The following is a 72,089-nucleotide window of genomic DNA, read 5'->3' on the forward strand; positions in this document are numbered from 1 at the left end:
TAAAATATATATCCAGTGCGGGGGCCCTTGGATCCTCTAATAGTATTAATGTCGCTTAAAATACTTATTCAATTTGTAATTACGGAAAATCGATGACATATTCAATTATTGGATTCTTTCCTTAACAACTATGGATATAAAATTTGTCATTTAAAATCATTTATTTACTTTTGTTTGTTGTAACTTGTACATCTGCATTGAATACTCCTTTATGCTAATAATAAATAGTGATGTTTGAATTATATCTAAGTAGTATGTACTAAAATGGCTAGATTTGTACAAATATTTTTTTTGATCAATTAGGCACAAGAAAATTAGCATAATTAGAGATAAATATTTTATTATTTCCCTTGTTATTGTAAATTTTTATCTACTACAGGGAAATAAGATTGATGAAGGTTGTAATATGACCTATTTTGAATACATTTTAGTGTCAGATATATAATAAAACTTGGCAATAGAGGGATACAAATTTGAAAGACCGTAATATTTAAGCTTTTTTTGAATTGTTGGTGCCACTTTGACATCCAATAGTTCACTATTTCCCTTAATATTAATGAAAAGGGGGTTTCATCGTTATGAAACTTGGTTGCTTAGGCCACCAAAATAACCAACATGCTGACGTCACGTAAAAATGCCCTATAAAACATTACATATATTATTAATATATCTTTTTAAAGTGATACAACTCAAAAATCATGAACGACTATTGAGTGAACGCACTACACCAGCAGTACTACTCAGCCTGCAGAACGTCATTAGACCAAATAATATAATTAAAATCATAGTGACGCAAAGTAAGAACATTATGACGTCATAAGAGTGGCTTTCCTTTCATTTTTCACTGGAGCAGCCACCTCCTTTTTCCCCTTGAGTCACTCATTGAATCAAAACACAAGATTCAATAATATATAAATGGAGTTATTTTTAACGCATCCTTGATTTGCGGCTAATTCATTATTAGGTAGTATTAATTAAAGCATTACCTTAATATTTCTTATATATCAAACTTAGATCTTTTAGGTCCTTTGTATGGTGTGTGTATAAATATATTTCCCAGATCAACCGCTAAATATGGCATCGGTTACAGAAGGTAGAATAAATTCAAAATTGTCATAACTTTAGTAATATTAACTATTCACTTATTAATCATGTTTCAATTTATCATAATTCAAATGCTTAGAACGAATTGTGATGACTCCAAAGAAAAAGACAGCCAAGTCCACTACAATCCTCATGGAGCGGAAAAGTGTTTTGGCTAACAACAATGGAAAAGTTCACGTTGCTGGAGGAGAAAATGCCGGGATTATTGTGAACAAGCAAATTGATTCAGGTATTAATCATCCAATCAGCTCTCAATCACTTAATTAACCAATCTTATCTGTAAAAGCCTGCAATGAGACGTCCCGACATTTATTCTTAGAGTTTCGAGTCTTCCTTCGAAATGCAGCTACGAACAAATACACACAGGAAAAACGAGTACTAAGTTTTTGGTTCAATAATCAACTCCCTGAAAAGAAACGAACGGGGAATGCTCAAGAGTTTTTCAAACGTCTAGTCAGTCCAGTAGATTTTCCTAGAGGTACTTGATTTATTCACTATTTCACTTCAGTCCAATCATCGCTCTTTTCTTTTCCTTTATAGACTACGTTGGCTTTATTAAAAAGATTATGAAATTAATGCAGAATCATTTTAGTTCCATCCTACAAATTGAAGTTGAAATGACTCAAGAGAAGGAAATGGATCAATTACCCAATCAACCTAGTAAGATTCTTATTCATTCTCATATTTTCGTTTCATTTATATTATTACATTATTTAGCAGTATTTTAGACTGTGGTCTGGTACCCATATTATTATACTGTTATTTAAGACGTAGAACACGAAAATGACCATTAAAATCTTTTACAAACATTTTTTTAAACCTTTAGAGCCTTTAAAAAATAAATTTTTGAGGGGGGATTATCACGATTCAGAGCCATATTTTGACGTGAAAGAGACACACAGTTAAAAATCAAAGTGAACAACTATTCATAAGAAAAATAACTTCATTTGCAAGATTTAATTTTGATATAATACTTAACTACTTAAAATAGGTCAAGTATTATTTCATTTTATCTCGATTAAAATTCCTAAAAATATGTCTAATCAATAAAAAATGTAGTAAAATGATGGATCTTATTTGGAAGCTATTATTTTTTTCAAATGCTTTATATCAAAGCTGAATTTAAAGAATATACCTTATATTACATGATTAAAAAATTTCCCTTATAGAATTTCGTTTTAAATTTTTTTTTTTTCAATTAAGTTATTAATTTTCTTTTTGAATATTAAGTCAATAAGCAATAAAAGGTTGCGTTAAATTAAGTTCCGAAATGAAATACAACTTTGTTGAATGTTTAAGTGTTCATTTTAGTATTCTACGCATTTCGGGAGGCCTGGGGGTGATTTTTTTATAATAACATATATATTATATATTCTAAGGATAAATACAACCCCCGAAACAAATCTTGGCCCCCCCTTTTCCTAGTATATAGTTCAAACTCTTCCTATGGTTCTATGGCTTAAATTAGAGTAATCAATGTGAGTTTCAGGCCATAGGCAAAAATGCTGTTACATAGTGATCGTTATCAAACATATTGTTATTGACTTTAATCCAAATTTCACATTGCTATTTAGCTAAAAGAGGCAAAATTCTAGTGGATCTCAATACTCTTTTTGTTTCTAATTCCTTGAAGTTTACTGAGAGAAAAGGTTTATATTTTGCGGATGAAATGTATTTTTTTAATGTGTGTCACTTAGAATATTCTTCATAATGCGTTTGATTTGATATTTTGTCTCCATTAATGATTTAATATGTCATTATCTACATACTATTAATCAAGGGTTGTTTTTGGATTAAATAATGTAAGCTCACCTTACTTGAAAGATCGGCGTTGACTAATGTTGTTTGCAGATACTTAATAACTAACACATAAGAGTCTATGACTTTATGCTACATAATTCGTTTCGATCATTTTAGCTCCGGAAGAGAAGTTGAAAGAAAAGGAATTGAAAAAAGAAAATGTTTTAAAGGTCATTGAAGAGTCCTATCCCAATTCTTTGACAATAAATGATATTACCAGGTAAACATTAAGCGCTACAGAGATCGCCATATGTTGTAGTGTAATTTCAATCACGAATGACTCATCTAGAGATTTGTACAATTTTTTTAAATCGATAAGGGACGGGAAAAGCAGGATAACTAGATAAACATATATTATTTTTTCCATTGTAATAGTTAATTTCTATCTACAATGTGTAAATAAGATTTTATAACAATGTAATAACATTTTTAGTATATATTAGGGCCAGATATAAAATAAAACTAGACAATAGAGGGTTAAAATTTTGGATAGATAGTAAGGTTTAAGTCCCTTTATTCGTTGGCCCCCATTTTAATATCCAATAGTTCACTATTTTACTTAATCCACGTTTTAAGCTTTTTTGGATAGATAAAATGGGAAAATGAGGAAAAGACTTTCATCGTTATAAATCTTGGTTGTTTAGGCCTCCGAAATGGCCGACGTCAACATTGTTGACGTTGTGTGAAAACGCTCTATAAAGTCGTACTAAAATAAACATACCTATCATAAAACATGTGGCGAAACCTGTATAATATATGTCAAGGTTAATAGAAATACAAGATTATATCATCACGCTTTTCCCACTGATGTTTGACTTTCACCACCATTTTTAATAGTGACGTCACAGAGTATTACTGGTTAAAGAGTGTTACTTCCTTGAGGCTACTTTTAGAGTACCGCTGTTATACTTTATGACGTCATATCTGTCTGTCTTACCCAGCAGTCGATACGGTACATCAAATTGAAAATGATAGTAAGCCCGATTACATGAAGGCATAACTTTGTATTTCTATTAACCTTGAATGTATATGAGATTCATGTATCTAAAAATACATTTTGTCCTATTAGACGCTTTAAAACGGAAACCACTACTATTCGCTATTTGATTTCTGAACTGGTTTCTGCACAATTAATTAAGTCAGTTGGTACATTTGTCACAGGAGAAGAAGGTAATAATCTCGATTTCAATGTAATTATATTGGTGTGAGTACATTTTTTCTCTTCGATAACCCTAGCTGATTCTGGTGCTTCTGCATATCGCCGAGTACATCAAAATGAAGATCAAGTCACTGTAGTCAAACAAATGCCTCGAGGTCAAGAGCGATCCGTTAATCCGTCTATAGCTATTATAACTTCTCAATACCATGAAAAAATGGCAGTGGATGCAGTTATGACCAATAAGCAAACATTTATGCGATATGCTACCGTAGGTATGACATCGTACCGCGGAGTTTTTTTTTTCTTAACAAAATTTACACTACTGTCATTTTTTATTTTATTTTAATAATTTTTTTGTTTTTATTTTTTGTTTTTTTGTTAGGTTTTATTCCTTTGAGTTTTTTTCTTTACCTCTGTCCTATGATGTTTTGCGTGCAAAAAATGTGTAGTAGCTATCATTCCTGTAACATTTTACTCTCTTCATGAAGTTTCGTCATTATAGTTTTAAAAAAAATATTAATCTAATATAAATCCCTTCAATTTCTTAAAATTTTATTTAATCTGAACCTAAATTAATAATGATACATTGACAAATTAGATTAATATTTTTTTAAAAATTCATCTTAGAATGGTAAGTCCCTTATAGAAAATGTTTCTTTTGTTAATCCTTTTTTTTCCATATTAATTTGTTATATTTTTCAAATTTATTCAAACATTCAATTAATTAAATAGGAGAAGCAAATGTCTACACTCTTGGTGATATTGGAGACCATCGTGTTGTTAGTACAAAATTACCAATTACGGGAAATTCCCGGGATGCTCTCATTGTAACGGGAAGTATTACTACTCGTCTTCTTGGCACGTTTCAAGGTGTGGAACACGTATTTATCGTTGGAGTTGGTGGAGCTGTTCCTCATTATACAGATTTCTCAAAGCATGTTCGATTGGGAGATGTGGTTGTGTCTTGTCCAAGTATTGGTTCAGATAAGAAGTATAGCTAAAAAAATATTCAAATTATAATTTTTTGATCGTTTGTTTATAATATTATTTAATTAGGTTCATTTATGAATACTGCCAAGACGTTCAATTAAGTAATGATGGCTCTGCCAAATTTGAGAGTCGCTCTTGGTGTCCTCTATCCTTAGGACTTCAATCCATTGCTCAGAAACTTCAGGATAAGGTATAATTAGTGTGATAATAATCTCTTAAAATCAATATATCTAACGTGTCCAATTTATATTAGTGGTCTAGCAATTATAACGAAGCTGATTGGAAATCAGCTTTTAAGTCTGCCATGTTGGAGCTTGGAGACAAGGAAAAAAGTGATGGTGGCTGGCAGCGTCCTGATCCAGAAACAGATAAGTTGTATATGTCTGTGGGAGAAGGGAATCTAATTGAAGTCGGACATCCAGTGCCTCTCAACAACGAAGAAGATCCACGGTATTATATTTTATTTCATTTGATATAATTACGTAACTAATTATTTATAGATCAAACGGGGAGCCTGTTGTTCATTTAGGCCCAATTGCAGCTGGTAGAAAAGTAGCACATAATGATCAGTTGAGGCAGTTGTTTGCCAATCAAAATGGAATTCTGGCATATGATTCCGAAGTGGATGCCGTCGTTGAATCCATTTTTGGGAATCGTAAAGACCAATATATGTTAATTCGTGGAATGTGTGATTATCAAGACGGATCTAGCAAATCCCATCAATGGAAGCAGTATGCTGCTCTAATGGCTGCTTCAGTTCTTAAGTGCATTATCAATGAGATGCCTTCATCTATATAAATATTAGCTTTAAACTATATTACTTTTTTGTTTATTTGACTTTTTCTACCACATTACTTTAATTAGTTAAATGATAAATCCTGCACAATATTGAACACTTGGAATTAGGGATGTATCGGTCCTTAGTATGGGACTTAAAATCGGTCCCGTTCAGTCCAGTACAGATCTTGTTATTGGTCAATGAAAAACGTCCCAAATTCTAACGCGTCCTCTACAAAGTATCATTTTCACGGATATTATTGCAAATTACTTCAGTTCAATAATTTAATTATTCAATTACATTTACTTATCGAAAACTATCATAATACCGTCTATTATAAATGAAATATTTCTATATTTGAGGCTCCGTCCACACGGAAACATTTTATGACGAAAATGCTAAAGATTGATCCCTTTTGGTCCTGCATCCACGGTAAGATGACGTTCTGCTTTACGGCAAGGATATTTTTTTGAAAACGGTATCTAAAATGGTTGAATTTGAAAACGCTGTTGTACAAGTTGTAACTTGTATAAGTAAATTATACAAATTAACAGGAGTTAATTATTACACGGCGAATGCGCTTATTCTACTTTTTCTAATAAATAATAACAAGATTTCCATTATCATTAGATACATCAGCATTCTTAGCGGACTTGAATCAAGTAGATTGATCCTTCGTGTGCATGCAATTTTTTTTTGAACCCGTTTAAAATATATTCAACATCGTTTTGGAAACGTTCATGAACATATCTTAAATTGTAATAAGAATCCCTGATGATTATTAAAGAATCGAGCGTATCACTTCGACATAAGTTTCTTTTATCCTTGAATATTATGTTTTTAGTTGACGGTTTATGATATTTTTTGATAGGTAACGGATATTGAGTATTTACTCTGGTTTAGTAAAACTTAAGCCATTTTTCATTAACAAGAATTGTTTGCCATTATTTTTAATTAGGCAAAATTGAAGTATTTATTAATCTGATAAATATTGGATCCTAGACGGTCCAGGATGAAATTGATTAATGATGAAGTCATTTAGCAAAAATTGTTCCATGGGTCGACTTTTACGTCCAATTTGGACGCGTACTTAAGGTGTAGGATTGAATGGGACGTCAAAATTTTGGGACTGTTACATCCTTACTTTGAATACTCTGTATTAAAGATAATTATTATTAATTTGATAGGGGTTAGGAAAGTACATATTTTGCATTTTCTCTTGTATATCCTGTATTTCTACAAAGAATGAATTGCATATCTTTTGCATAGCTGTATACTCAGTTATGTTTTTCCTGTTTTTTTTAACAATCAGTTGGACAATCATGTCTCGTCATATTTTTATAATTAATTAATTATTCACTTTTACACTTGTATTAATTAGGATTATTGTGTTTTTTTTTTAAATTCTGGTCAGCAACTTATTTCCTCTTTTCTTTTGTTTAAAAATGTAAATGTTAAAATATATTTATTTCATTTATAGTTTTTTTTTTTTAAACTTTTAAAGGAGTTTAATTTAGTTGATTTAATAGGTTTAATTGTACTCGTTTTTGACCTTTTCATCAAACTGTGTTCATCTTTTTTTATATTAGCTATACAATATACGTAAATAAATCACTAATTTAATTCCTGACATTTCACTTCAATAACCTTTATTGTATTACACAACCTTGCATTCTAAAAGAAATAGAAAGCAAGCCCAAAAACAGTTGACACTTTGTAGTTCTTTCAAAATATAGAATTATTATTCAATTACTATCGTAAACTGTCCACAGTTTATGAGAAGGTAATTATAATTCAACCAATCACTGTTCAGAAGTCTGATTAGGAGAAAATAGCCATAAATATCATCAATAGAAAAAAATATATACTGTATCACTGCGTTAACTACCTAACACAAAAATATACATGTTTTTGCTTCTATTCCCTGATCCCTGTTCCGAACGTTGGTCCAAGTATTTTATTGAGCTACATAAACGAGAGGTATAAAAGTTTTTGTAAATTCTATACAAATTGCGAGAATAGTAAAAGAGCTAAAATTGTGCATCATTTGGAAAGCTCTATCTCACTTCGAAGTTTTGTAAAAAATACGTTTTTTAAAGATTTAAAACGTACATGTCTAAAATAATAGAAAAAATATTTTTGAAAGGTATTTTATTATTAAAATGATTTTGGTGTACGAAGAAAAATATATTACTGTAAAAATAAATATCTTTTAAACAGCTAAGTATAAAGACTGAAGAAATAAAAAATGTCAATAATGACATTTATAGTATTTTGAAACCATTTGATACTTAGCAAGCTAATTATCAAACAAAATTTCTACTAAAGACTGATAGGACAAAGGAGTTCATGACTACAAATAAATTATATTTATCGGACAAGTTGGCACGCAATTAAGCTATTAAAGGATCTAACCTTACCACAATCCTTAAACTCAATGATCAAAATTGACATCATATCAGAAGCTGTCAAAAAATGAATAATAAAATAAAAATGTATGTGTTTTAATAAGATCATTATAATTTTCTTGCATTAATGCTATTTTAAATAAAGAAGGTTCTCCTCTTTATGGAAGTAATTTATTTTCTTCCCACAAAATCCTATAAAAAGCAGCTGATATTAATAACGGTATAACTTCAGGTCTACCACTTGTCTCGCCCTTGCCTTCTCCTCGCCCTCTTTTTTTCATTACAAACTCTTATAATATTGTTTTATTACGCTTTTTTTTTTAATACACACATCTAAGGTAAGCGGAAATTCTTCTCTCAGTGTGAGATGTTTACACTTCGACGACCTATTCAAAAAATAAACAAAAAGAATGAAAGAGCGCACGCACAAACCTTTTTTTCCTTTTAAAATCGTTAAACTGTCATTTCTCTACAAAAATACCATGCGTGTGTATAGTATATCTAAATGTTTGATAGATATTGTCACACTTCCAGATCTGGAGTACCTTTACGTGTCTAATATGAAAAAAAAAAAAAAAAAAAAAAAAAAAAAAATTGTGACAACTATTAATCCTAAATTCAATGGTAAATCTATTTCTGTATAAATTAATTCAAAATCTCTAGTTTTAAAGCTTGTTTTTGCCATTTTTTTACCCACAAATGCCATATAGGACGAGAACGGTATTTTCAACTCAGATGAGTTTTAAAAAAATATTTGAAAACTGGTTGATATATCAACAAATCCTTGAGTGAAAATCTGTATCAAATTATAAAGAATTCTTACACGGAAGGATGAGTGAATTCGATCAATTTTAGGTCTTTGACTTTTTTATTCTATTTCTAAAAAATTTCAAGATTTTCGTGAATTTCTTCAGATACTTACCGTGAAATTTACAAGTTTATATGCCATATTTATACTTTTCCGAATGAGGGTATAATAACTCTTGTCTCAATTTTTGTTGAATTAAACCTTTCTTCCTATCATTTATTCTTTAAGTTGAAAAAAAAAAGTGAAAATTCAATATAAATTCAACTTTACCGAATTTAAATATTCCAAGAATAGTGGAACTTTTGGAGTAATAGATTATAACTTATGGGGTCTATTGTAACTTAATACAATCAAAAGAACATATCCATTGTGTAAAAGTAGTTATAATCTCATTTAAGATGAGTAAAGTCCGGCTAAATCGGGTATTTAAAAAAATTGAGGCATAAAAATTTCCTTATTTTTGGTGTTAAGAGCCAAAATTTGCCGTTTATAATTGATTGAAACATTGTAATATCTATAACTTTTCAAAGATAATAGAATCATTCTATTACTGCTTAATAGTATATGGTCACCAGTTCTTGAATTGTGTCTTATCTCAAGGAAAATATTATGGACCTATTTGACATTTCAACAAACAGTTGTCAATCTTTTTAATTTCAAATATATATTCTTATGTCAGTATTTAAATGAGAGGTCAGTTAACTTATTTTAGCGTTACCCCAAAAGAAATTATAGTAAAATTAATTTACAACAAACTAGTGTAGGGGCGTCCCCAGTATTATATATATATATGTGATTATTTTTTAGGCTTGGTTTTTGGCTTAAAAAAAAAATCCATAAACTATCAATTCTAAATATTATTAAATTTATTGGAAATCTTTTTTCAAAAATCCATTGTTATTCACAGAAAATTATTTTTTCGGAATAAAATTTGAAAAATTAAATATTTTGGAAATAAAATTTGATAAATTAAGTTTTTAGAAAAAATTTTCTATTATTAAATTTTTTGGGAAAAAGCCATAGATATTGACAAATATTTAAATTTTTTGGAAATTAATTGCAAAAATCATATTTCAAATATTTTTCTTGGAGGTTTTACAGCCCTTGAGCCCACATCCTACATGCGCCCCTGCAGTGACATGTTATTTATTTATTTGTTTCATTTAACACTAGGAAGTATTACTCCATTACCCCCAAAAATTTATATGTATATTGTCTCATTTGGGATAATTTACCCCTTTTTCCTGACCACTGGTTTTAACCATAGAGAAATAAATGTATGGAAACAGATTTGGATTGACAGTTCGGCATAGAAAGGCAGTAGTAGATTTAAATATTAAGTATGCAACAATGAACATCCGCTATTGGAAAGGGAAGGATCAAAGATACAGTAATATCTCGAGAGGCAAGTGCCTCAATATAAGATCTTTTGTTAAGATACCAATTCGTCGATAATTGGCGACATAATGATAAGTATTAAGAACCAATTCAGGCTTAATTTTTGAAATTTATTTATTTTCGGGTAAAAGCTTGTGAACGTAGTGCAAACTTGAACGGCATTCAATCAACGGAATGGATTTTTTTTAAACCTAGAACGGTAACAATGAGATTTTAGCGTTCTGTTCCCATAGTACTTACAAAAAATTAAAGAAATCTAAGTAATATATATATTTTCAGTTTTTTGAATATAATTTCAAGGGCTGGTAAAGCAAAGAAGAACGTTTGGGAGACCTATTCTGTGGCAGTGGCTCATAGGCTGGGGGCTAAGGGAGCACTTTTTGAAGGCTCTTATCGAACAAGAAAGTTTCTAGTACGCTACTTTAACTCGAACATATGAACATGAACAGTACAATAATTCTGAATCATGACGCCGAGGCTCATTATTTTGGCCGTGAATGTAAGCAAATGAGCCACTAAAAATAATAAATTCTGCTCTTTTGTGCTTCAAGTGCCGCTATACAGTCCTGCTGGAATACATTATTTCCCTGTGGATAGTTTGACTTCACCCAGGGCATGACCATTATCTTGACAAAAACCTGGTACTCCTTCACTCCAATTTTCAGGCCTTTTAGTTACCAATACGTATCCTCTTCCTGTCTGATACAACGATTCCCAGCATAATTGCAGAGGCTGGGAACTTAGTCTGGTTGACCAACGGAACCTAATTGCCCACATAGGTGAGGTAGTAGTAGTTCCAGAAGCTTTTCAACTAGTCCACGATCCAGTTTTTCTTGTCTTGTGCTTTACTAGGTACCAATCCAATCGGCTATACTTTGCCTTTTGGGCTCCACTCGACCATGAATGAGCCGATTTTTTTTCAGTTCTAGCTCATTTGAACCCTAATATTCACTGAATTATTGTGTTAAAAAAGTCTTGAAACCTAGTTCTCAAATGCAGCTTCCCTGATACTATCAAAGGCGAATTCATTATTTGCTATCGTATAGTGTATGTATATGGTACTACCTTATTGTTGGAATGTTGAACAAAACGAGGAACGGAACGGAAATAATGGCCGAACACAGAACGGAGAAAAAAAAATGGACGGAACGACAAAATAGCGGAACGCTTACAAGCCTGAAAAATACAACAAATATCAAGAATTGACCAATTACTACTATCTAAATAAGCTAATAAATCTTGACAAAAAGCTATCTAAAAACATCATTTAGAATTTTTTTTGATAAGCATTAATTATTCCGGCCCAATATATAACGTGGAATATTAAAATATTAAAGGAAAAGCAAAAAACAAAATATGAGGAGTGGCAATTCATATCCGCATGACTATGTTTTTTATTTATAAAAACTGATATAAAATAATCTCATAACAGTAAAAAGTGCTGAAACAGTGTCTAAATACCGATAACAATTTTTTTTTTTACAAAAATCCCTTCGAAAATATTAGTCAAATTTATTTGTTCCAATTATGTATTCAATACGTATTACATTCTATAAATTGTTTCAAAAATGTAAACAATTCCCAATCCCTATCAAAAACTGAAGTTTCTAAATTTCTGGAATGAATTAAAGCCATTATTTATACTTTTTATACACTCAGTTGTCTTTTGTTTGTTTTTTGATTGATAGGAAACTATGAAAAATTAACAAAATATACAAATATCTCCTAGGCTATCAAAACATTCTTTTTTGAAATAAAGCCTCAATGCAAAATTGTTTATTCACAATCAAACTGTTTCATGAAATACATTGTACTAACAGAATGTTTATGAATAACATGTCTAGATATTTAGTCTTTTCTATTATATCAGTCATTTTCTTTTTCGTTGAATGCGGCAAGTCCTTCTTAAATTTTCTATAAAATTTTTGATTGTACTAATTCTACAATTGTTTTTTAAATTTTTTTCTAGAGAGTGAGTTTTGTCCGGGGCAAAAAGTTCAAAACTTTATTAATTCTAATATTGTGGATGGAATCTCTCCAATACGTAAGTAATTAAATAGAGTCTAAAACTATTCCATGCAGGCCCATGTCTATGAGGGGCGGGATACATAAAATGTCAGTTTTAGGAGAGGTATAAGGGTTTCCTCTTGATATTCGGTCCAGCCCAGTCTATTAGATCGGTCCTGAAATATAACTGAATAATATTGATTCATTAGTGGCTATATTCAAAGTACGTATCCCAGTGGGGTGTCAGAAGTTTTCATCAATTGGGAGCACTAGTCATAGTAGGGGCTATTTGATGTACAAAAATCGCCACTATGACGCCTCCTATCCAATCAAAACCTGGCATGATCTCAAATTTCAAACACTAAGAGGAAGTAAAATTTCTGTCCAAAAATTCCAATTATTTGGTGGCATCATTTTTTAAAAATATACACTTTGTTTTCAGCTTGCATTTTTTACATTCCATAGTGTTTTCGGTCATAATTATCGTTTCAAATCCTATGGAGTGTTACCGGAATACTTGCGCCGTGCTTTCTGCAAATAAGTACTGCTGGGCATTACATCGCATGTACACTATGTGTATCACTACGCAGTAATTTAGTTGGATCTAAAGCTTTTCCATATAATTTTTTTCAGTTGACCTTAAACCAAAAATATCATTTATTTTTTATATTTATAGCCTTTTTAATAAGTTTTCTGTATATTTAATTGAAGGAAGTTTTTTTACTACTTTAAAATGATATTTCTTTTTATAAAAGTTAAAATAGCCTTTTATAAAAAAATTATTTTTTGTTTATATATTTAAAATGATAAAATCTACTAAATCAACGGACCCAATCCGGAGTGCAGCCAGATTACTTTCGCCCAAGCCCCCCTCTCAAACCAGTTCTGGGGATATGAGGTATTTGCTACAGATTTCCTCTTGATTGGGTCCCTGGGTTGAATATATTTAAAAAAAGAAGTCAATTATATACATTTTAAGGACGTAAAGGAAAGCGTGGACAAGAATATCATAGGAGGGGTCATCAGTTTTCTCCTCTCTGATTGGCTTATAATTGTTGGCTGTAGATTGTTCCCAGTTTTTTTCATTGACCTGTGTTTTTGGTATGTTCTATGTATGAAGAGGGGGGTAAAAATGGCAAAAATTTTATTTATGTACTTTGTGTAGGGCCCGAGGAAGAAACATCTCAATGACGTGTCGAAGTATCAAGTTATTCTTTTTTTAAGGACTAAAAAGTGGAACTGCAGTTCTCGGTTCTAAATAAGGACTAACACAACACTAAGTACATCCATGGCTGGTTTTAGGGGTGTATTTGCTTATGCCTCTACAACTAACTGGAAGCCCGTGCTGGATAGATTAAAAAATTTAATACTGTCATTATCTTAATAAATGGGCATAAAAATATTAATATAGATTTTCTTTTTTTAAAGAAAGGTTGTTTAAAAAACAAAAACTGTACCGAGTTTTATTTTCTGCAAAACAAAAAAAAAACCACTCACACTAAAACCGGCCGTGAACAGTGGTCTAACTAAAATTTGTTCTCAAATTCTTAATATTTTGTGTAAAAAGACACCAATTGCTGTCTAAAAACGAAATTAATTTGTGAAATTTGATTTTTTTGTCCTTATTAGTAGAAATAACATTATGTTGTCCTAGAAAAAGGTAATCCAAGACATATATTTTTTTTACAAAATAGATCATTCCAAAAATCTATCTTTTATATAAAAATAAAGTCATTTCATAAATATGGTTTCTTTTACACAAAAAAGGTCATTGATTTATTTTAAAATTCTACTAAAAATTGTCAAAATATTATTATTTTTTTTTTTCAAGAAGTAACCCCTCCCTCAAAGAAAAATCTATTAGTCACAGCCTTGATTCAATAAAATAGGAAATTGAAATTTATTTTACCTTAAATTAAATTGCTAAAAGTATAGACACTTCTTTTTACTTCTAATAGGTAATAAAAAATGGATTAAAGTCTTTCGAATGAATATTTGGGAAAATATAAGTAAGTAAATGTTATATCAATCGTCATAAATGAAAGTTTTATCAAAGGTTATCAATAAGTACGATCGATTCAAACTTTAAATATATATTATGCATACACATTGGGTTCATTTTTACTTGTGAATCCCTTTTGTACATGACTTTTTTTTAATACCATTTTTAGATTGAAGAACTAATATATTCATCTTATATCTACATCCATAATAATAGAGCAAAGTTTGTCTTTTTGCCTGTTTGAATGTATGAAACTATGTAAAAAAGTCAACAGGTGATTCATGATGTTTATAATAAGCATATTTTAATTTAAGCAATAACAATGTATGTAGTTGTATACCTCCTGTACATCCAAAAAACCGGATTAAAAAAAAAAGAGAGTCTTTTAAAGCACATCTGATGTTTGTTGAAGGTTGTAGTGGTCATTTTTCTACGCTACGTCTTAAATATTAATGATAAATGTGGGTTTCAGACCACGTTATGTTCTTGCATTTTGTAATTGATGATTAAAGATCATTCAAAACATACGTAACATAAAAATTTAAAGTGGTAATCCTTCTACTAAACCAATCTCTTTAGCGTGACGTACTTATGCACTGCATACCCACTTTTTCACTACTCCTACCAAATATTGGGTACTTTTTGAACGACCCTTTATAACTAAATTCACTTAATGTTGAATTAAATGCTCATTTCAATACATAATATATAATTAATTGACATAGATCCTCCATTCAAAAACTACTGGGACACGCTACGAAAGAATGAAGAATTCCCTGATGCATCTTTATATTCTCAAATCTACAAAATCGAAAAATATCGATATAATGGATATTTTGAATTGAAGCTTGAGTATTCTGTAGGAGGGCCACGAAGCATTCCATACAACCCAAAAAGGATTGTTTGGCGTCAAACTTCAAATCCCTTTGTTCCGCAAGGAGGCTTGAATGAAGTCAGAGATTTTGAAATTATGGAAAACACATTTGGTAAGGATTTTCTGGGTTTAGTGCCGGATAACAGGAATGAGAATGGATTTACTTTGGCTCATGGGTTTAATGATTCGAGTATGTATAAATTCGTTTTATTTGCAAAATCTGATGGCTTGCTTTGGTTGCTATTCTAGGATCTTTTCATATTGGACTCTGGAAAAATACTTTAGGTATAAATATAGGAGCTCTTGTAACGGAACTTTTTGTACATCATCCCGAGAGTAAGAAAGTTATTTAACATATTGATATTTGAATATTTCTTTCTTTGTTTAATCCGTAAATACTCTATACAATTACAATAGCCAAAAGATAGCAAATAATCAAGGATAACCCACTTGAATACAAATATCTAGGCATTTAATCGATACCCTAGAATGTTCCATTTTTTTAGTATTATAAAGGAAAACAATTCCTTAAAGAACATCCAAATGATAAGAATAATCTCCATCCTAAAACAATATATAACTATATTTTATTTATGCAAAACAAATAGAACTAGACTATTTTCGTATAAAAATATCTAATTTAAGTTCATTAGAGTAGAGTGGACTCCGTCTTTGGAAAGGAAGTACCAGGATCAAAGCAATAAAAACATCCATTTACGATAATTTGATAACTTTAATATTTGAACAGAGTGTTGAAATGCACCTCTTGGCATTCTGAGATTCATTATATTTTTTCCAATGCAAGATGTCCCTTTTTATGATACGTCAATGTATAATATGTAATTTCCCCTCATGACGTATGATCTAATTTATGGAGGCTGCGTAACAAATTAGAAAGTAATATTCAATGCTCCTAGGAGACAAAAAAATGCCCCTTAGAATACTACTTTGTACAAATAATTATCACGTGATCAAATAGTGCCACCATATTTTTTAGCTTTACTCTATCCTTGGAGTTCAAATTATTTCCCCTCTTCTTTTTAGCGCAATTTATTATGAATTAATTATAAGGAATTCAATATAATTATAGCAAACTAAAGAATATATATTATCTGCTAGATGGTGTGATAGTCTGTTGTTTAAAAAAAATGGTGCATGCTGAGAAACATTTTCAATTAACATGTTAAAGAAGTTACTTTTTTGGGTTAATCTATTTATTAAATGAATTAAGACTTATTAGTCAATTGTTTTTATTCAATTCTATATTTTATTTCATAAATATTATATAAGTTAATAGAAAAATATCCTTATGCCTTGGTTGACTGTTGATTCTCTATTGAACATATTTTACATTTATCCATAGGAGTGGTAGACCAATGCCTTGGATATAACTTTGGAGAGCCATGTATGTTCCCATTTTTCGAAGGAAATAAAAAGTATGCCTCTTGCTCCAATAATGGTACAAGTGGTCCGTATTGCCAGATAAATATAAATGAGGTTGACTTTTGTCGTCCAGAATGTTCCTCTGGTTCTGGTAGGCTTAAAACTTACAACTTTAGGGTGACTAAACTTTCTCTTTTTCATGGACATGTCCTATTTTTACATCCTGTACAGAGTGTTTTCTCTTATAAATTCATTAAATATCCAACTAATATTTCTAATAGGTCCAACCTTTTTCTAGCATTCCCCAGTCCTACGATCAATTCCTTGGTACTTGCTCGGACTGAAAAAAAGAGGGATAGATAGACGAAAAATTTATTCAAGACCTTACTATGAATCAATGCCCTTGTTATGAATCACTATTCAGCATTGCAGCTATTGATGAAACTTCAACATCTGAAATGGCGTTGTACAAAGACTTTGTCCGTACAGAAACGTTTTCTGAAGAAATATATGAGTAGTAGAATTTTACAATGCCTTTCATGCGTAATTAAATCGTATAATCTGATTGTACATGTTGTAACTTGTATATGCAAATTGTTCAAATTAAGAGGATGAATTAATTTTACCACGCCCAATGCGCTTATAACTTCATCTTTAATGATATGATTACTATTCCCATCATGATTCTTAACTAGCTAGAATGACGAAGATTTCTTCCTCGTTTGGAGTTTTTGAATCTGAATAAAATAAATAAAAGCCCAATAAAGATTAGTCCTGTTACTGAAAAAAATAAATAATCAGGACTGTTGTCTTTATAATTAGGTTTTAGAAATATCCAATACTTATGATGAGCTGGAGATACTCCATACGATCTTTGGCTAGCGTTTAAATCCTGAGACTTGTACGTGGATGTACAAATATGCATTTGTGTTATCTTTTCGGGAGGTTTCTCTTTCACTTTTTTTTTCTATTTTTCCTTTCGGAAATGAAAAAAGGAACACACAAATGATAAACAAGAATGAAAGCTAATCAGTAATTTATTTGTAAATTTTACAAATGTCAAAAAGTTTGAACCTCCTTCCCGCAAAATGAAACGCCACTTAACAGACCATGTCTCTTCTTGATGGGAAATTCAAGTATGGTCTCCCTAATTTATAAGTTTTTTCATGGTTTCTATTCACTTAAGGCTGATATATGTTGTTTATTTGTAGGTAAAAACTTCGACAAAATCGGTAAGTAAAACTCTATTAGTTCGATCCAAGCTTTGATTAATTCAATCCATTTAATAATTCAATGTTGGGATTAGCAAATTTTCATTTTTCTCACTCGGATAAATGCTTCTATCATGTCACTACGCTCCCTCAAATTTCACCTGACCAAACTTGCAAATCCATGGATGCCCATTTACCCCGAATGAAAACAAAGTCTCAAATGGATGTCATCGTTTCAAGTAAGGCAATCAAATAGGGATGTATCGGTTCCAAAATGTTGACCAATCTTAAGGACGTATCCGAATAGGATACAAAAGCTGTCATTTAGAAATTGACTTAACTAAATGATGTCATCATAAAATACCATTTTTGCCACAAAGTTTATTAGCATAATGAATTCTTTTGATAATGCCTATATTAAAAATAACTGCAAACTATTATCTGATATGAAAGATACTTGCATTTGTCTTAAAGAATTCAACCGTTAAACTAAGGTACTTAACTATAATATTTGTGAAAATCATGTCTTTCAGAGGACACTTTAACATTTAAGATTTTATCATGAAACGATTTGCGCGTCGAGCTTTTTTATACGCTTACAACCTTGATTGTTAAAAGAGAAATATATAAATTTGAAAACAAAACAAAAAAAAAACATATACTAGCTTGTCTTCTGTATTTTTCTTGTAGCAAACAGTTAAGTATCATATACATTGAATCAATGAATTTAACAATATAAGAATCAGTGACAAGATATGAAATAACAAGAATTCTAAACAAAGGTCCTTGATTTATTTACATCAATATGGTATTACTCTTTTTAGTTCATAAACGTAGATTCAGGGGGGGGGGCAATTATATAATAGTGACGTCATTGTCACCCAATTTAAAATTTTTATTATATAAAAATTACACTTAGTCAAAAAAAGTGAAAGTGTGTCGCCTTGGGCTCTAAGATTCCTGTCCAATGTAGATGAGTCAACTCATGAAAACACTGAAAGTATTAAAGGCTCCTCTGTCCAAAATGCAACACTTTTTGAAAATTACAAAAATTGTTATATTTAAAAAAAAATCATCATCAAATTTGGAAAGTTTAATGATTTACATTTTCAATTAATATAGCCGTCTTTTGCCTTAATGACCAGTTCCAGCCTAATGTGGAACTAACTTTGCACATAATTTCTTTACAAAGCTTTGGTCTAGGGTGGCTCAAGTAGGGCTGATAGCGGCCTTCATGTCTCTGATAAAAAGGACCGATACAATCTCACAGAATAACATGTATTAGGGTGTCAAACTCTTAAATTTTTATGTGTATTGCAGATTCCCTTCTGCAACAAATTACATTAGATTTAATAAAGGATCCACGTTCTTGTAGCAATGCGTCAAATTGTATACTTCGTTGGAGAGATAATGACACATTTATAAATTTTGGGAATATTCCGATGGAGATTGACTTTTCCGTGAAGGAGAAAAACTGCTTTTTCTATGATGTAGCCGGACATCAAATATTGAACGAAGTCTGTGAGAACCATTTTCGAATAATTATGTGCCAAAAGGATTGTTCTGTGGGTAAATTTACTCGAAATGATTTATTATAATAATAGGTCAATAAATACTCAATACAAAACATGGAACACCTAATCTTTGTTTCTTGCTTTTTGGACAAAATAAGGGCTATTTTTTTTTTTGAGTAGAAGAGTTATAGAGTGAGGAAGGAATTGAATTAAAACAATCCTGTAATGTGGGGGTACCCAACGTTTTCTGTGCCATGGCCGGGCTTCAGTATTCATTTATCTATCTTACCTATTCTTCACAGAATGGTATTATTTAATAACGTGAGTACTTCTGACATTTAAACAAAAGAGAAGGATAAATTCCCAGCTATTTTTTTACTTCATTCTGACAATACCCAATACTTCAGAGACATATTTATGTTAATTATTGGCTTTCTATTCAAATTTGTAGGATGAATTGAGATACTCAACATTTATAACTATAGATTAAAATTTTTATTTCTATTTTGCTTTTGCCTTGACAAGACACATATTATACAAATAACTTTTTTCTTGTAGACTCTAAATTATTCATTAATTGATAATAATAATATACAAAACATGTAGATAATTTAAAATGCTTCCCTTTTTCATCGTTAATCCTTGGAATAAATAATCAAATAAGAACAGACAAAAATATTATTTGAAACCTTGACAATAAATTTCTGAATTTATGTAGAAGTTGAAGCAAGGAAGGATAGACACAAGATATTATAACTGGATGAAAGTCTTGGTATTGGAGATTACAAATATGAAGAAATAAAAAAATAAAGAGTAATTAATGTCTTAAGGAATTAAAATACTTTTTTCGGTTGATCTATTTAGCTTATGTCATCAGAACAATATTTGAAAAATAAATTTATTTTGACTCCTTTGGACATTCTTCAAACAATTGTTTTAATTCAATTCTATTATACACGAATAGAAAAAAAGTAGCCTTAAGTTGGTTAAAAAAAAAAGAAAAAAGAATACCCGTTCCCTAAATAAAGTATTCCAAAATGAGTAAGTCAACTTAATCATTTTTGCAGAGTCAGAATCCGATGAAGAAGCTAACTCAACTCATTGGCACTTAATTTTTTCACAAAATGTTGTTTCAAAGAAAAAATTTAAAAACGAGGATGACATATTAAAGATCAATGAGGGCATAGACCTCTTTTCTATTTTACATCAATTCGAGTCTTTCAGGTATTATTATGGGTTTAGACTCAAAATACTTTATCCAGAGAGCTTCAAATACATTGAATGGTATCAAGAGTCAACAATATTATCATCAATGCCAACAGTTGATGGATTTGGATTAATACGAACAAATATACCCGGTAAGTAAGGAGGAGACACATATTAATTATCAGTGATTAAAAAAATATGATAATGGCTCCAACCCCAAAAGGTTTTTTTTTTATATTTCCCAAAGTTGTTATCATTATTCTTTTATTCTTGAAGAGTAAAAAGTAATCATTAGAGTAACTTTGAGGATTTGATCTGAAGTTTTAGTGTAAGTCCTGGTTGAACTCGGAATAGAATTGATGAGCCACATTCGAGTAATTCCAGCATATATCATTGCTAGATACGAAGTGAAGTTTGTGTTTCTTTCCTTCATCTTGTAGCTTCTTGCAGCTGATTTAATGAAATGTCATGACAGCTTAGCTACTCTTCTCCCAAACATTCTTCAAATTGTCAGTTTTTTTTTAGCATACTGGCAGATTATATATCTTTATTTCTAAAGGTGGGGTAAAGTAAATATACTCTAAGAAAGAGGCGAGATTCTAAAATATGTTCCCTTATTCATATGACTTTGAGCAAAAAAATGACTAGATTTGGAACATACTGGGTGTACCTATTTATTTTGTAAAAAAAATAATTAAATTGTGCATCATTTGGAGGGCTCTAACGCTCTTATAAGTTTTGTAAAAATATGAGTCTTCACGGATTTAAACCATATGTTTCAAATTATAAAAATAAATGAATTTTAAGAGTTATTTTATAATTAAAACAAGAATGGGCACTCGGTAGAGTGCAAAATCTCCACCTATATTTATTTATCGGGTTGACCTTGACCTCTCAAAATGTAATGGCCTCTTACTGTGACCTTATGAAAGCATATGCAAATAATGCCTAGATTAGAATTAATACGCAAGACTTGCATTGTTTTCTGAAAGAGGATTACTGCCATTCTCACGGATGATGGTATCAGAGTTGAATAAATATATACCAGACATCCTTTGAAATAATTTGTTATTGTCATTTTTTTAATATGAATATTGTTAGAAAAATAAAAAAATAGTTTAAAAATTGTTACCTGTGTAAATTTCAAGTTTCTTCCTGGTATTTGGAGAATTAGAGAATAATAAAACTGTAATATTTATCTACAAAGATCCCATCCCTAACAATAACGCGAGTAAAAAAAAATGCTCATACTCAATTGGACAATTTTATACTTATCAATGTGATATTTTTATCTCTCCATTAATATGTCTACTGCCTCTTTCCTTAGAGTCTCTCAGTGTAAGGAACAGTGGCTAGGGTGACGGATAAATGTGAAGGGTTTTTTCCCTTTTTAAATTTGAATTCAATATCGAGTTTTGTTTTTACATAAAATAATTTCGAACCCCTGTTTTTTCTTTGTCAAAGTGACATCACGGCGTTACCTCGATACTACAAAAATACCCTATGGGTGTATTTTTTTGCCCCCTTTCAATTCCCTCATCTCACTTGATCCTTCATGGCTATTTCATAATTGATTATTTATGATAAATAAACGAATTGATAAGTTATACTTAATATATTTATGCTCAGTTTCCAAACAGGCAAGAATAAAATTTCTTGTTGATCTCTTCTGTTATACTTGTGTGGGGTGTAGGAATTTCCAGTATATGTAAAACACCGGGATAAATCCGGAAAGAACGGGATTTCAGGAGGAGACAAAACCTAGTTTTTCCTATATATTAACTATAGCAATTCCTCTCATACCACAATTGAATGTGGTTTTTTGTTGAAAATTCACTCAAAATCCGGGATGGATTATAACTTGACTTGAATTTTCATTAAAACAAAATTCTTATGAGTGTAAAATTTTTATATCCATTGAAAAATTGAAGTGATCATAATATAATTTACTCAAAAAATCGATTTAGGTCGAGTAATTCTCTCAACTCTTTGCTTTTGAGACCAACTCTAGTCTCGAGTTTTTTTTTTTTTTAAGCTCAAGTTTCGAGTCCAACCCCCTGCTTATTTCTTTGAGAAATAACCTAATAATTTTATACTTTTCGTAGATAGTGCATTTTTTATGGGTATCCATAAACAGCCATCTCTAAATAGATGTCTCTTCTCTCAATATTCAAATGTTGATTCATCAAAATGGTTCGAATTTGGATGTACGGCCAATGTTTCGGAGTTGAATGGACCTCATAAGAAAGCCAAACATATAGAATTGTTTGCATATCTTCCAGGTAATTTTAGTTTAATCTCTTGACTTCAACAATTAATTGTGCATGAATTACTTTTTAGATAACTATTTTCAATTAAAACCATACTCATTGTCAGTATCAACTTTAGTTCCCGGAAATACCAAGTAGATTAAAAAAATAATGACATATGCAAATTATACAAACTGACCCTAAATACTGTAAAATTAAAACTAATAGATTTAATAGCTATAGGGATAAAAAAATATTGAAAAGGATCTCCTCTTACAGAAATTACAAGCTTGATTCTGTTAGACTATCTAGCATGGATCACCTCTGTGATTGCGTGAGGCGTTCAGTGCATCCAAATTTGAATGGTCTTCTTAGAATCTCTGTCCTCTAAAATAGACCAGATTTCAAGATCAATCAAATTAAAATCTGGACTGAATGGAGATCAAATTTATCGACTCCATAAGCCATAGAGATAAGTCAAGCACCATCTCAGTGTCGCGTTATATTGAACGTGTGAGTGGAAGCACCATCTTGTTGAATTGTCTAAGCCTCTTTTCTGAAGAGTCGAAATGGGCCCATGGTAGGATACCTTTCTCTAAGATGATGCTCATTTACTCAATGCTGTACAAATTGACCCCGAAATGCAAATAGGTAGGAGCCGTCTTACCAGAACTGCTGATGGCATCCAATACCACCATTTACCCTATTTTTTTTTAATTTTTTTTTGCTTTTGGTAGATCCATTTTTGACAAAAGCTGATCATTTTGTCTTTTAAATTTAATATTAACGGGAAAAACTTTATCATTGCTAAAAGCAATACTGGGAGACGTGCCAGACTTTAAAAAAACTGAGGAGTTTCTTATTTTGGTTCTTTTCTCTCTCTCGTAAATGAAGGATCACCAAAAAAAATATTTTAAGCAAACTTTGTTGACAATTGATCAATTCTAATTTATCATGCAATATTTCTTATAATGATATCTCTAAACTTCTTCATTTTTTTTAACAGTATTCAGGGTCCACTTTGTATATGTTGCTTTTATTATTATGAACATAAATGTTTATATATAATTATAGGGCTCTGGTGGACCTAGATCCTACATCGTCATACCTTTGGAACTTTACTGCACCTCTTTCTTTTATTTGTAGTAAGGTCTCAAACATTATAGGAGTAATGATTCAACATGATTTACTTTCAAGGTATATTGCAATTAGCAGAGTGGGATGACTTTTCACATTTTAGATTTCACCCCTAGACTGCATATTTATAAATCTTGGTGGATCTTTTTAAAAAAAAATAGATTTAAAAAAAATGTCTCATCTGCTTTCGATTAGACACCCCTTCTAAAGATATTTTACCGTTCTTGATTGATTGATTTAAAAAATAGAAAATACCATTATGATTGCCTGTTGTTATGAACCCATATTTAATACTCTTATTTAAGCCGTTTAACATGAAAATTACAGTTAAAATCTTCAAATTACATCGGTTTGGCCTTAGAGCCTTTTTTAAAAATCCAAGTTTAATTATAATTACAAACTAGAGCCATATTTCGAGATGAATGAACCATACATATAAAAATCAAAGTTAGTTACAACTTATGGAGTTGACACTTTTGCAAGGAAAAAAATAGGGAGGAGAAGGCGGTAAAGAAACAAATGGTACTACTGAATTAAGCTTTTAGTTTATATCAGCTGCGTGTTATATGATTAAGGGGGGGGGAATTAATTAATGCTATGAAGAGAAGAACCTTCTACATAAAAAAAGCTAAGCGTAGCAAAATTATCATTATTTAATTTAAACTCATATATTTATTTATACCTGAGATAGGCAAGAATGCTTATTTCAGAGGGGGAAGTAAACACCACGACGACTTATTAGAATAATGAAAAAAAGAAGAAGAAAGAACAAACGAAACAACCGTTTTTTTCTTTTTTAAACTTAATTTTTCCATCAGAAAATGTCAACTTTAACGCTAGGTACGAACACTAGAGTATTTGTAAAATAAACTATTAATTTAATGAAATAGGCTCTAAAGTCCAAACTGATATTTGTTGAAGGATTTAAAGATCATTTTCGTGTTTATGCCCTAGATAAAAATAATATAGATATGTGCGCTTAGAATCAGGGTATTCCAATATCTGAATTTTGTTACATACTGGACGGAATATTCTGTACAGTAAAGATCATTCTAATCTTTTTTCACTGTATTCCAACAGTTTAAAAAATTGATTTCATATTGGAATATGTAATATAATTTGGAATTTCAAAACATGTCTATCAATTTATTATTCTTTTATGGTGACGATCAAGTTTGGCTCATTTAAGTACAATTGGCCACACGCCCAAAGGGTTAATAAGAATAGTACTTCATCTTAGAAATTGAGGATAATTCTTCGAAGAATAACATGCTAGCTTGCTTTTGTGTTGACAGTCCACATTGTGCTCCCCTATTATTTTTGCAGCCCCCTAAAATGGGGCAGATATTCTTCCCGCCAACCGGTCATTCTATACTGCTTTTGATATTTCTATATAAGTTCATAATAATCAATTAGATCCCTTAGAAAAGTGATGAAATTTGGGTTCCTCATTCGAATAGGCCATGATCCAAATCCCTTCTCCGGCTGGAATTCTCTTTGTGCAGCATTCTTTAATGCTATAGTAGATGATATTATTTGGATCAATTGCAAGTTGCCCATTGAGGGAAAATACATACACTTATTCAAACATGGTGAAAAAGTATCTGTACAGGAAGTCTTCCCTTATGACTATAACAGTAATATATTCAATAAATAATTAGTGTTGGATTCGAGTATTACTCGAACTTAACCAAAACTCGACAATTTCTGAAAATTACTCAAACTACTTCGAAAAATTAGTTGAACATGGAAAGATGAAGGGGTAGTAATGTAAATTCCGGGTATTTTTTGGCTGCCTCGTTCCTTTTAGAATTCTTAATCAAATTTTTATATCCTCAGCTGCTGTCATTATTATTCATCTCCCGAGGAGTGAACTTCCTTTCCTACTACATTCAATTATATTTCAAACTTGATTAAACCTTTGTTTGTGCTAATAAAAGAGGGAGAGAACCTTCAGAATTTGTAGGTGAATAATTATTGTAAGTCCTTGTTCGACTCAAAGTAGAATTGAGGAACCACATTGGTGTAATTCTTGTTTATTTCCTTCTTACATTTCAAAACATTTGTCTTGTCATGTTGATTTTTTTAATAAACGTGTCATTATAGACATGATTTTCATCACTATTAATAACTATACAATAAACATGGCAAGCTTAATTAGTTTAATTTATCCTTTGTTGTGATTATACCTAAAGATACAACTTCTTGAAATAATTTCCAATTATGTAAATAAATATTATTAATCTCCATTTTTGATGAGCATAGGCATTCTTTAATATAGGAGCGTCTGAAAGGGGTGGGCTGGAGGGGTTTGATCCCATCTCCAAAATCTAAGAATTTCTGTCGTTAACTTCCAAGAATTATCGCTTTGTTGGATAAATTTAAATGGCAAAACCATTAAAATAAATTTTGTTCACGTTTTCTTTTGTAAAAAAAAAAAGGTTTAAAATTTAAGCTTGACCTAAAAAAATTTACTACTCAAAAATAAAATTCTGTGAACGCCCCTGTGTTACTTTATACTTAAATCTTCCCTTCTCAAGAATAGGATAATAATGATAACAGCTTTAGAAAATAAAAAATATCATGTTATGGTTGTAACTATAAAAAATAACTCCTGCTTTCTAGGACATATTTTATACACCCCTTTATTTATATTTATGTATTAAGACGTTTTAAGCCTTTAGGAACCATTTGAATTGGACGCAGAAATCGTCTTTTATAACTTTCTCTTATCTAAATGACCTCATCATAGATGTCAGCTAGTTATGTCATCATACATCAATTATCAAAGATCCAATATTAATAGAAATAATTTATATTTTAGTTAAACCAATGCCATCAGTGATTAAAAACAGTACTAATTTTAAATCACCCTCTATAAGAAGGTAACATTTTCAAAAATATCATGGTAAAGTACCACTGTCTACCAGTTGAATTAGTTTAGTTAAGCTTTAATTATCTTTTAATAGATATACCTTCAATAGGGTATGAACAAACTAAAAAAAGAAATATCATCTGCAAGTTGGTATGACAGTCTATAGATTATTGTTTAAACTAGCTGATTAGAAATAATGCCGTATGCTGAAAAGAATTTTCACAGTGCCCTCTATGATAGTAACATACACTTAATTTTTTTATTAAATAACATTATTATTCAGGGAGTTGTATTATTTTACTACATGACGGCGCCACTTTCGATAACTTTATTTACAAAATATATAAATAAACTGTGCTCACACTTTATTGACTACCTCAATAAGGCAGTTGTCTTATTGAGATGGTCAAACACACTTCATTGCTGAATTTTAGCAATTAAATAATTTTTTTTCTTTACTTGAACTCGACTCGATATTCAATTTCTCGAACTCGATAGTTATAACTCGAATTCAACACTAACAATTATATATATCATTATTGAATTATTATTACCATTCAAACTTTTTTTCATGAATGCAGTTGATAAAATAGTTCACAAAGTTATTTTGAATCAAGCTTTATCAAAAAGGAATCTTGTGTCTAAAAACAATCCTCCCATTCAATTTAAGGATCCCTCCGTTATTAATGTGATTTTGGATGATACATATGAAGTTCTTGCATTGGAAGTGATTGGCAAATCGGGAATCAATGATATATCAGTCCATATAGACTCTTTTTTAAGTTATAAATTCAATAAGAAAAGTTATGATTTTATAACTTGTCTAGCAAGTACTGCTACAGCTGGGTCGGTTACATTCATTTGTCCTCCCCAATCTTACGGAAGGGTCATATCATTTCAGATCAAGACAAAATCTGTCAAAATATCAAGAATAGTTTTTTACTTAAGGACATTTATGGGTAAGAATATTAGTTTATGACGTTTTTCATGTTGGATGAAGCATGTAAATACACCGACAATTCCGCTCAAAACAATTCATTTATTACAACGTTTATGAATGGTCTATTCGCGGAATTGTTGGTGTACCATGTATGTTAAATCTCTAATTAACTCAAAAAATCTCATTAGAAAATCCTTTAAATCATTTGAAAAATGATAATGAGATCCTATTCAATGGAGTAACGAATGAGAGAGGAGTTAATATCAAGCAAGGATTTGAAATTGAAACAGATTCTTCTTGGGGGCCGATTAAGTACATCTACATTAGAACATCTGACACCACACAAAATATCCAAATTGGAATAAGTTCCCAAGTCTGGTGTGAAAAAACAGAGAGCAATTCAACTTTAGTCATACAAGTTATCTGTATCAACCCCAGTCCTGGGAACTCTGTGATGTTTGCGGATGAATTGAAGGATGTTAAAGAAGTCGAACTCATTTTTGGAGATGTCTCTGATATAACGCGTGGAAAATATTCATTTCATAACGTCTATTATACTCAAAATACAAGGAAGTCCTTTATAACTGGTTCTCAATCAATGAACATCGATCTTCATTCATATCATACTCAAATTAGAAAAATAGTTTTGCATAAGGCCTTAAAGGAATCTGTTTTTAATGTCAGTATCTCTCAAGCAAAGCTATTTTCAGACCAAAAGACAAAGAATTGTCTCGTTTCAAAGCCTAATTCCAATGTATTTTATTGTGATTCAAAAATGAAATCGCAAATGATTTATATAACTACTCAAAATCCACAAAGTTTAATGGGAGATATTTTTTTAACGGGTGTTGAGGTTCATGTTGAACAGCCAAGTTTAGTTACACCACTCGAAAGAGACTGTTGGTCCCTCTATAATATGAACTTTAGACAAGCTCATATATTTCCCATTGATCCTTCTGGACAGAGGAATTATCGTCAAATGATTGATGTGAAATGCAATGGAGCTGGTTGGACACTCATACTCCAAAGGATCTATGGATCAGGGCAGGTATATTTATCAATACACAATAAACAGAGAGAGGGACTTGGAATTGAGTCCATATTTCAAAGACTCAAATTGACCCCACAATCAAAAACTTGTGACTTGACTTGAAAGCTAAGACTTACGACTCAACTAGGACTCAAGAAATCTATTTTACATTAAAATACTATTGGCACTATATTACAACTTTAAATATTTGGCTTATGTTCTAACATTTCTTTTGAAATATTTCAAGACTTTTGAGAAAAGACTTTAGTCTTGACTTGGAGTTGCTGCATGGGGCTTTTTTCCTATCTGTTACCAAATTTAAATGTTTCGTTATCTTTAATATTATTTCAAAATTATTGAACAAAGGTATTTGAAACCAAGAATCGAGTTAATTACATAAATGGATTTGGATTGAGGACAGGGGAGCACTGGATTGGTTTAGCGAATGTTCATTTGCTCTCTGAGCACTATAATGGTTTAGAACTTCGAATAGAAATAATTGACATGGATGATAATTTGCATATTATTCAATATGACTCATTTTCTGTTGGGGTTTCCCCTGGATACAAATTAAATATCAATGGATTCTTTAGTAGAACAAACACACATGATTCTTTCTCAACTCAAAATGGAAATGATTTTTTTAATAACAACACCATTGGATGGTAAGTAAAAAAAAAAAAAAGATCAAACAACGTCTTGAGCTATCCTTCTTACTAGGACTGGAGACGAAAACAATGTCAACTTTTTTGGCGTACACAAGAGAGGGCCTATTTATGAAAATAACATTGATACACAACCCTTAATTTGGAAGACTATTCCAGCTCTTATTAAAAAAGCTCAACTATGGGTATTACCAAAAGGATCTATCCCCGATGAAGCTCCTTCCAAAGCAGTTCCTATACCTCTTCCTTTAATGGACTCTTATATGTAAGAATATAAGTGAAGAAGCAGATCAATTCAGATCCTATAACACGATTTGATCTTCATTAAACATCGAAATCTTTCCTCAAAAAAAAAACACCTGAAAAAAAAAAGGACCAAAATTAGTTGCCTGTTAGCTAATTCTTCCAAACTCGCGATTATTATTTACACATAGCTCATTCGAATTCAACCAATCAACGTACAGAACACTCATAATCGTTCAGAGTTGTAGAATAATTTACAGCTAACCAAAAATACAGTCTGAATATTCATATTAGTGGTATAACGCTGTGTACGGTTTTATTTCATTAAAAGAAAAAAAAACTATTTATTTTGTTCTCGGCCGTTGATTTTTCACCTTCTTTTCTCCTTATCAGTGCTCTGAAAAAAATTGATTTGTTGAATTCGAATGAGCTCCTGTTCTTATGTTTTATCACGATTTAAGGACAATAATTATAAAATAATACTTCCAAGGTTGATAAGACTTTGGCTAACTACGAACTAATTTTGGGCCTTCTTCTGTTTCCTTCTATTCTTCACTGAGATCATAGCAAAATAAAAATATAGAGGTGAGAAGGTATGCAAAAGACTGTTCCATTGCCTTCAGCTGTTAACTTTAGTATTCTGAATGGAAAACATTTAATCGAAATAGCTATAAATTTAATATGCTGATTTTGCTCATTCGGATTTTAGCATAATATTTGATAGTAGACCAAACACAGCAGCTGTATAAAACTTCTCAAGATCATAATATTTATTCTCTGTCTGGCTAACCAAACCAAGTAGCTAAGTAAAAGTCCTTGTTATCTCTATATTTTCCTTTCTCTGCAGTGGAGCCTTATTGAAAATGGCCGCTTACAGCGACTGCATAGGTTGCAGTGGGCAAAGGCCATGTACACTGCCTGATATACACATTTCGATGTCAAAAATTGATGTAATATATTTTCTTTTATTTCAGTGGAATGTGCAATGCAGACTCATTGTCTGACAACAGATCCACTTCCATTCATCCAAACGTTTGTGGAGATATGAATTGCTCAAGTAATGTAGACATTGACTATTAATTTTCAGAGCACTTATGAGTTTACAAAATTACAGTTGCATATTGTTTTGATCCTCCTTTGCCACCTGATGACACTCATTGGATTCCCCAAAGCAATGCACTCAGTACACGGATAAATGATGTATACAATTTGATATTTCAATTTTTTGTGCATTTGAAAACTTGACAGATAAACTTCTTTAACAGAGCTTTACTTATGTATGCCCCTATGAGGCAGTAAATGGGTCAATACAAAATCAAGTCAGTATTCCCTGTCTTCCTAATGGTAAATTTGATGAAAGCATGGTATTTCCTAATTGCAGCACTAGTAAGTAAATTGTAAAATATTGATGCTGTTAAAGCAAAGTATTTCTAGGAGAATGTCCACCATTGATACCGAATCCTTATGGATATCAAATTACTCTATATGAATTCAAACTCTCTTTCAAAGATAAGTGCATTGCTCTTCATGAATTCATAAAGTCTTATATATATCAAATAAAGTGGTTGGAATCAAACATCGATAAAGGAAGAAGTAATCTAGTAGTTTCTACATATCAACTCACAGCTGAGAAGAAAGTGAAGGATGGGTATTATCTTGCGCTTGGATTCAATTACCCAGTAAACTCAATTACATTTGAATCGGTAATTAATATTTGAGTATAGCTTTTTCTTTAAAAATAGGTTAGTAAACTCAGGGATGCTACAAGGAAATTTCTTTAGAAGAGAGTCTTAGGGGTTTTCATAAAACTTTGACTATTTTGAGATAATTTTTTTTAAATGACCTTTTTACAAATTTTAATTAATGATATAAGCTGTGATAAAACACGAGGGCTGTGGACTCGTTAAACTCTTAGGGTGAGTCCAAGTTGAACTTGAAGACCAAGTACCGAGTCTAACAGGAAGTTCAAGTATGGCTCCCGGATTTGGCAAGTTACACACTTTGATAGATATTTCAATCCGTCTATCAATCTTGATGAACACTGCGACAAAAATATCAAAAAACAATCTCATACTCTGCAAATTGGTTCCCAAACAAAAGTATTGGAGTAATAGAAACTTGAGTAAAATAGTTTTGTTTTTCATAAGAATGGAAGGTAACATTATCTTCAAAACTAAACATTTTCGTTTAGAGTATGTATATTTACAAGTACAATATAAGAAGTAACAACTAACAAGTATTTACATAACCCAGTTTGCTCTTAAGAAAAGAATTGTACTCAGAAGATCCTATTTCATTGATGCCCTCTGGTCACTTAAAATGAATTTTATAGGGCAGAACAATTCTTCGACACTGACTTGTGACGATGATATTGACACTAATGTGTACGCAAAGGCACAAATTTCCCGACGAATTTGTGGAAGGATCTTTGTGTATGGCGTCGAAGGCTGTTTTTCCTTAGAGTCGAGGTCCATTATCGTCATTGATAATGATTTATACACAGTACACTTTCCAAAAAATGTAGCTGCGTAAATAAAAATATACTTTTTAGTTTATAACTGACGCAGAGCTTAATAAATTCTTATACTTAATAATACAAAATAGACAAAAGGACTCCGTACTCGCACTAAAACCTAGACAAACCCGAGTTTACAGCCCTGCGAAACTCAATCATAATTTTGACTACATACTTTTATTTTTTGAGAAAAAATTATGTCTCAAAGAATTTAATTTTGTCTTGTTTCGTTACATTTCGAACCGTTTTAGTGACATTATAGATTAAAAAAACAAAGCTAAAATATTCCTAAGCGAATACACAGCGTCTATTCATAGCTGACAAAATTAACAGGGAGTATGTTTAACACACAATAATTTGTCAAATTTCAAAATATTTTGCCGAAAATAAATTTAAATTAATTTCTAAAAAAATAATATTACGTTTTTATTTCACAACATAACAAACGTCATCCAAAATATAATGTTTATATATATTTTGTCAAAAATGACATATTTTCTCCGTCAACACAAAAGCAAGCATGCATGATTTAAAAAAAAACTGAATTTGGATTAAATTTGTATTCTTTTAAGACTTATCGTCAATTTAGGTCAACAAATAATTTTTATTAACCTCTCAGAGGAGCTGCAAATTGTGCTTAAATTAGCCAAAATTGATCATTACGATAAATATAAATGAGAACTTGATAGATTTAAAAAAAAAGTAATATTTGGGTATCTCAAGTCTTACCACAAATTTATATAAGAACCCTATAATCGACTCCAATTTGTCTATAATATTTTGGGTTGTATGCATCCATTTTTCTTTATTTTTGTGCAATATTGTTCTTGAGTCAATGAGCCATATATGTTGTCAAATATTATTAAAGAAAGTTCATTCCAAAAATATTATTTCAAAAAATAAAGTCTTTTAAAATTTCTTCAGAAACAAAAAAAATAATATATCTGCTAATCATTCACTTCCCAATTACAATTTATATTGTTTAAAATAAAAACTCGAGATATTTTTCAAATTTTTGTATGAATTTTAGTTTGTCTCTTTTTTTAGTCTGAATTTCTGAAATTTGTACAGCGAGCGTACAGAAAAAATTCATTATGCATTAAAACTTAAATAAATTCCAAACAAATTAAAATTGGAAAATAAAACATACATCGTTTGAAAGAGCAGTCTTGAGACATTTCTTTTTACGTCATACATAATTTTTCTAAACAAAGTCAGTTTCGTGATGTCGTCTAAGAAACTTAGAGAACTTCATTTGCTCCACCCGGGAGTTCCAGTTTGTGAGGGGGTTAAAATTGTCAAAGTTAACAGGTACACTTAATGAGGATCAGAAAGTGTTTGAGGCTGTGTCAACAATAAACAGAAGCCTAGGAGTGGTGTCAACACAAAAACGATTGTAGGAGTACGTGTTTTCAGGGGAGACAGTGATGAGGAAAAAACTCAAACTTCCCCCAAGCTCATTAAAAAGTACAACGAGACATGGACCTCAAGAGCTAAGTCTGGTGAAAACACAAGCACTTACCCCCAATCTCATTAAAAAGCACAACGAGACATGGGCCTCAAGGCCTAAGTCTGGTAAAAATACCAGCACTTAACAGCAATAGTAAATTCCACCAGATTAACCATGGCCAAAAAACTGGTGCTGGCATAATTAAGCCAATTTCTGGCCAAAGACATGGAGTCCTCCTTACTCACCAGAGCTGAATTCCCTTAACTTTGAGATTTGGGACGCCATTGAGGCCGATGCCTATGATGCTATCCCTCATATAAATACTATTGAGCTGAAAGACTCTATTAAGGGTGGATATTTTAAATTTTTAGAAACAAAGATGCTAATCTTAATCACGTTTGAGCTCATGAATTTTCGCTTACACAAACTGTATATAGCAATGTTCAATATATATTACCAATATTTTAATGAATTCCTTTTCTATCTTTGTTCCATATTGTATTTTTAGAGCCCAGAATCAGCCTTTATTATTTCCATCGAAAGGACCTATTCGGATAACCAATTGTACATTCTAAAAGTCGGAGTGAATAATCCTAATGGGTCAGCCATTCTAACCGTCAAACAAAAGGCAGTAAGCCATATATATATTTAAGAGGAATTCCATAATAACTTTTCACGTGGAAAGGAATTTGACAACAATTTGGTATGTAGTATTGTTCACAGTAGACTAAATTATAAATGAAATTGATGATCTACAACTCAATCCAACTCTGAATTCTGGTGCCTTAAAGATGAAAAAATTAGCATTTTGTGGAATATTTGACTTGTTTGATACTGTTAACTAAAGTAATGATTTACAAGTATAATACATAATTGAAAAACTATGAGTTAGCTTAACAAAATTTAAGGAAAAAAAAGGGTCAACTACGACCTTAGTTTAATAAGCCAGAGAGTGGAAAGCTTCCAAAATTAGGAGTAATAGTGTTATTGATAAAAATTTTTGCCTCATTTATCCTCGTACATAATTATAGTTTTTTTTTTTTGTATATTTATTATTTTTTCATATAAAAGGGTATGTTCGATATTACTTTTTTTAAGCTACATATATGAATAAAGCTTTGATTTTTATAAGTCATAGCTTTATTTCTACTTTAATTCATGCTCCAATCTACAATTAATAAATGAATTATAAGGTTTATAAAAAATCTAACACCATATACTGAATGACAAAAACATGGTGTACTTTTTTTTCATAATACAAATTATTTTAACCATAACTTTGTTAAGCTAACTGATAGCTTTTAAATGATGTACATATTACTTGCCTATCATTGCTTTTATTAACGATAGATTGCAATCCAATACTAATTTTTTAATCTTTTAGGCCTCAAAACTCAAAGTTGGGTTGATTTACAGATCCATCATTTCCTTTATATCTTGGTCAATAATACTACATACTAAATTTGAGTCAAGTCCGTTACTTTCGGAATATTTCTTATGGAACGGATAATACATAAATAAAAACTTTTATTTACAAATAGGCTAAGAGGGCCCTATTTTGCTTAGTTATATTCAGCATCACAAGTAGACCTATATTTACAACTGAGATTTCTAATAAACTTGATAGGTAAATTCAGTTATTATGCTCCTCAATCATTTTATCATGATTTTTATAATTTATGATTGCAGAAGCAATGTTCCTGGAGACATTGTACGTTATTGGTGTCCTCAGACTCATGCACTGTTTATCAATGGGGAAAAGTCATCAAAGAGGTATCAAAACTTTAAGTGTGGAACAAATTACAGATGGAGTCCTTATCCATTGGAGAATTTTACTTGCGATTGTAATAACAGAATTTATTTATTTTTCATTGTTAATATGGGTTCTTGGTCATTTTTGCCGCTAATAATTTTGGAGTATACATTTTCGCCTCTTGAAGATTTTGCCGCACGACACATTTCCCGCTTTTTTATGTTTTTATATTAGTGGAAGAGATGTAATTTGTGTAAGAGGACGAGTAGAAGGTGGAAGGGAGACATCGGGTACTACGGAATTAAGATAATTGGTAATATCAGCTGCCTGTTATAGGATTTTAGGAGGAGAAGAATGAATAACTGCTACAAAGAAGAGAATCTTCTATATTTAAAATAGTATTACTGCAGGAAAAATGATTTAAATTTTGGTGTAAATTTACATTCACTTATTTTATTATGCTTTTTTAAATCAATTTACACAAAAGATAGGCGTTAATTATTCTTATAAGCCCCCCCACGACTTAATAAAATAATGAAAAGAACAAGAAGAAAGACCACATGCATCAACCGTTTTACCTTTTCTAATCCCTATAGACATTTTTCCTTTACATAGAACCCTTCTTTAATTATGGAAACGAACTTTAGATGTAGTCTTTGTTTTTGAAACTTTTCTTTCTTTTTATCAATGGAGTTTCTTACATTTATTCAAGCACTTCACCTAAGATCCTATCTCTCTATTAATTAAAGTGCAATATTTGGTTTAATTGAAAAAACTTTATAAGAAAAATAAAAAATCCTTAAGATGGTCTCTGAATACAAACCCCGTGTAGCCATTATGCTGTGCCTCTGTGTTTATTTAGTATACAAAGCTCCCCAAATCAACTGTTGATAATGTTACGAAGGCCTTCAAGAAGTCTGATGGGTCGAGAACACCTGGAAGGAAGACTCATGGTCGTTCTGAGAAAAAAACAAAAAAACAAACAAGACTTCCTGAGAGAAAGAAAAATGGAAGGGAAATGTGGCCTCTGAGCTCTAAAACCCTTGGACTACTATGTTTGTGTGTATTGGAGAGAGAGTCCAATAAACTTGTACACAACACTGTTGACTCTCTGCAGTGGCCAACATGGACAAACCGTTTCTCAGCAAGGTCTGTGCCAGCTTCAGGGTTAGGTTGGAGGCTATTATTGGAGATAGAGGGGGGTTGGTCTGATTGATTTCCTTCACTACAGGTTCGTTCAGGTAGATCCAGAACATCTTTAACTACATCCTGAACATTAAGTAAAGAATTTATCTCGGTTATTTATATTTGAAAGTGTGTGGTTAGGCCTTAGCTTTAAGTTAGTTGCCCAACTTTTAATTAAAATCAAGTAGTTACTATGTAGGAGACCCGAAGATACACCATCATCAAAATTGCTTCCACTGGACAAAGCCCAGCATACTTCAAGAAGACAATTATATATCTAAAGATCACAGTCTACGACGTCTTCAACCACTGGAAGTAGGAAAGGGCATATAAGAGAAAAGCAAATAAGTCCGAGAGTGATAAAAAACGAACTTGTACATTCTTTGTTCGGACTGAAACTTTCCTTGAAGTCATTTCCTGAGACTCCAATTAATGTTCTTGCCGAAAAGTGATAAGTAAGCTGCGCAAAGTCACCCAGGCTACCCACATGTGAAAATTGCTGAACAATTAGAAGTCCCATAGTAGCAAATCATTCTACAACGACAGGGAACCCAAAAAGAAAGGCTAATGCCCCTCAAATCTTTAAAATAAAGTTTTCGCCCAGCATCATGACTCTAGGGTTAATTAGGAGCAGCGGCAGTGTCTTGCCCCCTCCATCTTCTTCAAAGCCAAAGGAGAGGATGTAGCCCGACAAGTACTATCAACACCTTTCCGACCAAGGACATTAGATAATAGCTGAGGCTAATTGTGTCAAATTACTGTTTCATCAAGACTCAGGCACTCTTGTAAGGCCTACAAGACACAAAACTTGTTGAAAGAAGAGGAAGTGTCATTTTGACACCCCCATACCTGGCCATCTAACTCCACCTATATGAATCCCATAGATTACTTATTTTAGAGGGAGTTAAAGAGGAAGGGCCTGCCCATTTTAAACAACAGCATCGACTCCTTGAAGGCCTCCATCACCAAGTACTGGAACAAAATCTTCCACGTAGACGTGGGCAAGGCCTGCAAATCCTTTAGGCCTCGTATCGAACGAATGATTGGCGAAAATGGATACCATATTAAATAATTATTTTCTTTTAAATTATTAGAACTTTTAGATTAATTTTCAAACCTATACTTGCTTCCCTTATTGATCAGGATCCCGTTAAATGTAGTCTGGATGTATCTAAAGGATATTGTATGAACCCTACATGTATACACAATGAATTTGTGAATTGCTGAATTTATTTTGGGAAAGAAATGAATTATACATTATCCTTAAATTTTCTGGATTTAAAATGCCCACCCTGAATAGCTGAGATACAAAAGTATAGGTGAAGTTCGAGAACATATAATATAAAATGGCGGCAAATAAGTCATACGGAAAAATCTCCAAGAGGCGAAATTACCAGAAACTGCAATATTACCCACAAAATTATTGGTCAAGGTTAGTATAATTTAATCAATTCTATTAATAAGGGAAAGGATGCTGGATAAAGAACGTTCCGGAAGGAATCCAAAATTTTCGAAATGTTTCACGATTTGTTTTACCTATCAACAGTACATATTCATACATTTGTGATCGAAATTGGAAATTCAAGTCTGATTTGAATCGATCTAGTGCCAATGTTATTTGTAATACGGGTGATAACTTGACCTTCTTGGAGGACATTTCCAGTTGCAGAGACAGTTAAGTAGAGTTAAAATTACCCTTTTCATACATAGCGTAACCTATCATTCAAAAAGAAACAGGCCAAAAAGGCACAAAATCAATTGGCAGTTAGCCATTCCTTCTAATCTATGGAATTTTTATTTAATAATTATTCTCAAAAATTGTTCAAAGCTTAACAAGAGATAATTTGAATTAACAAAATTGACATTCAAAATACCGACAAGAAGAAAATATTGAAAATCGACAGCTGACAACAAAATACAGTGTATATTTTTATTTAATTGGAAAAAATTCAAAGATTATAATTTTTTTTTCCACCAAGGATTTGATAAAATGACTACTTATTTTTTCTTTAAAGAGTTAAAGAGATCTTTAACTTTTTTTTTTCCCAAATCAATAATTTCTTCCTGCTAAAGACAAAAACTCTTTCATTTCGTTCAAAAATGTTTAAAAATAATATATGATTTCATCATTTTTTACCATGCTTTAAGATGTGATAATTTTCTTTTATGGATCTAATATGTGTCCTATACACTATCTCATCGGCATTAAAGTTTTTCCACAATGGCTTTTTTTATAATGTTGCGTGGTTTTTGAACAAAAAGTATAGACCATTCAATGCCATAAAAGACATTAAACTAAAATATAACAATTTTTGAATAAAAAATTTTAAATCTTTTATTATCTAACTATTAAGATTATGCAGTGAAATTATGCTAAAGATAAAGAAACATCTAGGTGCACGGATTTTCAAATTGATATTAAAAAAAAAAACACTCTTGAATAAGAAATTAAGGTAAGCATTTCGAAATATTAATATTTTTCCACAAAAATTGCTAAATATAAGAAAAAATAAAATTGATAGATGAGAGTATACAATTTTAGTACTGCGGTCCGCGAACCTCGATGGTACTCTTTACCTTCATTGTACGGGGCAATTTTGATACTTAGATAATAAAATGTATAAAAAGTATTATTCAAAAGGGATTCTATTTTAGTTTAATGTCTTTTTTGGCATTCAATGGTGTGTTTTATATATACTTTTTGTCCAAAAACTAAGCTAAAACATCAAAAAAGGCATTTTAAAAAAAACTTTAAGGCCGATGAGGCAGGGTAATTAGATCCCTAAAAAATGATTGTCGTGCTTCTCACATCTTAAAGCTTGGGGAAAATGCGGAAAACATAGGTCTAATGTTACATATATTAAACATAAAATTAATGTTCAAAAACCTCTAATTAATGAGTAATTGCTTAAATCCTTTTATTGATCAACCTTGCACAGGTCAAGTGGTGGCACTTTAATTGACTTACTTAAAGCTACTATAATATAACATGTTTAAATACATTTAAATGCTTCTCCAAAATCACATTTCCTTCAAAAACGCAAAACTAACAAAATGCTACTTTGGTCCTTTATCGTGGTAGGGCAGTATAGCCCCCAATTGAGATCGGTGCCTTCATAAAATAATCTCTATTCGTCCTTAAAACTGACCATATAACCTATATACTTTTTCTTATATCTATGTAGCAATGACTTGCCAAATCGACTCTTCACCTCCACTCCCAAAGAATGTTGTGCATCAAATTGAGAGTCATGGTGTCATGTTTAGCTCAGCGACATGTTCTATACCTATGGAATATATAGTAAGTTCCTTTTGGAGTGCTTTAAGTATCAAAATTGAAATGAAGAAATCAGTCGAATCCCTGAGCTTACGTCTAAACGCTTCGGAATCAAATGAAAACATTTATCATGTATCTATGCTTATCAAAATGTCTGTACCAGTAGATGTTTTTAAGGTCAGTATGTTATGGTCATTATAAGCAAGGGTGTTAATTTCGTTAAACTGAACTATTTGAAAAGGATTTGTTAGATAACGGGTTTTTTTTCTCATGACGATGACAAGCAAAAATGAAACGAAACGAAATAAAATGTTGCGTCTACGTTTTATCTCGTATTCGTGTCGTCTTGCATGGGGATGAGGAGATTAATAAAATATAGGCACTTAAATTATTTTGTGGATCCAAAAGTAAGAATTATATGTCCTGATCAAGATAAGAAATAAAACAAAGTTATATTTGTGAACATTATGTATATTAATGAAGCAAAGTTTGTATGACTGACGAACTTATTTCTCTTGTTTAAATGTACGCTTGATATTTAAGTACTGCGTCACTTTGAACTAAGAAATAACAATGTAGCAACAATTTTGTTATAGCTAAAGGTCAGTGCGTCATACTAAAAAGAAAAGAGACTTTCATATCAATATTATTACAGTAAAAGTTTGTCTGTTTGTCGAAGCCAAAACAATACCGAGTAATCCCTAGGAAAATTTGGATAGTCTAAATTGTGTACTTATAAAAAATATTTTATCTTCCTCACGATATAATATATCGACAAGAAGAAATGTAAAGGCACGACTTTAAAATTTGTAAACGAAATTAACACTTCAAAACATATATTTATATTGAGTGTATCCCTTATAAATCTGTTTGAATGACTCAATATCTTTAGATAACTGGTTCAAGCATCAAAATAATTGATTTGGAGAGTAGTAACACGATTGGTATACAGTTTTCTCCAATGTTGGATGCAGGGTCAAAGAATGAAACCAACTTAGTTGAATTAAAATTTAAAATTGACTTGGAATATGGTCACGCATGCGTAGAGGACTTAAAATATGAAATATTTGAAGAGAAAAATGATTCCATGTTTTGGTTCAAGGAAGTGAAGACTGTAGGCTGTCCCTAGAATATTTATTTAGAACAAATCATAATTTATACTTTATTATTTGTAGTTGGGATTAACTAGTTTCGACATGGATTACAACTATCAATCCTCTCTGCGATACGTTTGTAAAAGAGGAATGAAGTACATAACTGAGCCCAAGGGAAACCTTTCCAGTATTTGTCAATGGAATCAGACATGGTCTGATCTTTTTTACTCCATACCAGGATGTGAATGTAAGAATTGATGTGAGAGTTTTCACATTCATCGGATGTGTAAATGATACGATGTGGACTAGGATGGGTTTGGGGTATTTTTTAAAAACAGAGTTCATTGTTTTTTTTTTTTTTTTTAAAAGCCCAATAGGCATACCTTTATCTACAATTCTGACAAAGAAACATTCTAACTGAATATAACCCACTCCTCACACAAAACTGATATGAGTGAATTAAAAAAACAATAATAAGAAAAACAACGATAAAAATCCCAGTTTTTTCTTGTTTTTTTTTCTTCTATACTAGTACCCAAAAGTCCGAATTAACGACCATTGTCGGAAAAATTACCTATAGAATCGAGTTCTTTCTCTATTAGACCTTCCAAATTTGTTGGTATGGGGTTCATATTACATCTGCAATTATAACTTGCACTTTACTGATGATGGCCTTCACCTTAAAAGCCCTGGGTTTATTCGAATCGGTGGCCACTACCCAATCAGTTTCTGACGGTGAGACTATTAGTTTTTCTTTTAATTTTACTTGATACATCCTTACCAAAGGATTCCCCCTATTCCACTCGTAGAAAATATGTGCTCACTTTTCTATTTTCTCGCTACAGAATTGGCAGTTCATATTCTCATCCTCGCTATTCAACTTATTCGTATAGTTTGATGATGAGGTAGCGATTCTGTAGTGGAACGATTTTTGCTTTGATGAAGTAAAAGGAATTTTTAAATGGTTCAGTTAATTGTAGTTTGACTTTGGGTAGAACCAGGTATTTCGCTGCTCATTTTTTTATGTGCGAGTAACTGGTATTATCTATCTTACCAAGATTCTTCAGAAGTACTTCAAAATATATTTATAAGTGGCAATTACAAGAGTTTTTTTTTTTTTTTTCAAAGCTCTTATTCATATTCCTTAATCTTTGAAGAGAGAGAGAGAGAGAGACTATCCTAATATAAAGTAATCATTAGTGTGTCACGTCAGGAAGTGATTAGTCTAAGTTCAGCTTTGGTCTCAAAGTATACACTCCCCCAACTTTCAAAATGGTTCCAACATCCCTGGTGATGAGTGAAAACTCAGGAAACAAACAATTTATAATCATGATCTCTTACTGAATTTTAAAGGCAATTGATGACGTCACAAAACTATGAAGTACATACCCTTTATACATAGTTACTATTTGGATAGAGTGGGTACCCAAACTTTCAGTAGCATGACTAAGTTTCAAAAAACGTGATTTCTATACAATAAAGAAAAAATAAGTCAAAACCCATTTGTGACATTTTAAATACTATATTAAGCTTTATTTTTATTCACTAAGCCCTCCTTCACAAGTAATAACAGTCTCGAAACGCCGTTGAACTGATTGGCAGCACTGGAAGAAGGAGATCGTGTCCATGGTATGCTGTCATGATGGTAGCTTGAAGCGAATTTAAAGTTGGATGAGAGGTGCAGAAGATATTCTTCTCAAAGGCACCAAAGGGCTAGATAAGGGCCACACGGAGACAGGCCAGAAGTCAGCCATTTTGTTGCTGTATAAGTTTTGGTTCTTTTTGGCTGTATGAGACTGTAATTGACTTCTAGATGTTGTAGGAAGACTACATGGAGATGCAAACGGTCTCTGGAGTCTTCTCGGGACTGACACTTGGGCTGAGAAGATTGCATACGCGTTGTCTTTTTAGCTGTTGCTCTGACGTTTTAAATACTTAGAGGCTTGTGACAAAAACAAAACTTGTTTAATTTATTTTAGCGTTCGTTTCGTTACATAATAAAACATCGTAATTATAAATAACAAGGGCAAAATTATCATTAGATGCTAATGCAAGTTTTAGGTCCCCACTCAACAAAAGTACCTATGCACGAAGGGAAAAATTTGAAGTTATTCGTCAATAGTGATAGATATATAATAAATATTGAGTAACATCGGGCACTCTCAAATTGATAGATATCCTGTTACTTTTTTACATTTTACCCGCAAATGATTTATTAGCAGCTTTTGTAGGTAATAAGTTGGTATTTTTACATTGATGTTTCGTATACGAGTCCACTGGTACGACTATTACCTATAACTTATGGAGAAGTGTTGAGATTTGAATATCAACTTCAAACCTTGGCAATTTTCCTTTTCCAAACAAGGAGGCTCTGTGATTTAAAATGTTTGTACAAGGGAAAATACGCAGTATTTTCCTTTGTGGCATTTTCCCTCCTATTAACAAAGAAATATTGGTTTAAATCACAAAACCTCTGTATTTTGAATAAGGAATAGGCGGTATTAAAATTGTATTGTTTGTGGGAGAGAAAATGCATCGAAAAGTTAAGTTTGTAAATACGTTAGCAACTTTTATCCTTTCAAAAATTTAAGTCGTCTTTACATTTTATTTCCAACAAGAAACATTTAAATCACAGAACTCCTTCCTCTTGCAAATAAATTTTCAAGATTTGAAGATTATAATATACAGAGTTCATGTAAATAAATTGTTGTGTACACGTCCGATAGATATGGAAACTCAACTATAAATATTCCCTGAAAGGAAATATTTAATGAATTAAATCTCATTCAAAGATTCTCACTGCCTCAGCCCACAAGTTCCTCCTGCTAAAACAAATTTGGAATTGCTTGATTGGGACAAATACGATATGATAGCTATAGGGGAAACAATTACGTATCGCTGTAAATATGGATGGAAATTTGAAGATGACATTTCCAAAGACACTCTGAATCTGACTTGTAAAGATGATGGAGAGTTCAAACTACCAGATGTTTGGCCTATTTGTGTCATAAGTATTTAATTCCATTGTTATTATTATGACATATAGTAATATTGGGGTTCCGTCACTCGATTAGTCCAAAAAAAAAAAAAAATATTGATTTTTAGAAAAATATTTTTTTTTTACATAAGAAATGGGCTGAAAAATCCTGGTTTCACACATACATCGCTCTTTTTGTTAAAAATTCACATCATTTTCAGTTAGTACCAAGATTCAAAAGACTGCTAACAAATTTCATGATAATAATTTCTTTAGTTTGTGAGTTAACTGTGAGATAGATTTTGTTTTTTCAAAAAAAAATGGATATAAAACAATTTCGGTCTTTAATTTTAAACTACTTCTTGATGTGAAAAAAAATACCGTTCAAGCTAATCAATTACTTGAAAAGTTGTTACGGAGACTCCACTCTATTAAGGGAATAAGAAATAAAAATAATAATTAAATAGAAAAAGCCAATTTTCAGCGAATTTTTTTTTCCTTATTGTGTTCATGACTTTTCATTCCATTTGTTATGTGGCCTGTCAACACAAAAGCAAGCTAGAATTAATTTTCTCAAAATTGAGTCTGGATTATATTTGTATTATTACACAAATATTCGTCAATTTCAATAAGCAAATTGTTTTATTAGCCCTTCAGAGGTGCTGCAAACTGCCCTTCAACTAGCCAATATATGTCTCTTTAATCAATAGAAGTTCTAAATTAAAGATGCAATTATTGGGTATCTTAAATAATCCGACATATTTGAATACAAAGCCTATAACTGACAAAAAAAGATGTCTATTAAATATTGACATAAGTGTATCTATATGAAATAATCAAATTAAATAGGATTTACTCTTTTTTTTTTTTTTGTACAAGATTGTTTTTATGTTAGGTTAGCAGATAAACCTTTTTTTTTATAAAAGAAAATTAGAAAATTTCCCTTCAAGATTTAAATTTTGATAAAAATACATGTTCAGACCGGTTTTGAAAAAATGATTTAAGAACAAACGTGGAAAAAATTCAGTCTTTGACCAAGTCTACAAACTACTATATTGTATATAGATGAAATTTTTTTAATCTTTTCTTTTTTTACTCAAAAAAAACAACAAAAAACAGCTCACTATTGCAAACCTCCACCAAAAAAATCAGATGAAAATGGCTTTGTTGTTATTGAGCACCCTGGTCAATATTTTTATGACGACTTATGTCCAATGATGAATTTTGTTGATATGTGTGGTAATGTAATTCTAGAGCAAGTCAATGAGTCCAAGATCAATTTGGTGGGGGATTTTAATCTACAAGAAAATACTGAGGAACATGGACTCTTTTTAACTTTTCAAAATAGAATAAAAAAGGATAGCATTAGTGTAATTACGGATGAGGTGAGGCATTATAATTAAGCACTCAGTGAGGCAATTGTTGTTTTTAAAAAAATCGGAATTATTTTCCTAAAAAAAAGATTTGAACAAAATTCGAAACTATATTTAAATTTAAACTAAAAAAAGAAAAAAGCCTCACACATTTATCTTAGCTATAGGCTCTGCTCACGATAAACCCAGTCACCTAGGTACTTATTAGTGGTGAATTTTGGTTTGAATTTACTAGATCAACTTGAGACCGTTTTAATTTTTATTTTACCCTCTGTTATTGATCATCCTTTTTATAACCCGGTTAGTGAACAGGTTAAAAAATGAACCACAAAAATAAAAGTTATTTAATTATATGATAAACAATTGAACCTTTACAATAATTACATCTTTTAAATTTTGTATTATTTTTTCAACCATTCTATTCATTCTGCACTCTTAAATATCAGTTAAAAAGCTAAAATACTTGTAATAATATAAAGCATCGAGAAAACATATTTAATTAAAAAAAAAATCTTAACAGCAAGAGTTTGTAGTTTTTAAATCCTTTAAGCAGTAGTACCTGTTAGTTTTTGAAGATGTTGCCTGTTTAATATAAAATAGTAGAAAAAATATAAATATTTTTTAGCTACTGTTGTACGTCTCAGTCTTCCGATTAAAAAAATAAATGAAAAATCCAAGAAATTAAAAGGAAAACAAAAGAATGACGCTCAAGCAAAAATAGTTTATTAAATTCACTAAACCTCAATTACAAATGCCTTAATATGCGAATAAATCATAAACAAGGCAGATAAATAGAGAGTCAAATATAATCATATTTAATGTTTGAGAAACATACTGCCATTTTTTTGGCGATATAACATAGATTCGCTATCTTAACTTCTACCTCATTTATGTCATACACATATTTTACAGAATAAAACATGGAGTGTTGAGACTACAAAAAGCCCCACAATACTTTTAATTCGACCTGATTTTACGTCTTCTGGGATTATTACTGTACAACTTGAGCTCTTAGACAAATACGAGCCTCTTTGTCTACTAGCTTTACAATGCTTTAAGGAATTAAAGAACAATTCCGAGGATGCTCTTCTGATTCCTGAGGTATGTATATCAGCCTAAACAGGTAATTACGGTCCTAGTAAATTCATTCCCATTTTAAAGCAGGGCAATTAAGTGACGTCATCAAGTTTATATTTCTGAACTAGTTGGTAGTTTACGTATAATGCTGCAGAGGGAGGGCTGAGTTAGCAGTTGGTACTGAGGATGACTAAGTGATAGATATGAGACGGATATGAGCTATAGGGCTTATAGATTAGAAATGCCATCACTGACATAGTGAGTATAAATGAAATCCGTGGATATTGTCTGTAACTTTGGGTATAGAAGTCAATGCCGACCACCATTGTTCATCCCCAGCTATTCCCTATAATCCATCCTGAATTCGACTCCAACTTGTCAATCATAGTTCATTTTTCTCGCCTTACAATTCAAATCTACGTTGGCAATAAGTACATTCCTCGAGCCCCTCCCTGCACAGCTCCACACAAAAACCACTAATTTGTTTCGAATCATTAATCATATGACGTCACGAAATATCCCTTGTCAAAATGGAAGTGAAATGTCCAGGGATGAATTTTGCTTGAAATAAATTTACAGGTAATCAAAGAGAGGGAATGCATTTACAAGGACTGTACTTACCTAGCACTCTATATCATGACATGTCCGTTCATTTGAGTGTTATTATTTTCATCGAGTGTTGTCTTAGCCAAATTTATTTAAGGGAGCTTCTTTTCTGCGAGATTGATTTAAGTGACATTATAATTTAATAAATATTAAAAGATGAATGATGTTATTATTAGACGTTATTACTACAAGAATGCGATTGATAATCAATAATAGCATTAGCTTAGCAGGAGAATCTGAAGCTCTTGTCTATTTTTTGTCTCAACTCTGTTAGCCTTTATGGAAGGAAAAACTTACAGAAACTCATTGATTGTGTTGGTGTTCTAACACTTCGATCCATTGGTCTTGGTTTTGTAAGATTTTGAAACAAGGACGTACATTCTCTGTTCATTCTTACTGTTAATGTTATGAAGGTACACCTTTGATTTATTAGCCATATTTGACTAAATGTATTTCTACGAGTTGGTTTTAAACACCCCCCTTTGTAGAAGTGACGTCTAATAATAATTTCATTCATCTTGTCATGTTTATTAAATGAAAATGTCGTTAAATGAACCTCTCTGAAAATAAGCTAGGCCAAATAAATTTGCATATGTATATGAAAAAATTTACAATAATTTATTATGAATTAGTTTCACAGGGCTATAGAAACAACTCTTCGGTATCATTGTTCAAGACTGAAACGATTCAATGAAGTGGAATACAACTACACAATAAATTGCGGAAGCGATAAAATATGGGAACCCTCAGATACAATCCCTTTCTGCAAATGTAAATATATCTTCTCGTGGCTTATTTTTACCAAAGCTATAAAACAAAGTGGCGAAGCGAGCATGCTTGCTTGAGAATATTCCCTTAGCCACGGGAAAACTCCCACGGCCCACGATTAGATATCACTTTTGAAATAAGACTGGTAACATTATTACTCTATAGTCTGTACAATTTGGTCATTCCTTTACGGAATTAACCTTATTAATTCAATTTATAAAAAAGTGAATTCTCAGTGGTTGCATATTTAGTTATAAAAATGAATAGTGATGAAAATCAGATGGATTTTTTTATATCCTCTGTTCTTTGGAGTTAGTAAGTTGAAGAATGTATTTTCTTTTCCTCAGCTGTTATCATTTATATTTAATTCCGAAGGAGTCAACTTTCTTTTCTGGTATTTACAATTACATACAAAAAAGGATTGAACATTTGCGTGCGCTCTTAAAAGACGGAATTTAACATTGAATATTTGTTGCAAGTTATAATGTCCTGGATGGACTCAGAGTAGAATTGAGGATCGACATTGGAGTAATTCTAACAAATGTACTTCTTTATTTCCTTTCATTGTCACAGCTACTTGTAGTTGATCTAATAATGAAATATAATGAGCTCCCAAAGATGCTCCGAGTGACATGGCTGTGTATAGGTCATATTTTAAATAAATAAAATGAACAACTTTCCGATATATATTGATGAAACTTAATCAAATGGCTTTCAAAATGTAAAAAAAAAAAATGACTAATCACCTGAACGCTATTCTAATTTGTGCTAAAGAAAACAATGGTATTTGAATTAGTTTCTAAAAGTTCTTATAAAATGGGTAGATTGTTGCAAGAAATTATGTTCTGGATGGATTAGGAATGATAAAAGTCGTTAAATTATTGGAGAAAATTATTTGATTACTACTAATTTAAATAAAATTATATAACGATGTATTAACAAATTTCTAATACATCTGATTTTTCTAAAGTTAGAGGGATATATCTTTGATAGACAGTCCAGATTAAAGTCTACGTAACTGTTGATTCCATTTGATATCCAAATACAGGCTGCAGCAACAAAAAAAACAATGGTACAAGTTTTATAAATTAGAATAGTTATATTCTTGTTCTATAATGATTCTTCATGAAATTAAAACTTTTGTTTCACACAGTTTTGAAAATCAAATCAGATAGTTGACGCCCCCATTGTCCATAAACTGAATAAGCCGAACTTCAAGAACTATGAATACTCGGTAAATTTTTTGTTTTTTTTGTTTCTCTTTAAATAACCGTTTATTGAGAGCTTTTAGAGTAATAATGATTTTATACAAAAATATGCAATACATATTATTCAACATATCTTTCTTATATGTATGATAATAAGTTGATTAGATAATTAGTTATTGGCAATTTTGCAAAAGTCTTTATAATAATGGGGTTTCATAAATAAATCCGGTTTCAATAACTCAATTTGGACAAAATGCCAGAATTTAAAATCTTTGCATCATATCAAAATTATGGCATTAATTTTGACTCTGTAGCCTATTATATGTGGAAATATTTGCCTTCAAAGAATTGTGCAAATTACACATTATCAAAATGAATTGAAGAAATCCTTTTTTTTTGTATATTAGAAATTCAAGCAATTAAATGATTTTTTTTAAATCGCACCAATAAAAACTCAGGAGCGAATTTTTTTAATTAGTTTATCTATATAAAAATTATGGAGAACCATTATAGAGTAATATTTATAAAACTCTCAGTAACCTAGCGGACAAAAAAGTAGGCAACTAAAATTATACAAAATTTGATCACGTGGTCATTGTTTCGCCATTTGGTTTATAGCTTTTATTCTAACTCGCTGGATATATTGAAATATTTGCAGGGTATTTATGTGAGCCTCCACCGATGCCTAAGAACGACTCTAATCTCACTCCGCATAATTTCACAGAAAAAGATGTTTTCCCTTTAGATTCTTTTTACAATTATTCATGCAAAGATGAACACATATTTATTGATAGCTCAGTGGATACAGTTCAAGCCATTTGTAGGGAAAACAATATATGGGAAATCATTGGTGGATGGAAATACTGTGTTCATCCTAACGGTACAAATAATTACTTACTTTAAATTCTACTTTACAGTATATTGCCCAAAGGACAATTGCTTGACATCAATTAATATTGAAAAAGTTTGCTCCCTTACGTGTTGAGGTCGGTATGAAAAGTTTTCCACCTCAACATAAAGATGACAGAACTTGTATATAAAACTAGTCAAATGTATCTAGTATCTGTTGATAGTTACTCATCAAAGCTTCGCCCATTTTGGAGGCGCAGTTGTTGTGTGACAGTCGATTGAGTGAGTTGATTTATGTGTTTTTGTTAGACAGAATCGAGTGCCCTCTGTTGGTGTTGTTTTGGCGCCAATTAATTACTGTAGATGAAATTTAGTTACACCATTATACGCCCGAAACAAAAATACAGTCCCAAGAGTGGACTGCAATAATTTTAGTCAAATGAAGAGGTAATCAACTTCTTGGACAATTATTTTGCAGAGAACAACGCCAGGAACTATTAGGACAGGTAAAAAAGATGATAGCATCGCTGGAAGAAGTGAGTAGAGTAACAAGGTACAATGTTCAAATATGAAAGAAAAATTCAGAACAAATGGCAAGTATCTTTGTTGAGTAGGAAACTTTTCAGAGTACCCTCGTATATTAATTAAAAACTACAGGATTGGAATCGCAGTGAGTAGCTAGAATGAACATGAAAATTACCAGTTTATTTTTTTGTCCGCTATAGACTTTTCCTCTTTTATCCCCTGATCAGTGTGCTGTTGATTAAATGTGATCTAGCTCTTGTTAAGCTGGTACAATCCCCAATAATTTACAGAATAATCATGTGATAGTTTGTCCGAATGGACAAACTATATATCCTTTTATCAATACAATGACATTTACATATTTATCGGTTGAAAAGATATACTAAGTCTCAATGAATTGATGAACATTATTGATATCCTTAGGTGAATTGACATATAATATTAAATATATTTCGTGATCTATTTATGGAACTTTTATCGATCCAACACATACTTATTATATTATTACGGAAGCAATTTCAATTGTTGTGTGAATAAATACTTAAGACGTATTTCAACTTTATTCTATGAGATCAATCTATTTTACAACATTGCTTTCGAATTATAAACCGTTAATGGAGATTATATTATGGATTCATAATTCGACTCATACACAGGAGTAAGAAAATATAATTGAGAAAAAAAAGAAAAATGACTTTACTTTGTACTATCTAGTGTTCCACGGCACATCGGTACTGGGAAACTGACGCATTCTAAATGGTTGAATATTAAACTGATATTTGAACCTGTTTTTTTTTTGCTCCAATAAGTCATAAAAAATGGTCACCCAATCACGTAATCCCTCAAATTTTGACGCCTCTTGCAGTTCCCACTCTAAACAAAATTGTCCTTTATAAAAAAGCAAAGATTAAGTGAACAACTCTGTAAGCAGGGTTTCTTGGGACCGATCTTTAAGTATTGGTCCTTGGAACTTTTTCCTTAAAACGTCTTTGATTTATTAATCTTAATAAGATATATGAGATATGTATTAAGATGATTGCACATATCTTGAAAAAATATTCATATTTTCATTTTAATACCATAAAATACGATCATATTATATTTTACATAGTTATGTAAAGGATTGTATGATATAAGATATTAGTTAAAAAAAGCAAAACTCTTCATTGACGTCCTGACGGATCGATTTTACCTTCTTCAAGGGAGAACTACCCAAAAAAATTTCTGACTTATAACCTCCAGTAAAGAAGATTTGTTGTTATTTTATTTTTGAGGAAAGAGCATTTAAATATTGAGTAACTGCGTGTGATTGGGCTCATGAAAAATGAAGAGTAAAATTAAAGATTTCTAGTTGAGTTATCGTCTATATTACTAAATCAAAGACTGTCTGTTTCGCCACGCCTTATAACGCTGGAAATGCCGGGTACTACCGATAGTAGGTTCGTAATAAGACAAATAAATGAAGAAAAAAAAGCGCTCTCCTGCTCACATATCAATTTCTGAGTGCATCTATTCAATCGAGTGCTCATTTGGTTCCCAATTTTCGATCTTTTTTTTTCTCAAACCGTGAGTGCTTTAATGTTTGTCTTTTCTTACCCATGGATTGAGATGTTAGAGTTGTATTTTTTTAATTGTTTTTTTTCCCCTACAGGAGTAAACTTGTTTCAATTATTAATTTTTAAATGTTGGACAATATTTTTAGTGAGACATTTTCCTTCGGGCAATATTCCTAGTATTTTATTTAACGCATAATTATTTAATAATACCTAGATATAAATTGTGGTGATGGGCCCAAGTATGAGGGTACTCGAGTATCGAATAATAATGAAATCACAGGTGTTAATGCATCGATAACGTAAGTACATATTCTAATATTAAGAAATTTTGTTTTTAAAAACTAATTGAACCTCTTTAAAATGAAGCTACGTGGGTCAGCCCTACCGAAGGTTGGTATCACCTTCCGGTGAAAATATAGATTCATGGAACATATCCTGTTCTCGGAATAAAACATGGAGTCCAAAGCCGGACTTTAAAGTACTATGGAGTGTATGTAATAATCTTCCTGAACCCTCATCGGAGAGCAATTTAATTTACAAACCTAGGCCAGAGGATCCCCTATATCCATATTTAAATGGCTATTCAAAATATAATATATCAAAATCAACCACTATCCAGGCACCTTCCGTTTTTGAATCAACTACAGCTCTTATAATCACGGGAATGTTCGAAAAAGAGTCTGAATATTCATATGAGCAAGCTTTTTTATTAATGGACGACGAAAAAAAAAAGTCATTTTAAGCATTTCCCTCAATGCAAAAGACAAGACAATACTAATCACTAGTGATATTGATGTAAGTGTGTAGAACAGGGTCTGATGTCAAAATTGGCGCGAAAAAATCATCCCCACCATGTCTTGGACTCCCTATTGATCACTTCTCTAATATATTTTGTGCCCTCAAAGCCCTTTATGCGCCTGTACAAGGTCCTAAAGAGTGCAAATATGAGCTCAGATAGTATCTCAGTAATGTATAATTTGCATTTCTTGTTTACCCAAAATCATGATGACGGCAAATCTTCATTTTTTTTCCATTAAACTCAATTTCTTGTAGCTGATATTTACATTAAACCTGTCTCATTATCACCAGCAACATATTTATATATATCATTAGTAATCATAATGATCCTACGCTTTTGAATAGTATTTTGACAAGATTTCTATTATTTCCTAAGTAAGACATTTATTTCATTATTATGAGTCAAAAGATATTTTTCTTTTAATCCTTAAATACAAAAAACGCATCTTGGGCTATTTCATAAAATGAGAGATGCATTTCAGGGCTGTCGACATGGTATTTAATATAGCCTTCTCGGTGTCGTCAGCTTCTACCTTCGAAATATGACCATTGCACTAATAATGATAAAGACAGATAAATTAAATGCCAGTCCACATTTTTTATGATGAAATCGCTCCTTGTTACAAAAAAGGTTGAGTACTCCTGTTCTACGAGACATATTGGCTTAAATTTCCAGCCAATTTCTTCGCCAGACCCACTAAACTATTCCAAAAAATCAAAATCTCTTTTTATAACTCAGATGCAAGAAATGGAATTTGATTTGGGCGAGTACTTTTTTTACCATGAAGACATATATCTGCAGATTCAATATTCGCCTTTTGAATTTTGTTTCAAAGTCAGCTTTAATAACCAATCATTCAACTATACCTTTCCGGATGACATACACGAGATAGTTATAGCTGAAGCTGAGGCTCCGAAAGGAGACATGACTATACATTTCTTTGGATTTGGACTCATGGGTAATATATTATATCGGTTATGCACAAAATCTTACATATATATAAATATTTTAGACATTCATCCATCAGTACCAGCTGGATCTTTTATATATTTGACGTGTCCTGAAGGTCACTATTTCAAAGATGACCCTTTCGCTACTCCGCAGATAAGAATGAAATGTATAGAAGAAACAGGGTTATTTAAACAGCCTGTATCGTGGCCGACATGTATAAAAGGTAAATAGTTCTATATACTTTGATTAAGGATATATCGGTTCCAAAATTTTGACGTCCCATCTTGAATCTTAAAGACGAATCTGTCTCATATAAAAATATTTACTAAAGGAACAATCTTCAGGGATGTAGAGGTTTCAAAATTTTGACCTTCAGATCGGTCCTGTACCGCCATCAGATATATTCGCCAGTTACGTCATTTTCAACCAAATTTGAAATAAATTAAGACTAGTGGTAAACTATTTTCGTACAAGAAAGAAACTTAAATTTTTATTACACTAATTTATTAGTAAATTATAGTACTTTTCTACTATTAGTAATTTTTTTTTCTTCAAATTACAGCGACATAAATCCAAAAAATTCTGAGAAATTAATAACATATCTCATTTTTAAACTAGAATATGTGCACAACTTGTTGAATTCCCTAGCTGATTTTGTACCTAAGTATATTTAGTTTACGAAAATGAAATCTTTACTTTCTACTACAAAGTCACATTTCTTGGATTGACCTAAAAATTGTTGTAGAAAATTACTACAAACTATACAGGGAGCGGGGATCAAATTGTCGCCAAAATATTTTTCTACAAAAACAACACAAAATATACATTTTTTAACTTTTTTATTGAAAATCAAAACTATGACGAGCATATAGGTATAGAGTAGCCATTCATTCGATATAATCATCGTTGGCATCAATAACGGCCTCAATACGGCCTCTGAACCGGCCGCAGGCTCTTCTGACCATCTCATTGTCCATGTTTCCGAATACCTCCTTGATGGAGTCCATCAGGCTGGCCTTGGTGCTATGGGGATGTCTGTTGGTATGTCTCTCGACATAGCCCCAGACAAAATAGTCCAAAGGATTAAGGTCGGGAGAGTTAGGAGGCCACAAATCCTTGGTTACGACGTCATAACAGTTCTCGGTTAACCACTGCATGGAGATTTTGGACACATGGCAGGGTGCTGAGTCCTGTTGCCACACCCTGGGCCTGTCTCCGGCCTTCATGGACCTGGTAGGGTCATCCTCAACCATCTTCTTCACCTTGTCGACAAAGTCGGTGTCCCTGACCTTCCTGTCGGCGCCTTCCTCCTTGGGTACCCTCTTTATGGTGGCATCAACATCCCAGGTGTCCTCTAGCTTCTTACGGATACGCTGAATAGTCCGTAAATTCACTCCTAAGGTTGAAGCAATCGTTGAATTGGAGATTTCACCTCCATTATTAACCAATGCCATGACTACGGCGGGCCTCGAAAGCTCCTCGTTCCACTTATAGCTCTTTATCTCCTCATATGATGACGGCATGATGCTAACTGAACTATTAATCGTCAGCTGACAAGACTAGCTTTCCTATTTGGTGACCGGTTTTTTATTTGATAATGTCGTCTTCAAGTTATCAAGGTTTAAAGTAGGCGACAATCTGATCCCCGCTCCCTGTATTTGGAACGCTGTGTATCTATCAATTCGACTTGTAGACAAAAGCTGCAAATTTTGAACACAATAAGATGAATATTGTACAAGTTATTTATGTTGAAGCGAGAATGAAATTTCGGCCTCCGGTTTTGAGGAAAAACGATGTGATTTTCCTAGCTTTAGATTCTCTTACCTCTTTACTTAATTAGGCAATTGATCAATTTTTTTTGTATTTTAATATCTACACCCAGTAAAAAAAATTAACTTAATATGGTTAACTCCCATGACATAGACAATATTTATTTATTCTCATACTTATTATATAAATTATACATTTTCATTGTTCACATAGTAAATCTTTAGAGTCAGGGGGGATCCAGGCCCTTCCACAAGCCTTTGTGGTCATTTGGAGACTTGAAAAATAATGTATTTTAGATAAGGTTACAAAATTTGTGACGTTTTGAAAGATTGAGAACGAAAACGTGGCTGGTTTTAAAACCCTTGGACTGATACAATCTTTCATTTATATAAAATAACCTAATTTTATTATATGATTTTTTTTTTTCAAATGTGACGTAGATAAGGAACAAAAGGGTAAGGATAAAGTTTTCAGCTGCTTATATCTACATTATTTAAAATATGATATTTTCCACGGTTTATTTTTTAAAGGTGACACAGATAAGGATAAAAAAACAGGCGTTACGGGTAAGAATAAAGTTTATCAGCTTCTTAAACTTAAATGACTTAGAGTATGATAGTTTCGAAATGATGTTATTCCTTAGAATCTAAATATGTAATCTAATCGTACCTTTACCCATTCTATGAAAAGATTTTCATAGCACTAAAAATAGGCAAGTTACCTCTTTTAAAATGTACAAATGCATGTGTAATCATGAATTTACCATTAACTAATCAGTTTATATAATTGTATTCGTTTTTATTAATAATATATAATGCCAGTAAATGGATACAAAAACAGGATCAAGTTACAATATAAACCAATTTATTGAGAAAAAACTACATCATGGTGCAATGATTAAAAATGAATACTACTAAAAAAATTTATTGTATTTATTTTCATAACTACTGAAAACCTACTGAATCGTTTTAAGGGTTCATTAATAAATCACGTTGTTCTTTTTTCAAATAGTTCTTAGTTACCTCTCCGTCACGTGGACTTAACAGGACAGAATAAAAGTTTGAAGGCTAACATACATTACATTGTTTTGCCAAAATTTGATTTATTTATTTTATACCTTTGAGGGCGAAACAAGGCTTAGTGTGGCGACAATAGAATCTTCCGGTTTCGTCGGTGCGGAGTCCGAATAGCCAAGTCTTTGTTTACAAAGTATTTTGAAGAGCCTCACTGTAAATTAGGCTTAAGATAAAATGTGATCTTTTAAACACATCTGCTTTGGTCTGAGGATTTGATCCGAAACACGCTTGATAATGTCCTGTACCGTCTCCCTCTCAGCCTCCTTAAATTTGTTCCTCCTTCATGATAATTAAGGGAGAAGCCACTGTGATCCTAAGTCAAGCATTCTTAAGCTTCCACGGATTTTGGAATCGAAGAAATGGTTCGTTTCAAAGGTTTTGGGAGTCAAAGGAAGTCAATTCTATTCTTCCTCCAAGAACAGTTCAGTGTCTATCTGAGGATGTGGTTTATTCTAGGAATTGCTACTTGATTCCAACATTTTATTTGGTCCACAAGGGTAAGTCTTTGTTGTGCAAATTTCATTGATTGTTTTGCTATTATATATATTTTCGCAGTTTTTACACTTTCGTTTTTGATTGAGAGGGTGTTTTCCCAGGATTGTTGCTTCCTCCACTAAGTTTAAGGAACATAGAATTTGAGAAATTGCTGTAATAATTTAATAATGTGTATTTTGTATTGTATAATTGTGATAGGTTTACGCTGGATGGTGTTGGATAAATAAGATTTCGTACCAAAAAAACTTTTATTACATTTTTTTTATTGTTTGATCAAGTATTGCTTGAACGTGCGTCAAAGATGAAGACAAGCAAACATAAAAAAAAACAACTTTATACAATGCGAAAACGCAAGCGAGGCAGCAAAAGCTCGATTTCAATGATGCACCAAGCTCTGAAAGGCCAATTGTCTCAAATGTGGATAAACTAATGGAAATTGAAAGTGCGAACGTCATGTAAGCACTTTTTTAATTGCTCAGGAGAATAACATCGATAGAAACAACATTTGGAAACAAAATTCTATCAAAAAGAATGGATTTCTTTTTACAACCCCTACTATTTCTGAAATGAATAAAAATAATCGCGTAATGAATGTCTTAAGCTTAAGGAACAAAATTAATATTATCTTTCCCTCAGTATTTTTTATATCCTCAGAATAATAAAAGTTTTTTTAATTCCTTAAGCCTGTAATTACTTCATGTTTTTAATTCATATATCTCGTTCATTTGATAACTATTGTACTAATAGTAAAATAAAATAAAAGTAACCCTTAATAGCTAAAAATTAAAAATAAGAGTGTTCATTCTTGGAACATTGTTCCAAGAATTACTTCTTCTATTAGACCAATAATTTCCAAGCTTTTCATCACTGAAAAGCCCCTAGGTTGGTGGTTTTTAATCGGGAGGAATTCTCACTAGCTTTAAAATTTGGTATAGGCAGAGTTTGTGGTATGGCCAACGCCTCCCCCATCCTCCCATGAGATCCTCAATATTTATTAGGAATATTAATATTTATATATTATATACTTACTATGTGAATAAATACAGTTTTCCCCCCAGAACAACTTTTAAACTCTTATCCTTCCCATAATATTTATTTATAAATTTCAAACTCCACTTATAGACTTCGGGGATGTCTTGGATGGGGGGAGGGTAATTAATTTTGGCCAAATTCTTGGTTAAAGCTTTTCTTTTATATACAATTCTTTATGACTTTTTTTTAGAAAATACATTTTCTGATGACCATTTATTAAAGAAAAGTTTGATCACCTTGATATCGTTGCAAGTAATAATTTCAAGTAGACAGAGTATTTCTTGCATTAGACTAGCGATTTTAAACCTTTAATCACCTCGACTGCATTGCCTCATATTAGTTTTGAAATGCTGTATATCCCTATGCGTATTATCTTTGATGAATGTTCCCAGATTTGTTTAGTTTAATATCATTTAATATGGACATTGGATCAAAGAGGTTCCAATTTGGGAGGCAGGGTTAATTAATTTTCCTTAAATATTTCTCTCTAGGATAATTCGTTATTTACGTCTTTAAAAAAACTTGATATACCCTTGGAGCATCGGTTAAGGCTCTGTCTTGACCACCATTTTTTAAAACAAAGCTATATTTCTTTTATTTGGATTCAAAAAGTGTTGTGTTCACACGAGGGAGAAATCTGCTTTATCTGAGCCGGGTTAAGAGTTTTGATATATTTAATGGGAATTTTATTAGTCAATATATATATATAAATACTTTTGTTTAAAACTATCCAAACAGCAACAATGTAAACATCAGCAGGGGCGTCGCTAAGATTTTTTTTGGGAAGGATGTTAAATTTTTTTTTTTGCAAATTTTTCTACTCACATCCCGTTTTTTCCGATTCATATACAGGGTAAGGAAGCAAAACGTGGTGGACTCGTGAAATGCATCAATAATTTTATGTTTTCCATAATCAGAAAGAAAATTAATGTTAGGAAAACATGTAGACAAAAACTTTTTTCACTCTATTTGGGCACCTTCATTATCAATCACAGCCTTTACACGTCAAATGAAGGCCATGCAGGAGTTGATGACAAACTCCATTGACAAGTTGTCCCATGCAGCCACTATGGAAGACTTCAGTGGGTCTACATTTGGGTGTGACTCCCTTTTGGGTTCCTTCTCCAATGTGGCCCATATAGAAAAGTCTAGTGGTTTCAAATCTGGTGAGGAAGGGGCCATATCTCTTTTGACCAGGAATCGACTCAGTTTATCTGCACAGAACTTTTTGTACTTGGCGTACGTGTGAGAGGGGGTACCGTCCTGAGTCCCCACGTTGTTACCCTCCATTTAGTTGGTCTTCAGCCATGGCACCTTATAGTAGGCTCCCAGGTCGATTTTCTGTCCGGTCTTGAAAGAGAACAGAGGCATATTTTTTCCATCAGAGGCCACAGCGCCGAGGGCAATTTTTGGGATGGACCTCTTCTTTTGTTTCTACAAGCCAGCGGTCGTTCTAGTAGTTGTGGAATGGATTAACTGTTGACTCATTTGTCTTGATGCATGCGAGGATTTTCTTGCACCTCACTAAGTGTGTTAAAAAAGGAGGTTCACAAACAGGGGTTAAATGAGCTATATAAATAATTTATAATATCAGAAATATTCTTTAGAATGCTTAAATATTTAAAAAATATTTTTAATAAAATAGATGAAAAGATTCTCTGGAAACATTGCCGATTGGATTTTTCAAAGCAGGGATCACATCCATTACTCGTACTGCTAATTTCCTACAACAAGGCCAACAATCCCCTTATTTATATAGGAATTGGTTCAGTGGAAAGGAAAAAACCAAAAAAAGCATTACCCAAAAACAAACAATATCAACAGGAAGTTTTTTTGGTGGCAAAGCCTTAATATGGAAGAAGAAAAAATCAATGCAAGAGTAATGCACTCAAAACCTTTTACTACATGGTCACAGAAGTGGTTTCAGTACAGACGACAACATCCTTGATATACACCAGTAAGTTGAATAAAACAGAGAGCCGATATTTTTTCTGTAAAAAAAGAAGTGGAATCTTCGTTCCATCTGTTTTTATTTCTGTGAACGAGTGAGACCTCAATTTTGGGGGTGAAGAGTATAATTACCAATAGGGTTGACATAAGTCTCTAGGTGTCAGACTGGCTCATTGCCCTTACAATGAAAATAGAAACAGACTTTAAAGTGGGAACTATAGTAGCAATGACTATCACGATTATTTACGCATGCAGATAAAAAATGACTCCTCTTGCAATAGGTCTAAACACAACAATCGCGAGATGTATTGAATCAATGGACTTTTAAACTGATACAATTTTTATATTTGTATTTTATCAAGGATACTTTTATCCTATCTTTAAATAGATTTTAAATCTTTAACGCTTTTTAACATAACCTGAGAAAACTGTTTCTTATTAATTTGCTTCTTTAAATTTAGAATATTTATCTTTAGTGGGAGATTTTGTATACGTGGAAAAATAAATAAATAAACGATTATTTAACTTTTAATCAAATCTAAATATATTTTGTTATATTGTTCAAATATGTGTCAAAGCCCCATTAAGCATTCACACTTTGACTACAATATGTTATCAATTCGTGTATTATACATTTTTCATGCTTTAATATTGATCTGTTACCAAAAATAAATTCCTAGGTATATCTATTTGAGCTTTTTTTTAAACTCTCTAAATTCTCTTGATATATTATTTTCAAAACTTAGTTCAAACCGTATACTAGACCAGTTGTTTTCAAACTTGAAGAACCGCTCCCTAGTGGGGGGTGGGGGGTATTGAGATATTTTCAAGAAGGGTGCTATACCTGAAAAATAAAAATAATTATAAAAGAAGAATTTTTTTGAAATGGGGGGTCAGGGGCACGAGAACAAATTCAAACAGGGGGGTGGGAGGGGTGTTTCATAATGACCACATGGATGAAAATATAATCTTTAATAACGTAGTCTTTCTTTCATATTTGTTGTCTAATTATAAGTGAAATGACAATGACGCCACCCTATCATCGAAATTCACACTTTGCAAATATCTGTATTAGACCAAAAATGATCGATAGTTTTGATTTTTCCTTCATACCTTTACAACAACTTGGTCTTTGTCTCTAGTAGTCTTTTACGTTTCTCTACGGACGGACAAAAGAAGAAGAGTTGCTCTGAATTTTCTGACATTTGAGCACAGAAACTGCAGTATTTTTTTCCCCACAGCTGTCCTGCTATTATAGAGGGAGGATATAGAGAAGAAATTGAAACCATCTTTTTTCATTTTAAAGTAAAAGTGTTTCTTACGATTTTTTTAGGACCCCCGTATTAGTCTAAGATTCCCAATCTACCTTTAATTAGGAAGTAATAATTACTAAAATTTATGATCTATGTCTCACCTAAAAAATATGCGGACGCACCTGTAAATGTGTGTCTACTGTTTTTAATTACATTCAGGACAGATATTTATATATTTTTCTAAAAAGTATCACCAAGCACCAAATTATAATACCTACATAAATTGAAAAATATTTATAGCGTAACAACATTAGTAGAAAATAATGCTCAAGTTCTTATTTTATTAAAAAGGTATAATTTTTTTGAATATATTATGAAACTAGGAATTACTGGGCGAACGCTGTAAACTGAACAATAGGTTTTTGGTAAATTGAAAGATTCTGCAGAGATTTTCAAGGAGGGGCTTTATAAGAAAAAAAAGAAGTACATTTCATAACACTGTATTAAAGTTCCATTTGTTTATCTTATTGTAAGCTATCAAGAAAATGGTGTCTGAACATAACACTCGTGTAGAGACCGCCGGCTTCTTGATGGAGGAAATAAAATCTGGAGGGTCACTTTCTACTGTTGATTCGGGATAACTTCCCAGATGATAATATATTCCTGTAACAACACACACTCTTGCCTTCCCTGCCAAAGCTGCTCAAAAATGGTTGAAATAACATAAACTTTTGGCCAAAAGAAATATGGCCCCGTAATCAACCGACGCCTACTTTTTTGACTACGCTTTCTGGTCGTGTTTAAAGTCCAGGGCCTGTATCCTAAGGCACGAAAACATCATGGACATGAATTCCACTGTAGCGTTCATGAGGTGTCTTGAGGCAATCCTGGACGCTAAATGAAGATTAAAAGACAGAACATAGCGTCACAGCTAGTCTCCAAATATTTTGTTCGATTCTAGAACAATATAAACCAGTAAATATGTATTTAAAAACAGTGGAGAAAAGAATTGTTTGATCCCTTGCCGATTTTGTAAGTGTCCCCATTGTCAAAGAAAAGAATGATGTATCATTTTGATGGTAGGTTTATTTGTACAGTAAGATACATTTTTTCCTACAAAAACACATTTAGGGAGGATGGACGGGGTTCATGTAGCGGGAAATATTGGGTGAAAACTCATTTCCTTAGGGCGGATAACTGAAAATTGGTCTTGGACGGGACTTCCAGCACGACAATCACCCAAAACATACGGCCAACACAACAAAAGAGTGGCTCAAGATAAAACACATTAAGGTCATGGAGTGACCTAGTCACTCTCCTCACCTCAATTCCATAGAAAATCTTTATCTGTTGGTAAACCTATTTGATTAGTCAAGGGATCAAATAATTATTTCCCCCATTGTATATTCCAATACAAATCATAATTTTTTCCAAGGAACTCTAATTCTGGAATTGATTTTATTTATTTATTTATATGTTTTATTTGATAACTCACATAATTATATTTTTATTTATTTTCGAACAAAATAAAAGAGGACGTGAGTTATGTAAGAAATGAATGCACAATACAGAGATATTTTTTTTATGTCTCATATACAAATGTTATTATATACAATATGCATGTTGTATCCAAATAAACAAGCAAGACGTTTTTTTAAATCATTTGTAAGAATGCAAAAATTATTTTAATCAAATATTTGACTGTATTTTTCTCCCACTTTAAAAATTTGTCTAATCATTAGATAAATGAATAATGAAATATCTTTATTTTTTTCGACATCACTTCATAAACAAATCTTCCTGGGCTTTTTAAAAGAAAGAATAAATGATTTTGTGTTGATCTAATCTAGGAAAAGTCTATAGATGAAACATTTACTCCTTATCTTCCTTCTTTTTTTGACCAAACAAGAACTATTCTTTCTATTTTAATATTAGTTGAATAGATATAAAATGAAAATGGGGACTTTTATTAAAATAGTTGTGTAATTAGAGTAAAGTATAATATGTGATTGATCTATTTATGTTATCATAGTAATAATTGATATAAAAAAAGTTTTTTTTATGCCATGAGATATTAATTAACCTATTGTTTTAATTTTATTCTATCTTTCATCTCAAAACTGTTTTACTAATAGAAAGAAGGAAAAAATAGGCTTTAGTTGGTCAAAAAAATGAAATAAGGTCGAAAAAATAGGGTATGTTCGATGTATACAGTATTTCTTTGTTTAACGTAGTAGTTTTAAGGCTGAAGCAAAAATGAGGAATCCTGATTCTTCCTTTCTTTTCTGTCATACAAGTTGAGGACTCAAATTTTTTTTTAATCCTTTATTTTTATTTAATGGCAAACTTTTGAATCAAAAATTGGTAATTCCACAACTTTTTAAACTTTTTATTCAATATGTCCCCCTCCATTCTGAATGATGGCTTTAATACGGGTATGAACTGAAGCACAGCAGTCCTAAATGAAGTTCGAGGGCAAGTTGTTCCACTCTTCCGTGATCCCAGCCTTTGGGGCATCGACATTCGGCTGAGAAGTCTTGTTTGTCTTGTTCTCCAAGATGCACGAAACAGCAAAGTCCAGGGGACTCACGTCCATTGAGGACAAAGTCCTGGAGTCTGCCTCCCAGAAGGCAGCCATTTTCTCCCAGCAGAAGTGATGCACCTTCTTGGACGTGTGTACCGAGGGGCCGTTTTGGGTAAATACATAGTTGTCCCTGGGGAATGTGTTCTTCAACCAGGGCAAAACATCGTACCTGAGAACCTTGTAGTAGACGTCCTTATTGACTTTCTCGTCGGCCTTGAAGAAGAAGGGAGGTACTCGACACTGAGGACCATAGCCTGAGCTGAATGTTTGGCCCTGAAAGTTCCTTCACCTAAGCTCTTGATTCAGCTAAGAAGCCATCAATTTTCTTGTTCCAAACAGCGTCTACTGTGAAGATCGTCTTGTCGGAGATCGACTTTTGCACGGAAGAGATTGCACGTTTCGCTTGTTGCTCAGACATTTTAGATCACACGAAAACAAAACAAACATCAAATTGTAGCTTTTTGTCAGATCTTTCGAATGGCGTCAAGTATAAAATTGTCAGAATTTTAGAACTGAGACTAATTTTTGAGTCCTTGCCCTGTAGTGGCTGGCATCAAATCCGATTCCTTATACAACACATGATTTTAGGCTAGTCTATAGTCCAATTTCCATAGACAAAAGCTATTACGGCGTAGATAATTAAGTTGATACAGTCATGTATTTTACGTAGCCCTTTACAGCCTTAATGTACTTCAAAGTCTCTTTTAAAATAAACACGTGTATCGCTTTAACTTCGAAATCTATATCTTTTTACGACCAAGTAATATTTAGAGTACCGTTCTAGGTACACTCCCGCTAAAAAAACAGTATGGTTTTTACACTAATTTGCTATTTATAAGCTAATTACTAATGCTAGTTGTTGTGTCATCACGGAGCTCCTACACTTTCATACTTATTCCATTATGGAGGATAACCTTATCAGATAATATTTTGAAATAAATCATGGTTGATTAGTCATTTATATAGAGTTTATACAATCAAAGAAATGTTCAAATATATGTGTACAAAAAAATGTCTATGTATTTTTTGAAAGTGGGTATCAAAATCCACTTTGGCTTCAGGTAACGAGATCAAACGTGCTAAACGTGTAACCACAATTACTATATATTAGCTATTTTTAGAGATATTAATTATTTACAACAGCAGTTAACATGCTAATACAGTAAGCATTATAATATTAACTATATTTCGTGAAATTTATTTAACTATAGTAGCGTACAGTTAGTCATTACTTAATTTTTTTTTATTGTCGCATATTAGGATTTTGTCACGTCACCAAAGTAATCTTATTTAGGTACTTCCAAATTGATTGCACCTCAGATATTTTATTCGAAGAGGCAACGACCAAGGAATTCTGAGAAAAATGTAACGGCAAACTTTTCAATCACGATTCTGAAGATATTCTTTATCTGAGGACAACAATAATAAAGATTTTGACTATCGTCCTGAAGAATGAAGAACCCTTTTTATATGTTTTTGAATGATAATATATACTTTTCTATGATTAGAATATTTTTATTATTATTTAGTATGAATTTCTACTGTTATTATTATTTCTAGTCATTCCCCCAAATGTACTTTCAAAGCCATGGTACATAAATATGCCATGTGACCAAGTGGAGTTCAAAGTATTGTTAATATATTTTTCTTATTAAAAAATATTCTTGATGTTTTTTAATCTATATTATATCCTGATGCCTATAAAAGTTTGAAGAAACGATAATTTTACTTTTTAATTTATTAAATAAAATTCAGGCAGTAAAGGGTTAATCAATTTAGGGAATATTTGGGACAGTCACAACAGGCCCACTTTCTAGAGCATCAAATAAGCTACATCTACAAAATTTGCATCCAAATTTTGAGTAATATTAGACATATAATAGTTCTTGTCAATTTTTCTTTAAGACATTAAATATAATCTGATTTTTGATTCGGTTCGAATAAGGTTAGCCAAGTTTGATCTTTTTGTAATAATGCAAATCTAATAATTATATTCTGTGTTTTTCAAATTTCAAGTTGTCTAAATATTTTAGTTAGTTACGTCTCAGATATGAACATTTTATGACCTTTATTAAGAAAAAGAATTAAATCAAAAATATACTTTGACAATTTTTGGATTAAATTCCTTAAAACCATTCTAATAAAAAAGTAATTAAACCATTAATAATGAATAACCTAAAACATGCCTTGTTTTAGCCTATTGTAAAATGGCACATTTAATACCTTTTTTCTTAGAATAAATATTTTTAAATTTGAAAAATGATTGTTCGATATGAAATATCATCAACTGGTGACAAATATAACTTAAAGAACTGTTTGAGACGGAGTTATTTAATAAACTAAATTCCGATTGGTTCATTCTCAAGAATGGAAAGACACAGTAGAAATAAGTTTTAAAAGGATTAAAACTGACGTCAAAAATAATAATCTTTACATAGGAATATTTAAAATTTATTTTTTGCCATGTTCAAAAATTATGCTGTTACTAAAAGAGTCTTAATATCGGTACGTTATAGACAATACTTTTGTAGGGCCTGCATATTTATTATCCTTTTTTAAAAATAAGGAGGAACCATTTTTGAAGGACATCTTTTATATAGTAATATTTCGGTTTTTCTTGTTATCACATATTGAATCCGAAAAGGTCTAACAGATCCTTCTGAAATTTAACAAGTAACTGATATAATAATCAATAATGTTCCTATGAATTTTTGTTAGCTTTTTGAGGTTATTAAGAAGCTTTTTTTGCATGTAATAAACCTTCTCTCTTTCTATATCTCTCTCCTTCTCTCTTTCTATATCTTTCCTTCTATCTGTCTCTCCCCTCTTCTCTTCTCTCTCTGTCTTTTTCTACATCTCTCTCTCTCTCTGTCTTTTCTGCTACCTTCATTCTTTGTTTCTATCCCTTTCTATTCAGCCTGCAACGCGGGAACTCTCTGCTAGTAACTAATATTTATGAGACCTTATTTGTAGCTCTACATAACTTATTTTTCAAAGGGTTCATTTGACTTCATTGTACTAGAAATTAAAAAAATACTTTTTAACAAAAGCAACAAATTTCACCTAGAAAATAAATACTAACAAAATCATTAATAAAATTAGTAATTTTCAATAGTTCTTATTGAAACTTTAAGAGCATTTAAAAATAATTTTACAATTGTTTTTCAAATTTCGAGTTTTTGTTTTGGTTTTTTTGGAGCCAAAAATATAGTTGAAAATTGGACATGAAATATCGATTAAATAAGTGAGTTTTCGACCCTACGAGTTTTTCCATGGAAAATTTTCCAACGGTGAACTTTTCTAGATCCTAATTAGTGTACTTTATTATAATTAGGACAAAATGAAGAAACACAATACATTCATGCGTTATAATGAGTGTAACTAACACCGTTGTACGCAGAAAAAGTGTATTAAATATATATTTTTTATGTCATAAATAAAATTAGATATACATGGTTAGAAAGAATGCAAAAAAATGCAGATTCGTACAAATATCTGCATTAAAACAAGATTTATTCTCTGCATTAGAATATACATGAACACTTTTATGATCATACTGCGAGTATATATTTTATAGATGAAAGGATAAACAGACTATTGATATAAATCAAGGATTATCCTTTTATAAAACTACACAAAAATCAGGCTATATATGGACTGATACTCCCAGGATTTGTCATACAAAGTGTAGCAAACTACAAACTACTCCGTCAACAACAAGACCAAGCAAGAATGATTTTCTCAAAACTGAGTGTGAATTACATTTGTATTTTTTGACAAATAATCAGCAATTTTTATAAACCCTTTGGATGCACTGGAAATTGTAATTAAATTAGCCAAAATTCATCGTCACTATCAAATTATGAGATATAGATTGATATCATTTGAATGAGGGAATATAGGGGTCAATATAAGTCTTATAATCAAATAAAAATTCTAAACTATAACTGGAATTCTTTGGTTACTTAATTCATTCCAAAAATTTGAAACAAAGTACAAAATTGACTGAAATATGTCTTGATCGGATCAAATACTGGTTGCCTCAAAATGTAAGGGTTTTCAAAATTACTTATTTAAATAAGTATACAAAAATTGAGTTTCTTATATACTTCAGATATAAAAAAAATAGCAGTTTCCTTTATTCGGATTTGACTGTAACTCCAAAATCGGATCGATCCTAAAAAAGATATACAATCTGCAGTGGCGCCCAAACCATAGTGGCAAAGACAACATACTCCTTCCCCTCCCAATTTTGAGAAATTTTTATTGTTATGACATTAAATTTTTTTTTTCGTGTTTTTTGTCTCATAAACAAAAGAGTTTTTGGTTTCTTAAAAAAAAAAACAAGAATGAAGTTAATCCTCAAATTTGGCATTTGTAAAAAAAAAATATATATATAAATTTTCAAGAAAATAATTTAACACCCCTCCCCCAAATAAAAATCATAATCACGACCCTGTAAAACAATGGAAAATTGTGCGGCTACTGTGTCAATCATATGGGACGTCATTTAAATAATACAGCCTCCATATTGGTGAAATGTCATATGGTAAAATATCATTCGGCAAAAATGTTTTTGTCCAATTTTACTAGAAACAAACCTCACACGAAATAAAAACTATCTAACTTTCTAATTCAAATTAAATAAAAAGCACTCTTCATACACTCCGCAGCTGTTTTTGTTAAATTTATGAAATACATACGATAACTGCGCACTGGATCAGTCTAAGTAGAATTTTCTAAATCCGATGAAGTTCGTGTATCTCTGGTGGTATGTTATAAAATCCAAATAATATTTTGTGGAAATGGGTAGAAAATAGCTTCTTTGTACTGTTGGATTCGAGTTAAAATTTTGAGTTTTTCAGAATTGGTACATTTGCAATGCAATGTTATGAAGATCCCAATATTTCCTACCAGTTCTAGTGTTTTAATACTTTTTGAAAATTAAAACGGGGCAGTAGACATGCAATTACAGGTATTTCCTCATAATAAATGTCCGGGTCGTTTAGGGTGTGGTGGTTCTGCTCAGAAATTTGATGACTTTCTTTTATTTAAAAAAAAGTATATTCTTTCTTTTTTCATTTTTGAAAACTTTTTTTTTGGTTTGTGTCTGTGTCAGTTCTTATCTAGGGGGAAGACTGGCCCAGTTCCATTTGTCGGCACTTAAAGAAAGTAAAATCGATCCCTCGTGACGTCATTGAAGGTGTTTTATATCATAATATAATAAATTTTATAACTAAGCGAAAATAATATAAGTTCCTAGAGATTCACAAAATCTTAGTGAAACAAGGTACAAGTCATTTCTGACATCTGTGATATTAAATATAAATCAAGAGGATATAAGTGCTTTTCTACCTATTCATTTTATTATATAGTGATATAAGAACCTGTTAACTCTTTTGGAGGACTTTGACTGACTTTTGACTCCCTGGATCTCTCCTTTTCTTCGTTGGAAAGTTATGGAGGGATTCAAGAAGTAAGAAGTTTCAAATTTTCCTTTGTCTCGTACTAATTGTAATAAAATAAATATATATTGAACGGAACTTGTTGGATTCCAATATCGTTCAACCTCTCTCTAAATATAATATATAACTACATATATTAGTTTATGTATAAATATGGAGGATGATTCTAATATCGACTTAACAATGGGTATGAAATGGGAAACCATCACCTACAAAAAGTGGGGGAAAAGGGATAGATCCTAATAGAATGCCCTAAAGAAGAAATCAAAAAGGGATTCGAAAGAGAACAAGAAAAATCCTGATACAATAAAATGATTGAAACGAAGGAGAAAGGGCCCAACTAATGAAACTTTTCCATCAAAGAGGACTCATATTCATCATATACCTACTGAGGACAATAAAGAATACAAAAAAGAAACTAGACCCAAAAAGAAGTTTCTTTACGACGACATTGCAAAAGAGGCAAACGAAATTGTAATTATAAGAAGGAACGGTGACCATATTTCCATCATTGAAAGGAACAAAGTTATTAAAATATTTGAGATCCACTACGGAAGTCGTCTGTCAGAACCATGCAGAGAGCTAATTCCTAACTACGAAAGGCGTCGCTATATGAATTAAACGGTGGTTCATTTACGTAAATGATGATGTTTCTGGACAATTTGTCCGAAAAAACATAATTGCAAATACACATCTCCTTGCGATTTCATGCTATAAAGCGGAGAGAATGAGGGAACTCAGAAAAGAGAAAAAAATACCTCAGGGGTTTCGTTCGTGGGGGGATTGGTAACATTGGAGACGAGGTTCTTACTCGCATTAAAGCACAGCAATGCAAACCTCTTCAGATTAAAGGCAAGGTGGAACTTGCAAAATCTGAAATTACTCACTTTGGTAAGGTACTATATGCCTATATATACATACCTTATGAAACACACACCGAAATCTAAATGGAGAACGAAGCATTTCTTACGTGATACCTAGGATGGAATTGGTCATATTCCAAAACGTCGTGGGCATCGGTTCCATAGTGATAAAATACTTACACAAGTCGGAACGAATCTTGTGACTCCATAAAAAGTAATCGCATTTGGATAGATAATAGTCAGATTAAGAATCCTGACACGATCATTTATACGGACGGGTCTAAAGACAAAGACGGAAACACTGGGGCTTGATGGACCATCACCAAAGGTGATGCATGAATTTTTCATTCAATGGCTTCATTGAATGAAGAGGCTTCTGTGTTTCAAGCAGAAATTTTTGCTAATATACAAGGCTTAGAAGCTCTTCTCAAGTACGAAAAAACAAAAATACTGAACAATGTAATAATCAGATCGGACTCCCAATCAGCAATTACTACAATCTTTATTCCACTTACTACAAGTAAAAAAGTTTTAAAATGGAAAGAAACTATCATCAAAGGAATGTGTGAGAAAAATATAAATTTAGAATGTGTGTAAAGGACATTTTGACAAAACAGGAAATTAATTTGTAGACCATCTTGCGAATAGGGGTACTGAGAGCCAAAACCAGTTTACTATTGGTACGCCTCTTAGCTACATAAAGAAGATGACTTCTTTTATCAATATTGATGGGACCGATATAAAAAAGATCAAAGTATGAAACATACGCATACCCTGCTTAATAAGCCGAAGTGTATCAAGCTCGGAAGAGCAAAATTGAGACTCATTGTCCATGCCTACACTGAACATGGCCCTTTTTGGCCTACCTAAGCAAGTGGAAAGACCTAAGCTCAACGTACAATGTCTGTATGGAAGAACTGCAAAGTGCAGACCATATCATCAATAGATACCCCACCCTATCTTACGAGAGACATCAAGAAATGAATGAGGAAAACGAAGACTTTCGTGTTTTAAAATTTAGAAAATAAAAAATATTATTTAACGAAATTTTAATGTAAACTAGGTTTTAGAATCTGCTGTAGTAGCATAAACACATCTGTTGTGAGGTCGTGTTCGTTGCCTTATATTTGTAAAATTTTATTTTATGTATATATGACAAGCAGTAATAAATATTTAACTAATATTAAAAGTTCGTAATTCTTATACAAGTATATTGAAATATAATGAAAATATAAATATTTTTGCAATGCTTTTGATTTTTTTTTAGATAATTTTAGATTAAGGACAAATCCCACAGATCGATGATCTTAAGGATCAAATAAACCTATACTATGAGTGTACTTAATCAAGTAAATGGAAATTGACACATCACTAGTGGCAAGACGGAAATTTGAAATGTACGTCATCGGTAGGACACATCTTTATGACGTACTGTAGCCACAAGTGCTATTGGTTTGGTCCTATTATCAATTTAATCTAGCACAACTTTAAATTGTCAGTATTCGAGTAAAACTAAAGTACCGGTACACCGAAAAACATTAGTGTAATGTGATTTCTCCTTTAAAAAATATTAACTCTTCTTTTCATATGGAAGGAGCCTCTGTATGGTGTTTTTACAGTCCTTTTGGAGTGCTAGAAATTTAATAATGGAATGTTTTGAGTTCTGAATAATCGAGTTCAAGTAAAGTCGAATTTAAAAAATATATATATATATATATCTAGTGATTACAGAAAATTGTCGACTTAAGTAAAAATTGGCTTTATTTTGAGTTCAAATAAAATTCAAATTCAAAACTAATAGAAATAATTAATAAGGAACTTTTGTAGAAATGACTTGTAAATAGGTTTTATTTTGTC

The 72,089-nt window shown here is 31.6% G+C and overlaps 2 protein-coding genes across 7 annotated transcripts; both read left to right on the top strand.

Annotated features, from left to right (window-relative positions):
- The first annotated feature begins 684 nt into the window (after nucleotides 1–684).
- LOC121119714 (uncharacterized) lies at nucleotides 685–7,461 on the top strand. Of its 6 annotated transcripts, none has more exons than XR_011780632.1 (13): nucleotides 685–964; nucleotides 1,015–1,093; nucleotides 1,184–1,333; nucleotides 1,391–1,582; nucleotides 1,645–1,764; nucleotides 3,022–3,124; nucleotides 3,974–4,074; nucleotides 4,141–4,335; nucleotides 4,796–5,054; nucleotides 5,120–5,243; nucleotides 5,307–5,503; nucleotides 5,554–6,069; nucleotides 6,790–7,461. XR_011780632.1 is itself a non-coding variant. In XM_040714472.2 (13 exons), exons 2-13 carry the CDS (start codon nucleotides 1,075–1,077, stop codon nucleotides 5,849–5,851), a joined length of 1,833 nt encoding a protein of 610 aa, XP_040570406.1. In that variant the 5' UTR covers nucleotides 833–964; nucleotides 1,015–1,074; the 3' UTR covers nucleotides 5,852–7,461. The 6 variants fall into 6 exon arrangements, 4 of the variants coding, with proteins under 4 accessions (XP_071745340.1, XP_071745341.1, XP_040570406.1 ...); XR_011780633.1 differs by having other exon boundaries at nucleotides 825–964; nucleotides 1,024–1,093; XM_040714472.2 differs by adding an exon at nucleotides 2,679–2,753 and having other exon boundaries at nucleotides 833–964; nucleotides 5,554–7,461.
- Nucleotides 7,462–17,707: 10,246 nt separating this feature from the next.
- LOC139905786 (uncharacterized) lies at nucleotides 17,708–53,670 on the top strand. The gene is made up of 31 exons (XM_071889505.1): nucleotides 17,708–17,943; nucleotides 18,018–18,161; nucleotides 19,243–19,491; nucleotides 20,504–20,794; nucleotides 22,748–22,924; nucleotides 22,983–23,046; nucleotides 23,966–24,088; nucleotides 25,454–25,665; nucleotides 27,485–27,862; nucleotides 28,032–28,891; nucleotides 29,240–29,538; nucleotides 29,594–29,803; nucleotides 30,756–30,838; nucleotides 30,896–30,981; nucleotides 31,047–31,167; nucleotides 31,216–31,484; nucleotides 34,255–34,377; nucleotides 35,288–35,373; nucleotides 35,436–35,590; nucleotides 38,149–38,358; nucleotides 39,870–40,138; nucleotides 40,854–41,075; nucleotides 41,137–41,302; nucleotides 43,848–44,066; nucleotides 45,152–45,417; nucleotides 46,318–46,506; nucleotides 47,721–47,859; nucleotides 49,723–49,944; nucleotides 52,209–52,293; nucleotides 52,361–52,789; nucleotides 53,532–53,670. The coding sequence occupies exons 1-30, from the start codon at nucleotides 17,835–17,837 to the stop codon at nucleotides 52,734–52,736; spliced, it is 6,402 nt and encodes a 2,133-aa protein (XP_071745606.1). The 5' UTR covers nucleotides 17,708–17,834; the 3' UTR covers nucleotides 52,737–52,789; nucleotides 53,532–53,670.
- Nucleotides 53,671–72,089: the final 18,419 nt, after the last annotated feature.

Source organism: Lepeophtheirus salmonis, chromosome 6 (assembly GCF_016086655.4).
Source record: "Lepeophtheirus salmonis chromosome 6, UVic_Lsal_1.4, whole genome shotgun sequence".
In the NCBI taxonomy this organism is placed as follows: domain Eukaryota; kingdom Metazoa; phylum Arthropoda; class Copepoda; order Siphonostomatoida; family Caligidae; genus Lepeophtheirus; species Lepeophtheirus salmonis.

Bases quoted from the DNA above. Each gene is read 5' to 3' on its own strand.
- LOC121119714 (XM_040714472.2), top strand. The intron at 1,583-1,644 runs GTACTTGATTTA...TTTCCTTTATAG, and splicing joins TCCAGTAGATTTTCCTAGAG to ACTACGTTGGCTTTATTAAA. The intron at 5,055-5,119 runs GTATAGCTAAAA...TTATTTAATTAG, and splicing joins AGTATTGGTTCAGATAAGAA to GTTCATTTATGAATACTGCC.
- LOC139905786 (XM_071889505.1), top strand. From the start codon at position 17,835: ATGGGAAATTCAAGTATGGTCTCCCTAATTTATAAGTTTTTTCATGGT. The intron at 23,047-23,965 runs GTAGATTAAAAA...ATATAATTATAG, and splicing joins TTAGTTCCCGGAAATACCAA to GGCTCTGGTGGACCTAGATC. The intron at 49,945-52,208 runs GTACAAATAATT...AATAATACCTAG, and splicing joins ATACTGTGTTCATCCTAACG to ATATAAATTGTGGTGATGGG.